At 39.4% G+C, this 60,948-nt stretch overlaps 5 protein-coding genes across 6 annotated transcripts in view; 3 read left to right on the top strand and 2 right to left on the bottom strand.

Annotated features, from left to right (window-relative positions):
• The first annotated feature begins 704 nt into the window (after positions 1-704).
• On the top strand, positions 705-2,348 carry snrnp35 (small nuclear ribonucleoprotein U11/U12 subunit 35). The gene has a single exon (XM_004076381.4). It carries the CDS (start codon positions 1,096-1,098, stop codon positions 1,756-1,758), a length of 663 nt encoding a protein of 220 aa, XP_004076429.1. The 5' UTR covers positions 705-1,095; the 3' UTR covers positions 1,759-2,348.
• A 4,359-nt stretch (positions 2,349-6,707) lies between these two features.
• On the top strand, positions 6,708-28,571 carry LOC101172099 (rho GTPase-activating protein 42). Its single transcript, XM_023962521.1, has 24 exons — positions 6,708-7,015; positions 12,897-12,992; positions 13,079-13,140; positions 19,156-19,227; positions 19,971-20,072; positions 20,164-20,274; positions 20,602-20,706; positions 21,287-21,416; positions 21,487-21,587; positions 21,938-22,047; positions 22,202-22,280; positions 22,417-22,456; positions 22,549-22,611; positions 22,686-22,760; positions 22,841-22,925; positions 23,009-23,067; positions 23,483-23,588; positions 24,031-24,190; positions 25,306-25,456; positions 25,570-26,205; positions 26,278-26,410; positions 27,058-27,129; positions 27,210-27,289; positions 28,127-28,571. Exons 1-24 carry the CDS (start codon positions 6,862-6,864, stop codon positions 28,213-28,215), a joined length of 2,871 nt encoding a protein of 956 aa, XP_023818289.1. The 5' UTR covers positions 6,708-6,861; the 3' UTR covers positions 28,216-28,571.
• A 297-nt stretch (positions 28,572-28,868) lies between these two features.
• On the bottom strand, positions 28,869-42,432 carry LOC101172353 (short transient receptor potential channel 6). Its single transcript, XM_004076383.4, has 14 exons — positions 42,122-42,432; positions 40,752-41,083; positions 40,223-40,355; positions 38,711-39,011; positions 38,200-38,385; positions 35,707-35,871; positions 35,383-35,626; positions 35,088-35,309; positions 34,009-34,273; positions 32,144-32,339; positions 31,396-31,596; positions 30,834-30,890; positions 30,620-30,695; positions 28,869-29,598 (listed from the first exon to the last, which is right to left on the bottom strand). The coding sequence occupies exons 1-14, from the start codon at positions 42,256-42,258 to the stop codon at positions 29,468-29,470; spliced, it is 2,646 nt and encodes an 881-aa protein (XP_004076431.2). The 5' UTR covers positions 42,259-42,432; the 3' UTR covers positions 28,869-29,467.
• A 2,739-nt stretch (positions 42,433-45,171) lies between these two features.
• On the bottom strand, positions 45,172-52,543 carry LOC101167816 (angiopoietin-related protein 5-like). The gene is made up of 8 exons (XM_004076446.4): positions 52,157-52,543; positions 51,198-51,369; positions 49,521-49,624; positions 49,342-49,435; positions 48,323-48,426; positions 48,126-48,246; positions 46,907-47,092; positions 45,172-46,816 (listed from the first exon to the last, which is right to left on the bottom strand). The coding sequence occupies exons 1-8, from the start codon at positions 52,205-52,207 to the stop codon at positions 46,503-46,505; spliced, it is 1,146 nt and encodes a 381-aa protein (XP_004076494.1). The 5' UTR covers positions 52,208-52,543; the 3' UTR covers positions 45,172-46,502.
• Positions 52,544-55,003: 2,460 nt separating this feature from the next.
• LOC101168066 (transcriptional coactivator YAP1) overlaps positions 55,004-60,948 on the top strand; it is a 12,706-nt gene continuing 6,761 nt past the window's right edge. Inside the window, exons 1-7 of one of the 2 annotated variants that reach the window (XM_023962584.1) lie at positions 55,004-55,238; positions 55,568-55,787; positions 56,598-56,797; positions 57,275-57,423; positions 60,013-60,114; positions 60,343-60,437; positions 60,560-60,678. In XM_023962584.1, the coding sequence (XP_023818352.1) occupies positions 55,596-55,787; positions 56,598-56,797; positions 57,275-57,423; positions 60,013-60,114; positions 60,343-60,437; positions 60,560-60,678 (857 nt within the window). In that variant the 5' untranslated portion in view covers positions 55,004-55,238; positions 55,568-55,595. The remainder of the gene's footprint in view (positions 55,239-55,567; positions 55,788-56,597; positions 56,798-57,274; positions 57,424-60,012; positions 60,115-60,342; positions 60,438-60,559; positions 60,679-60,948) is intronic. The other variant, XM_023962585.1, reaches the window with a different exon arrangement.

Genomic DNA, 60,948 nt, shown 5'->3' with positions numbered 1-60,948 from the left:
TTTGAACACTCGGGAAGAGCAATTTCTGATGATGGCCAGTGGCTCATCTGTGTTCTTTAAACAGATGATGGTTTTCTGATCTAGGGATCTTATGTCTATGGCTATAATATTCCTAGTCAAAACAAGTCATTATTAACAGAAATTGAAAAACATGTCACACTTCTTAATCATAAGTCCTGTACAAATACTGTGGTGATTATACCATGGTGCTAGATGAATGGCTTGATAGAGTACCCTCAAAGTTCAATACCCATCATATCAATCCAACTTTACAGGACTTTTGTCTTGCTATTAATGTTTCTGACCCCTGGAGGATAAAAAATCCTCCATGTTCTGTGTTTTTGTTTTCTAAAAACACAGAACTTGGAGGATTTTTTAATTGTAAATATTTTGGGTAAATTCTATATACATAAATGTTGATTCCTTAAAATCAAACCATATTTTTTACATTTCATGAAGAACTCTGCTTTTTTTCCCATCCGTAAACGTCATGGAAAACAAACTTGCTATGGAACTTCAAAGTTTCATATGTAACTTGCAGCTTTTTGATAACCCCTTAAGTTAAGAATCATTAAAATGTCTATGTAACCCCATTTTTATTTTATTTTTTATTGTTTTATTTTAACATCTTTTACGTTTTTTCTGTGTTATTGTTATATTTTTTTTATTTTATATTGCATTTGTTATTTGTACATGTTTACATTTTTCTATTTTTCTATACTTGTCATAATTGTATGCAACTGTCTAAACCTCAAGTGTTTTTTCAATAAAAAAAACCCACTAAGGAAGAGCACACCCAAATGTGGTATAGGTTCTTCTTTAGTGTGCATGTTTCAAAATGAAATTCTCAGTTTGGCTTAAATAAAAAAATAAAAAACTAGTTGTTGACTGAGGTGACGCACTTTTAATTACAAAAACTGGAGCCGGTAAAATCGAAAAGAAATGTCGGTCATCAACGAAGGCAGCCCGGAACCATTCTAGAGTAACAGAGTAGGACTTGTTCCCTAACGGATTATTTTTCCTGTTGCACGCAGAGTTTGGAGCTCGCGGCTCTGCTAGTGTTTTTCAGGACCCACCAAATTTCTTCTCGGCTTCATGGCGGAGTGGTGTCCGATAGCGAAGGAGTATGACCCGCTAAAGGCCGGTAGTATTGATGGGACGGATGTGGAGCCCCATGACCGCGCCGTGTGGAGGGCTATGTCCGCCCGCTATAAGCCCAACAAGGGGGTCGTGGGAGATCCGCTGCTCACCGTCTTTGTGGCCCGCCTGAACCCGCAGACCTCCGAGGAGAAGCTTCAACAGATCTTCTCCAAGTACGGAGACATCAAGCGACTCCGACTGGTCCGAGACATCGTGACCGGTTTCTCCAAAGGTTACGGCTTTATTGAATATAAAGAGGAGCGGTCCCTGACCCGGGCCCGCAGGGACGCCAACAAACTGGTGGTGGATCAGCACGAACTGTTCGTGGACTTTGAGCAGGAGAGGACTCTGAAAGGGTGGATTCCGCGGCGTCTGGGTGGAGGTCTGGGAGGCAAGAAGGAGTCTGGACAGCTGCGTTTCGGAGGAAGGGACCGACCGTTCAGGAAGCCCATCAACCTCGGGGCCGGGCCGGTGCAGGATTGGGGCAGAGCCGGATCCAGCGCATGGCAGGACCGGAACCGACATACTAGAGATGTGGATCGGGGGCGGGGCAGCAGGGAAAACAGAGGATATCGGGACAGGGACCGGGAGGATCGCCGGTACAGAGACAGGAGGTGATGCAGCAGGGATAATGAAAGGTCTGGTTCGGGACACCAGCGCGGATGGCGACTCGTCACTTTTCGGGTGTTATCGGAACACAGTGGCTCCACATCCGAGGGAAGAGTTTCAGCATTTTTAGTCCTTTGATTGGACTAAACCTGAATTGACCCTGCGTTAGTCTCAAAAGGGTTTAAAAGAAGAGAGAGATTCGTGCAAAACTTGTTGTTGTTTTTTAACTTTATTTCTGATTCACATTCAGATACACAGTAAGTTTAAACGATTACATACATCCAGATTCAATGATGAAATAATGCACATACACATATACAACTAAAAAAATAACAATAAACCAGGTTGGGGTTTCTGACAGAATATTGAACCTTTCGATTGATTTCGTTTCACGATCAAATGAGCTGAACTGTCTCTGTTTTTCATGAGACAGAAGATAATTGAGTTTCCTTTCAAAAACATTAACATTTTTCTGTTTGACTATGAATTATAAGTCAGAATACAAGAAAACAAATGTGTTTTTTTTTAAATATTAGAATGGTATTGATGTCTTAATTTTTTGTACACTAACCAAAGAAATAAACACATAAATCCCTTTTGTGTGCTTGTGTTTTCTTGTAATTTAAATTACATTTAGCTGCTTAACTGCTGCTCAGCAAAAAAGCAGTAAAAAGACATCAGATTTTTGTTTTGTCTTATGTCACACAAACCACTTTATTCTTTATTTCTGTCTTTGTATCGTAAATGTGCACAGTTAAAGGAGTGCATGCTTTTTAACAGATCCCGTATAGAAATGGATTAAAAGATATGACAAACATCATGAAAAAGCAAGGAGCCAGACCTGGGAGGTTCCACTTCAGTGAGGATTTGATGTTTGTGAAATGATGCCCTCTCTGCCCTGTATTTGTGATTAGTACTAGTATTAGTATGTGATTGGGGAATGAAGTTATCTGCCCTTCTAAGGTTTCAGATTACCCCTCCTCCAAATGCTCGTATGGATCCAGAGCAAATGCCATCCTGTGAATCGGAAACAAAGAGCTGAGCTGTACTTGTATCTGCAGGGCCGAAACAAGGTGAAAAGGAGATTTTTGCTTATGTTGTTGGATTTTTGGGAAGAAATTTGCCCCCTTTAACGCGAAGAAGGTACTAAAACTTAATATTTGTTGGATCGCGTTCATTATTTCCAGATGCTTGACATTGTCTTCTCATGGTTGCTTTCTTGTCCAAACCCTCTCCGCTGTCTGATCCCCCTGCTGTTTCCTTTTCCTGTTTATCCTGACAGTGGGGGAAGAGGATTGAAGGACTCTGACTTTGTTGATATATCTCCTTGAAAAACCTTTTTTAGACCCATGTTCCTCATAGGATGTCTTATTGTCTTTTCTTTGAACACACCGAGTTGATAGTCTTCAGAAACAGATATTCTCGTTGGGATTTATTTCTCTGTCCTGTCTCAAATGGACAAACTTATTCTTAAGTGGCCTCTAAAAAGGTCCAGGTTTATCCGTTTTTCTAGACTTGTATTTGAGTAACATAAAACATTTGGAGTTTTTTTATGTTACATGAGAAAAATATGGTTTAAAACCTCGTCAGTTCTGAACTGAATTTCACAGTGGAGGAGGAGTGGTGGCTTTATGAGGCCTTTCTAGGTCTCCGGTGTGAATAATAGCTAAAAAGTAGAAGATAAATGCCTTAGGTTTTACAAACTTCAGCCTGGCTTTTCTTTTCTTTTTTCATTAGTAAAGAGCCCTTTCCTGGTTTTACATGACTTAACTCCACCTAGAAGCCTTTTTGAAACCATTCTCTTCTGCTTCTCTGCTCTTCTTTTGTTACTTGATGTCGTCCTGGAGTTGTTGAGCAACGTTTGAATGAGTTGCCCGTCATTCTGGCTTTTGGGGAGCCGCTTTCATCCTTTCCCGGTCTGTAGCTTTGTCAGTGTCTGCTGCTTGACCTTGTTCTTTTGAGCTGTCGTCTTAGAAATTTAGAGACGGAGACGTCCTGACGCACACTTTCATGCTTCCTAAAAAAAACAAAAAAAAGGAGGGGTCGTACTTGTTTTGAAATCCAACAGACTGACTAAGAAAAGGTCTGTTTTACACGGCGCTTTTGGTCAAATTTGTAAAGCTTGTGAATCTTTTCCAGAGCCCATTTATGCAGCAGGACGCCGTCCAGAAAGATTAAGCACAATATGATGAGAAACCTGCACACAATATACTTATTTGTCAATTAAAAAAAATCTTTTAAAAGCAGACTTGAACTGATCCCAAAAGCTGTCAATATGAGGATGAATTTAAATGAAAGCAAATGAAAGAATTACAGGTTTTGAAACCACACTGACTTTAAAGAGCCTAATCATGAGAACATGAGGTCCTTATTAGATGTGGTGCCTTTATTATTAACACGTCTTTTTCTGGAACTGGTCACATCCCACTCATTCGGACCGACCTCACCAAACATTAAACTGTGAACGCCTGTGGTGGTTCTGACTAAAACCACCATTTGTCAGGTGTTTAACAAACTGACTGGATGCATCAAAAGGTCAGTTTGCAGCGTTTCCTTGTGCTGTCTGCTTTAATTCTCCTCTGTGCATCGGAGTCAGGTTATTGTGGTAGCCATGGCGCTCTGTTTTCCTCAGTGAGTGGCAGATACAGTAGAAATGAGCTCACACAAAGAAGCAGCAGGACCACTGGGAGGGCTGAAAAGTTGTAAGAGGAGAGTAGAAACCAGTTTGAATAAAAGCTACTTGAAACCAATAGAAAGAACAAAAAAGTCCCCAAAGCTTGCTGTTGTGAGCAGAGCCTTGTGACCATGGAAACCGAAGTGACATGCAATGCTGAGTCCTAATGTATAAGTATAACATGTTAACAAGTATAACAAATGTAATCTGAGTGCATAAAAAAACTGACCCTACAACAAAAAACGGGAATGGTTGGCCTGGATCATCTAGCCTGTGCTTAGTGACATGCCTGTATGAATGGGACCTTTCACTTTTAAAAACGCATTTCATTTAGATTTGGTTTATTTAAAGGTTCTTTAAAAGTAAATATGTAAAGTTACTGCTTCAGGCTAGTCTTCAAAAGAGGATAACCTGAACAAACAGTTCCACAAAGGGGTCCAAAGGGTTCTGTCAAGCCCACCTTTTGTTAGTCACCAATACACCAATCATGAATAATCAGAGAGTTCCTGCAGATAATAGGAACCAAAGTTGTATTGGTGGTTAAAACTGTAAAGCATGTAGAGAAATTGTGAGTGTATGATCTCTAGAAATGCTCCTCTACCTTAGAACCCCTTTCTGCCTGTCTTCCAAAACCAGGTCATGTTTCCTGCAGATTTTTATCCCCAACATGTATGTCACTTCGTGAGTGATGATGCATTTAGTACATAAATTGTTGTTTTTTTAAGGATTTTGTAGTGATTATTCCTCGGTTCTTGTGTTTTCAAGTTTTCCCTTTGTCAGTCGCACCATTGTTGTCAATCATTCACAGCTGTCTGGAATTGTGTCAATGATCAACATCAGTGTATATAAGTGTCTGGATCTTCAATGTCGAAACATCTGTTTTGTTTCTATTTGGCTTTTTTTTTGTCGCTTAGTTCATGTTTATGACCTTTTCAAGTTTATCAAAGGTTCAATTGTCTGCCACCAAGCCTGACCTCCTGTTTTTGATAAAGGCCACCAGTCATTTCCTGTATATTAAATCAATATATTACTCTGTGGTATTTTTAGATAGTAACTGAAACAATTAACCTAAACTTTTTGTTTGTATCAAATGTTATTTCAAATGAGAATAATTATTGGTAACAAATGGGAAACTATCTGAATTCTCAAAATTAGTTTTTCTCAAGTTTTATAATAAAATACCCATTGTTATATTTAAAATTTCATATTTAGATTCTTCCAATCTTTGTCAAAAGCAAACATGCACAGGCTTAACCTGTTTTTTTTTCCTGCAATCCTGTATTAAAGCAAAGAAAAGATTTTTTTAATTTACAACTCATTCCAACCGTTGATTGTTACTGTTGAGGTCTGCTGACTCATGCTTCCGTCATGAGCAACTCTGTTACCCTAAATGTGAATCAAGTGACAACACACCTCCTCAATTAAAAAACAGGAAACCCAGGCCACAACTCAACAGGAAATATCTTTTAAAATGAGCTAATAGTTGTGTTTGGATTTATCTGCCAACATGAATTGAAGAAAAATCCAAAAATAGAACATGTTTTGGAACATAATTTGTGCAAAGAACTGAGGGTGCCAAAACTACGGTAGATCTCTAAAGAATAGTTGATGTGAATTAGACAATTGACCCCTCTGTGTTTACCTGTTTTTTCTTTGCTTTTAAGAGAAAATTCTTGGGGTGTGCTTTTCTTGAAAGAGAGCACAGGCTATGGATTTATGATAGATCTGGGGGAAAAACGGTGAAAGAACAAAACAAATACATCCGCAAGTTTTGTATTGATCTGTAAAATCCTATAAAACATAAACAGTGATCATAACAAAGTGGCTGCTCTTCTATAATAATAATAATAATAATGATAATAGTAATAATAATAATAAGTGTTATTACTATTATTTAAAATAAGTGAACGTTTTTATTTATTGTTTTCATAGTAGTTATTACATGGTTGTAAATCAGTAAACGTCCTTGATTTCAGTAAAAAGAAATTCAGCAGACGCCAGCAGGAGTCTCTCGTTCCCATAGTAACAGCCCTTTAGCAGAGCCGTAGGAAGCCGGAGTTATCAACACATCTCGGTTTTTCGTCTGTTTCCACGAGTCTAAAGCCACACTAAATTGTTTTCGCTTGCTTTTGAGTCTTTTTTCCGAAACGGGTTTTTTTTTCCCTTACAGAGGTCTGGCAGTGTTCGGACCGGGTGTCGTAAAGTTCGTCAGCAGAATGTCGTAGAGAGTCTTGGCTCAACCCCGTCTCCCAAGGTCTCTGGCAGCTCCGGGTCCGGAAGCTTTGTGAGGAAAAGAAGCATGAAAACAGGAGCCTGAGGAAACTTCCCAGCGACTTTCTCCGAGTTTCCTGACTGTCCGTTGTCTCCGGCCGGGACCGAATCGCACGTCTGGCTGCAGTTGGGTCATTATTAGCCGCGTGAAGTGAGCAGGAGTTCCGATGGGTCTGCCGACGCTGGAGTTCAGTGATTCTTTCCTGGACAGTCCAGAGTTCAGAGATCGGCTGCAGTGCCATGAAGTGGAGCTGGAGCGCACCAACAGATTTATCAAAGAGCTCATCAAAGACGGGAACTCGCTCATTTCTGCGCTCAGAGGTAAGAGAACCGAATCGGACTCGATGAGGTCCGAGTTCGTCCAAAAAAGAAGGCGGAGAACATCTAAGCCGAGATTCCTGACCTGAGGCAAAGACGGCCTTCAGAACTATGAATGAGATGTGCCATTACTATGTCAGCACAAACCTCGTAGCCTCAAACCATGTGATCGTTCAGACCCAAATGGGGGAAAATAATTAAAACTCAATCATGGAAAAGTTTTTAATCCTCTTACTATTTTTCCACTTTGTTACAAAAAAACAAAAAAGAAGGTAATTACTCTGTGTGCTAAACTGTCGGTTGTGTCTGGTCTTGTTTCAGACCACAGACTACAGTCAGTCAAGCCAGTAGTGCCTTGCTCAGTAACACTTTATTCTGAAAAGTCCTGAATAAAAAAAATTAAACCGTCCTCTTCCAGAGCCCCGCCCCTGGCCACGCCCACAGCACAGTGCGCTAATAAAGCTTTCGTTATCTGGATTTTTACATCATTTTGGTAAATATAATATCCATATTTTTGATGATGGAGGACATATATAAAGAAAATTAAGCTTAAAATTTCCAATCTTAGTGGTTTTTTAAATTCAAATTGTAGTGAATCAGGACCAGAGTTTGAAAAGCAGCATATTTGTTGTATGTAGAAAATACAAACGGAAGGCCAAAAGCTTCCTGCTCCAAGCTCCTAGCAACGTCAAGGAGACGGGAAGGAGGGTTGCTTTGCGGTAACATCTCTGAGGTGAATTTCCAATGAACTCCTGCCGCTCTGCAGAAACTATGTCCTAGAAAACCACACAGGTTTTTATTTTATTTTTTATTTTGGCTAAAATCAGCACAATCATAAGTAAAAGACCACTGGGAATGCTTTTACAATAAATCAAAAGATGATCGAAGTGGGACTTCAAAGTGTTTTTTTGGGTTCCAGCATTACGACAATTAAGTTGCAATCATGGACAAAACTGCATAATGTTGTACAAAAACACATTGTCGAATCTGATTTAATAGATTTTAGCACTGGAAAAACATCATCCAAGAATGGTTAGAATGAGCCATTTTACACTGTGCTAGTATTTTAACACAATTAAGCTAATGCCACACTTTCACATTCTTCTTCTTTCTCTTTCGGCTTTTCCCATCAGGGGTCGCCACAGCGAATCATCCTTTTCCACCTCACTCTATCATGAACATCTTCTACCCTAACGTTAGCCAACTTCATGTCCTCTGTTAAGACATCCATGTATCTCCTCTTTGGCCGTCCTCTTGCCCTCCTGCCAGGCAGCTCCATCTCCAACATCCTTCTACCAATATATCCACTATCCCTCCTCTGAACATGTCCAAACCATCTCAGTCTGGCTTCTCTGACTTTGTCGCTGACACAGGCAACATGAGCCGTCCCTCTGATGTACTCGTTCCTTATCCTGTCTAACCTGGTCACTCCTAAGGAGAACCTCAACATCTTCATCTCTGCTACCTCCATCTCAGCCTCTTGTCTCTGTCTCACTGCTACCGTCTCTAACCCATAGAGCAGAGCTGGTCTCACCACTGTCTTGTACACCTTTCCTTTGAGTCTTGCTGGCACTTTTCTGTCACACAACACTCCTGACACTTTCCTCCAACCGCTCCAACCTGCCTGCACTCGCCTCTTCACCTCTTTTCCACAATCCCCATCACACTGAACTGTTGACCCCAAGTACTTAAAATCCTGCACCTTCTTCACCTCAGTCCCCTGTAACCTAACGCTTCTACCTTGATCCCTCTCGTTCAGACACATGTATTCTGTCTTACTACGACTGACCTTCATACCTCTTCTTTCCAGAGCAAACCTCCACCTCTCTAGCTGTTCCTCCACCTGCTCTCTACTCTCACTGCAAATTACAATGTCATCCGCAAACATCATTGTCCAGGGAGATTCCTGTCTTACCTCGTCTGTCAGCCTGTCCATCAGCATAGCAAACAACATTATTGTTTGTCAATTTTAAACCAGGAAAGTCAGATGAACTCTGGGTAGGACACTATCATTTTTGGCTTGGTTTATTTTCAAAAGAAATGAGTGAACACAGTATTTTAAAAAGTAAAAAAAAAAAACTGCATCTTTGGGGGTATTTTTCACTCAGAAATAAGTAACCAGGAAGAAGAAAAACAAAACATGAGCTAGTCCCACCGGTTCTCTGGCTATCACATACAAATATTTGTCTTTTTTTTTTTTGATAATTTTTTCTTTCAAAATTAGGATTGCATTCAGACTGTAAGTGAACCACATCAGGATTCACTTGCATACAAACTAGAAGCTTTCATTTTTATGTCAACTAGTGTTTGATTGTTCCATCTGCAGTGACGTTCTAGCGAGCTTTCACTACCAGCCAAATAGAACAGACCTTAGGTATCCTCTTATTGCTTTAATTGTGCTTATAAAGCCAGATCTTAAGTTTAGTACTGCTAACAATGAGGAAGGTCCTAAGCAGGTTTTCAAAAATCTGCAAAAGCAGCAGTTTCTCTTGTACATTCCTGTTTATGATTTAATAACTTTAAGAGAAAAGTGATTCGTGAAATTTCAGAGAAAGAATTGCTGTTGCATTCACATCTAGAACCAGTCACAAAAACCGTTTCAGTAAGAAATAGAATTTGTTAAAAACTGCTGTCTGTCAAATTACGTGTTCCAATAGATTTCCACTGTAGTAAGACAATGCTGTACCTAAAGAAATGCAGACAACCTAAAAGGCTAGACACCTTTGTAAATCAAAAACAAGTTATTAGATTATCCCTGAAGATTTATCAAAAATGATTTTTACATTACTGAAAACCGCATTTGGTGAAAACAATCTAGCAGTAATGTAATATCTTACAAATGCAGTCAAGCATGGTGGTGGAAGGATGAACATTTGGGCCTTTTTGCAGCCACATCATTTGGTGACTTTACAATCACCAAATCAACTGTGAACTCTGTTTGTCAGGAGGCAAGCATAAAGCCGTCCCGATGGATTGCTAAAGCTTTGCTGATGTTGAGCTATGTAACAACTGGACAGCCATATGAATCACAGCAGCAGCATGATGACTGCACAATAAACCAGCTAAAGAATGAGCCGAAACTCACCCACAAGAGCTGATAAGGAAACAGGAAACAGTTCAAGTTAATGCTGTCAAAGGTGAGATTTTGTGACATGAGGTCACTCAGTAAGGCCGGCTCATTTAAAAAAAAAAATTTTTTTGTAAGCAAGTATTTTTTGACAAATGCATTTTTTATTGCTTTTTTAATACACTGACCAAAAATATAAACGCAACACTTTTGTTATTGCTCTCATTTTTTGTGGTATGAACTCAAAGATGTGAAACATTTTCCACATACACAAAATAACCAGTTCCAGGCCAGTCTAAGGCACACCTGTGCAATAATCATGCTGTCTAATCAGCATCTTGATATGGCACACCTGTGAGGTGGGATGGATTGTCTTGGCAAAGGAGAAGTGCTCACTATCACAGATTTAAACAGATTTGTGAACAATATTTCAGAGAACTGGTTATTGTGTGTATGTGGAAAATGTTTCACATCTTTGAGTTCATACCATAAAAAAAGGGAGCAATAACAAAAGTGTTGCGTTTATATTTTTGGTCAGTGTACTTACAACCAGGATTTAATGGGGCTGCACAACTATTTTCTCTTGACTGTAAATACATTTATACTTTAGATTAATTCTTGTGAAGGACTTTTGAATGCATGGTTGCACTATTAGTTTCTGCGCAGTCCAGCCAATTTGTCATCAGCTCTTTTGTTGCACAGTAAACATTTCTAATCATAATAATAACAGTGATAACTCTATTATTCCTTTAAACCGGATAAAAGTTCAACTTTTTTCCAGCAAGAAAGTTAAAAAAAAGATCAGTGCTTTGCTGTATGTCATATACAATTTCTTTAAATTATTAGATAGATAAGAGATACTTTACTTGTCAGTTTCACATGAACAACAACATTTTAAAGTGCTCTTAGGTAAGTGCATTAAAGATTAAAAAAGCAATAACTTTGCAGCTAACTAATAAATAAGTTCATCATTTGGTCATTCATTTACACACAATCTATAAAAAGTGCATCATATAGTCATTCAAAAACTAGATCTGAAATTAGATATTTGTTACTACTTTATTGAAAAGTTGAAAATGAGTATTATTCTTCTATGTTATGAATTGGACTGTGATTACCCAGCTACCACTGCAAACATTTGCTGTCGATTTTTTTAACTTTTTTATTAGCAGCTGAAACAAAGTTAAGTCCAGGAGTTTATCAGCTGATGTGAGTGATTGAAAAAAAATCCCTTGTGTGGGGCTATTTGATACTTCTCCATACATTTTGCTGTTCTTTCGAATCAGAAACAGATCCAAACTATGTTTGAAAAGAGACCAGAAGCAGTTATCTGCATTGAACTGTAGACAAGAGGACTGTGGCCTTCTGGTTTTTCTTTTATTGCCACTTTGCTGTGTGACAGTGAACACAACTCACTGTGTTGTGCTGTCAACTCTAAAATTAGGAGCAGCATGCCCTTTCATTCAAAATTAAAAAAATTCTGGAGATGATTTAGATCCACACCTCTCTTTACAGCTGTAGAAGAGATTATCACACCAGACATTTGGTTTCTTTGAGTGCTTTGCTTCATTTGGTAAGTGTGAACTCCGGCGGGGATCAAACACACACTGGTTTTTCAAAAGGCAAACATTCCCAGTGGAATTGAACCCTGGTGTGGTTCGCTTACAGTGTAACTTCATTTAGAGCAGGGGTCTGCAACCTTTAATATCAAAAGAGCCATTTAGGCCTGTTTCTTACTGATCAAAACCTACAGGAGCCACACAGTCTTATTTCACCCTTTCAAAAATTTGTCCCGTTGTTACTTTTGAAAAAAATATAAATTATATTTCCTTTTTGGCACGAATAAAAACAGAAATGTACAGAGAAAAGGCTTTTCTTTTTTTACTTTTTATTGAGGTTTGTAGCACTTTCTACCTTCATCAATGGCCCAGAGCGCTTTACAGTCACAGTCCAATTCACCCATTTACACGCATATTCATATACTGAATGTCTGCCGGTGTCCACTGCTGAACACCGGCACAAACTTTCCACCAGACGCCAATCTTCCATAACATAAAAAGAGTACTCCAGAGAAGATCAAACTTTTTACTAAAGCTTTGGCAGCATTTGAAATCAGTGCAAAGTAGTAGAGGAATGCTAGAGCACATGACGACTTGGTGTAATGTCAGCAGTGTTGTAAAAACTGTAACAGTTTATTTCACTGTTCTAGGAGAACCTCAGCCATAAAAGTTTAAGCCAAACTAAGCCATTTTTAAAAGTTAGGGCTACTATTATTTTATTTTTCTTTAGTGAAAGAGCCACATGTGGCTTCAGAGCCTCAGGTTGCAGACTCTTGATTTGAAGAATGGAAAAGTCTGCAAAACTCATCCTTTTTTTTCCTTGATGCAATGAGGAGTCGAAGGAACTTATTAATAATCAATAGCTAAACAGTATAGCCAGACATTTGAAAATGTATTCATTTTATATTCTTCCTCTTCTTTGGTATAGAGGGTATGTCAAACTTCCAGCTCTGTAACATTTCCTGGGACTTTGGTCCTTTCTGTATGAGACTAAACCAAACAAATTAAAAAAATGTGAACATTTCCCTTTATATCAATCAAGTTTGTTGGAATTTCCCTAAAGAGAAAGTCCCCCTGATGCTACATACATCAGGTGATCCAGAAAGGGTTTCCTCACAAACACTTCCTGGCAGTAACATTGCTTCAGTCTTTGACACTTTCCGTTCTTGGCTTTTAAAGAAGCTATTACGTTTATGAAAATGGGAATGGACTTTTATCTGCTTTTTACAGCTGAAAGAAATTCTTCCTGTTTTCGCAGGCCTCTCTCTGGCAGTGCAACGCTTCTCCCAGTCTCTGCAGGAGTTTCAGTTTGAGTGCACTGGAGATGCGGAAACGGATGATGAGATTAACATAGGTGAGACGAGGCAGCAGGATAATGTCCTGGACTTTCAAGTGAAGCACAAGCTCAAATATCAAAGTGATTGTGTGATCTCCCTGCAGCTCAGTCCCTGAAGGAGTTCTCGCAGCTCCTAAACACCATGGAGGAGGAGCGAAAGCGGCTGGTAAGATAATGAGTGTTTATGTGAAGTTAAATGCAGAATTTTATCAAGGTACTGTAGGTATTACTTTTTTTGGTGTCTCATAAGGTATAGGAGGGAGGGGACTGTTGATGGCTTCTTTTCTAAAGCTGCTGATGCAGCAGTTAGCAACAAAAGAGTCTTTATGCTCCAGCCAGCCATAACATTACGATTCCTTTCCTGGTAGGTAGTAGGAGCTCAAACTGCTCGCACCACTGAAAAATTTTGATAGGTTCTAGCCTTACGCCTACAACAGCTTCTAAGGTTTCTGTGGGTCATGGAGCAGAACCTCTGAAGGATTAGGAGGCCGGGAGCTCCTTGGGTTTGGTGTGGAGTCCCTGTGCGTTGGGTGTGCTCTCCCCAAATGCCACCAGATATCTGGTAACACTGATGATGGGTGAACACTGTAAAACAAGCAAAATCCTCTAAAAAGGCTGGGATGTTGGTTTTTCAGCCTCTTCTGTTGTAATAACAGCATGTTTTCACTTACCTGGAGGAGGTTTTACTGTGGTTTTGGCCGGCAGCAGTCCTGGTCTGCTAGGACTATATTGGTTCCGTCAATTTTCGTTCTTACAGTGCGTTTGAGAGAAAAAAAAATCCCAGCTACATACTCAAAAACTCACTAAAATGTGCACATACTTTGTACCCAGTGAAACGACCCCAACGACCCCAACCCCAAATAAATAATAAAGTCTCTGTGGGCAAATTTGTCAAAAAGATGAATGGGAAAGCTATGGGCACACCAGGCAAGAACGCCCTTAATGCAGGTTTTTAAACTCAACTGATGCCCATCCAGGCACATGCCACAATTTTTCATTTCTCCTTCATGATTAATTTTCAAACCATTGGGCTTCCATAAATTAAGAGGGGCGTGTAATTATCCATACATCACTACCTAATGTGAGTCCCTGATTGGTCAAAGTTTGACATGGTTTAACTTTCAACACGCATTCAATGGTGTGTAAAGCCCAAAAATGGTTGTAGAAACTTGAAACTAGAGCTAGACTTCCTCATTAAAAACACTTGTTCCCGGGCAGAGCTACTTGTGAACGTGAGCGTACATTGTATTACTTCTGTATTAGTAGCGTTTTGAATGCGGAAGTCAAAATGCACGTTTATGGGTGTTTCGTAGATTTTATTGGAAGTTGCCGCTATAAATAAAATGAAATTATCATGGGATGGGTAAAACACCTAAGGCTTGGCAGCCGTTTTTTGGCAAAATGTGAAATTCGGCAATTTTCACAATTTTGCACAACATGGGAAACAAAAACTTTTGTTCCTGCAATCTCTTCAAAATTTAGCACATAAGCAGCATAGTTTTATTGACCTTTGACCTCAGGAAGAGGCAGCTATCTTGAAAATATCATAAAAATTACCTTTAGTACCTTATTCAAGCGATCTATTGCCTCATAACCCCTCAAGCATTATTTGGAGGCTTCTTGGTAAGAAATGTTGGTTTTAAACTTTTTCAATATTGAACAGCATTTGTGTGTTGAGCTCACTTAAGTTGCATTTCCCCGTTGCTTGCATATTTTCTTTACCAGAATATGGAGAAACTTAAATACATGAATCGTTGGCTCAAGTTGAATGAAACAATGTGACATAGATTATAAACATTTTAGGAATGTGGTCCTGATTAACAAAAAACCTCTGTTGCCAAGGGAATCCAAAAATGTACTTTTGCTGATTCTGCTAATAGTCTTATTGACATGTTCATCACCCCTTGGTGACCAAAAATAAAATTGTTTGCCATGGGGTGTCAGCTGAAAAAAGTGGATTTTTTAAAAAGAATTTGTCTTGTGGAGCTCTGACCAGGGTGGCAGAGGCAGAGGAGGGTGAGGGGCGTGTAGTAGCTTCTCTGCCGGTGGGGGCAGGTCAAAGGGCGGGTCTGCTGCAGGCGACACAGACAGCATGTCTGTGTACTGTTACATTTTTATTTTCCACCCTTTTGTTAGTGCATTCTTTTTCATGCATAAACATTTTGGAGGGAAATGCACTCTAAAACTGTAGCGGCCTCTAGACAGGAATATTATTTTTACATTTTTCTGTATAGAAAAATATGAACTTTTAAAGACTTTTAGTTGCGACTAGGCTGCCCTGTATCATTCTCAGCCCGGAATTTTTTAAAAGCCAAACTGTTCTGATGAATGTCTGTACCAGAAATGAATGTCTGTACCAGAAACTTTCTATAACCACTGAAACTTTAGAGTAAAACTTTACCAAACTCAGAGAACAATAAGTAGCTGGAACTGTGTTAACTAGAATAAAAATAGTAAAAAAAAGAATTATGAAGATGTGAAAGAGCGAGAGATCACAGAGAAGTGGAGCCCCTCCCACCATCTTTACACCTCTGATCTCAACCTGTGGTTTTTGAAGGACACTCTTCCGCTCGCTTTCCAGATATTTCTGGCCGGATTTCTGCTAAAACACTGGCTGGAAAAGGAAACAAGACTGTTGTCTCCAGAACTTGACTCCCACGTTGCAAACTATCTCAGTGGCCTAGTGGACGAGTGTCTGTCCTGACATTGGGAGCTTGGAGGTTTGATACTAAGTTCTCTAAAAAGTGGAGCCTACATTAAGATGGTCCCAAACGTTTTTAACTCACAATGATCCTTCACTATTTCATGACTTTGCCCTTGTTCATTTTGGTGCAGCATTTACCGTCCTCCTCACTTGACACAATCTTTCTTCCTCTTCTTGTTTCTTGACCTAATTTTCCTCAATGTGATTTAGAAGTTTGCAGTTCAGTGTGAGCTTTGTGCCAGCGGAGCACATTGGGGTATTTTGGGAAATGTCTCCAGCTCTGAGACCCTCCATCAAGCCAGTGGCCTTTGTGTGAGAGTGACGGCAGTTTGGCAAAGTACGTGGAGCCAAACCTTTGTGCATTTGCAGAGGGCTAACACTACCTGATGTATGGTCCCTTGTTTCAGAGTGTTTGCCTTTGTGGCTGTGTACATGGTCTGGTTGTAGGAGGAACCATGTGGAACCTATTCAGACAATCCCCCAGTGACTGGCCTCAGACTCTGCTGGCTGGGAAAGTCCATAAAAGGTTTCTGTGTGTGTTTGTCTGCTGTCCGTCTTTCTGTGCGTGTTTGGATTGTATGCTTTTCCGCTGACTGTGACACAACGGCCCTGCTGGACTCTTAATACCATCAGTAATAAATGAGGAGGGCTGCTCCAGCACACAGGTTCCGCTAAAATATCTACCTGTTCTAGCTTAAAGGGCTGTTTATCAATTGTGACCCAGTTTGTATTCTGGTCACTGGGGACAAAACTAAGAAATTAATTGATTATTTCAGTTATTTTTTCTAACCTATTAGATTAAACAACTAGAAGCTGAATGCAAATGTGGATATTGAGAATTGTGCAACCATGTAGAACTAAAATTTAGGAAAAAGATGAACAAATCAAGTTCTTTCCGCTCAAACTTGTGGGAAAAATGTCAGATTGTACATATTTATTTACCTAAACTGTAGTTCAGCTTTGTGCAACGTTTGTCTAAACTTACAAAAAAGAATAAATACTTTTTCATGTGTTTTGGTCTAATTTCATTCTGGCTCCACTGTTTCTGTTCAACTTCATAAATTGAAACGATTTCCAATAAAGACGTGTTTCAAGTTAGACTTCTGTCTGTTCTGCACCTTTGAAAAAAAGTCACTGCAGTTTTCGGGGATGTATCTTTATTCAGCTGCTTCATAGAAAAATAATCTACATTTTTGAACATTGTTCAAAGCTTAAATATATTTGATCAAACTGGACCCAAATCTGGGATTGTTTTTTCATTTTCAGTCATAACTACAAGTTACAAAATGAGTACAAGGTGGGCTTTGTTTCACTTCCATGTCTGACACCTTGATGTTTTTGTTACATGGACAAATGAAAACTGATAATCTTCATTGTTCCAGTTGAGCTTTATCATGGAGCAGTTGTTATATTATCCCTGTACGACCAAACCCAGACGCTTAACTCCATGCTACTAAGCTCAAGTCCTTATCCATGTTAAAAATCCAGAATCAAACTCACCTGTTTAAATCCCCTTTCTCACTTTGATTTTTTGTCTATTCTTTTGTTGGCTGATTTTATTTTACCTTATTCTGCTTTAATGTATATGTGTTCTTATTTTTACTGCTATGTATAGTGTCTTTAAGTGTCAAAAACGGCGCTTGAAAGAAAATGGAGTATTATCATTATTAAGATGAAAAAATAGAAATGAAATGTTTGTATAAAGGTGCATTACTGCATTTGTTGTAGAGGTATGGACAGCAATCTTGTGTTCTCCTTATTAGGCATCAGTTATGATCTTATTCTTATTTTCCATTTTTTATTGAATCATTTTTTTTTTCAGACAAAGAAGTGATTGTGGATCGTCAATTTTTGTTTCCCTTTAAAATCCCACTCTGATCATCTTTTGATCTATTTTTAAAGTGTTCCTAGTGGCCTTTTAATTATAATTTCTGCCTTTTTTTGCAACAATCAAAAAACCTGTATCATTTTCTAGAACATTGTTTCTCCAGAGTGGCTGTAGTTCATTAGAAGTTTGCCTCTGACATGTGGGTAGGAATGTTGGCGCAGAGCAAGCCGGATCCTGCTTCCAGACACCCGCTTCCGCTAGCTTACAGCCCCTCTAAGCACCAACCTAACATTCCCAGTGCAACAGAGCAATTTTGGAGCTATACGGCCGTAAAGGTTTGAGCCAAATGTCAGATCAGACGAGGAAGACGAAGGTGTGTGTGATCTATTTGTCTACAAGTGGATGCATCAGAATGGAGCGGAGCAGGGAGTTTGTGGTCTGAACAGCGGATTTTCTCTTTACATTCTCTTTTCCAAACTTAATTTTTTCGTCTGCTCCTGATTCCCAATGATTATAGTAAAGAAATACTCATAAATGCAATTTTAGCTTATTTTTATTGTCCTTTATTATTAGAACAATTCCACAAAAGCATGTTAAAAAACGCCAAGAACTCTTTTTTCATCTGAGTGGGTCTTTAAGCATTTAGAATCGGGTTCTGTTTGCTGTTTATAATGTTGAATGTGTTGATTCACTTGATCCAAAAGTTTGTTTTTAGAGACATTCTGTTTTTTTCCTTATTCTTTGATGTCTTTTTAGGTCTCCATCTGGATTTTACATGTCCGGTTTATGGATTTTAAATCCAGTCAACATCTTTTGCTTCGTTCTTTATTGAATTATTGACTGAAAAGGTTTCAAAATCCTCCCAGTTGCCTCATCCATGTTTTCTGTCATACAGCAGTCAGCAGCAGCTGCTCATTGAATGCAGCAAACTCTCTCTTTCTTTGACCGTATGCGTTTGCGACTTTTTAGCTTCATGCAGGACTTGTTAGAGAAACTTCTCGGATAATATAGTCAATTTTTTTACTTATCCCAAACTAAAATAAAAAATATGGTTTTAATGAAAAAATATTGTTTTAGAAGGTTTGGTAAAGCATACTTTCCAAGAAACATATGTCAATTAAAAATCTTATTTTTGTTTACTCTTTTATTACATTTTTATCTGTCTTTTTATGTATTTCATAGCTTTTTTCTTTTTTTATATGTAAAGCACTTTGGCATCAGGATGGCTTTGAAAAGTGCAGTATAAATAAAGTGTCATTCATTCAAGATTCAAGAGACAAAATAATTAATGTCTACTGTTTTTAAAAGCTATTTTTCACAAAGAAAAGCACTTAGATGGACATCCTTTAGGTGCACTGGGTGCATAGTTGTTCCCAGAAAAACGGGAATTTTTCTACAACTTGGCAAAGTTGTCACTGTTTTAACACCATAAAGTTTTGATCAACTGAGTGTTTGTGTGTTTTAGGAAATAATTAACCAAAAACAGCATTTATTTAACTGTTTTTTTGCGAGAATCATTTTGAACTTGTCACTGAAGCTGCAGCCCTTTTGTGTTGGCCACTGTGATGTTCTCGTATTTCGCCGCTGGTTTTTACATTTGCTGATGCACAACACAGAAGTCTTTTTTTTTCCTCCTCCTGCTGTTTCAGATCCAGAATGCTGACAATCTTTTGATCTCACCGCTGGAGAGGTTTCGTAAGGAACAAATCGGAGCTGTTAAGGTAAATCTGCAGAGTACTTCCAGATTTTGAACAGTAGAAAAGGTTGCACACACATTTAGCGCTCAGGTCTTTGCATCAGAAAACCTCATTTGTTGGGATAAATTATGAATCCCAGAGTCAGTTTCAAGGTCGTGGGAACGGACGCTGGGAGAGAGGAGCCAAGCTCAGAGAGGCTGCTCTGCAAAGAAGGAGAACGTGGCTTTCAGATGCATGTCTCCAACTCCATAGTTTACTTTATCTACTTTTATTTATCCAGAATAAGGATGCAGGTAGTAGTCATGTGGTTTACATGACTAGAAACAAGTTCATCTTACTTTTAATAAAGTCTAAGGGAAGTCTCTTTTTTTTCTTAGAGTTTCTTCAGACTGAGGAATGTAGCAGAGTTGTGTGAAAGAACATCCTGATGCTGTTTATCCAAAATCAGCTGGAGACACATGTTGCACTTGCCATGCCAGATAAATGTTCCAAACTTTTTTGGCAGAGCCTCTTCATTAGTAGTGTTAACAGCTCTTCTGGTTTTTATTGGAGCCTTTTATTTCCCGATAGGCCGGCTGGAGTAGGACAAACACAAAAATGAACGCATTTACTTGTATTTTTTTGTGATTGCTTGTTGCATTTTTAAGACAATTTGTCTCGGCTGCCTAAAAAAACAAAACAAACGTTTAATTAAGCAAAACCTTATTACTGAAGCAAAATTCTCTTTTATTTTGTTAAATTCTGAAGTGTTTATATGCCTTTCTTAGGAAGGAAAGAAGCAGTTTGACAAGGAGACGGAAAGGTATTACTCTGTCCTGGAGAAGCATCTCAACTTGTCCTCTAGAAAGAAAGAGTCTCAGCTGCAGGAGGTACAGGAACCACTCTGATGCTCCCAGAGCCACAGTGGGATCAGGGATCGCAATGACTGCTTGTGCGTGTTTGCTGTTCTTTCTCCTACAGGCTGATGCTCAAATCAAGAAGGACAGGCAGGGGTTTTATGATGCATCGCTGCAGTATGTGTTCAAGATCCAAGAGGTTCAGGAGAGAAAGAAGTTTGAGTTTGTGGAGCCGGTGAGTTGCCGCTAGTTTGTTACAGAATACTCATCAGAAAAATACAAATGTATTGTTTTAGAATCAGAAACAGGCATAAAATTAAACTGGAGCGCAGTAGCGACAAAGTTTGTGCCTGTAAACATGTTGACACTCCGCTTCAGTGATGGATATCGGTGCAGCTTGCTTCCTGCTGCTGCAGCCAGCTTCCTGTGAGGACATTCCCCTCGCTGATGAAACTCTTTGTTGTTGAGGTCGCGTCTAGAAACCAGAGAAGCTGGGAGTCCAGGGCTCTGATTGATTGAGTGAATGACTGATGGCTGTTTTTCTTTTTCTCCTGTTCCTCAGTTATTAGCCTTCCTTCAAGGCCTGTTCACCTTCTACCATGAAGGCTATGAGCTGGCTCACGAGTTTGAACCCTACAAGCAACACCTTCAGTTTAACCTGCAAAATGTAAGCTTTCAAATCTGCTCATGATTATTGCTCTCAAAGCTGCTAAGCAATCAAAAGTCAAAATGACAATCAAGCCAAGGTTTTGAACCATCAACGAACTGATTGGCAAATGGTTCTCTAACCCTCTGAACGTCACCTCCCCAGGAATTGTGCATTTTGTTAAACCGGTTTACCTGAAATTGAAAGGTGAGAAGTTGATATTTGAGAATCCAACTGTTGCTGAAATCTTAGGAATAATGAGCAGCAAGTGGACAATGGAGGATATGATATGAGAGCTGAAGGAGAACATGCTGCACCAAAATGATGAAGGATTTGAGCAAACAAGCCAAAAAAGGGCAAAACCAGGTCTAGTGAAGGTCTTTCATCAACGTAGCTTCCACTTAAGCTGATTTCTTTACCCATTTTATGCTTTTGTGTCATTCTGTGAGTTTCCTTACTGATATATTACCATGACAACCTTAATTTGTTTAAATTAGTTTCTCTGGAATCTCCAGCTCTTTTTTTGGGGCATCAATTTAAAAAAAAAAGAAACCTAATCTGTTTATTTAGTTGAGCCAATAATGACCAATGTGTTCTAAAGGCTCGGAACAACTTTGAAAGTACCCGCGTTGAGGTTGAGAGGCTGATGAAGAGGATCCGGTCGGCTGAAGAGGACTTCAAACCCCCCAGCTCCTTTACCATGGAGGGGCATCTGTACATCCAGGAGAAACGTGAGACTCTCTGATGTCTCCAACTCTCATGCGTCAAAGAAGGCTTCATTCAAGACTTGTGTTTATTTAGGAGCATTGGGCAGTGTGTGGACCAGGTACTACTGCACCTATGAGAGGAGCTCCAAGATGTTCACTATGAGCGGCACAGAGGCCAGAGCAGCCAGCAGACAGGTGGGTCTGTCACTCTGCTAGGCCTCTATACCAAAGAGTGACATTTTCCATAACATAAACGGTTTAGAAGTTGAAGATAAGAAGACAATTAAGGAAGAAACTACTTTAAATAACTTTTTTAATGAATGTTTTACTTTATAAAGCTTTAAGAATACTAACAAGAGATGCAGAATTGCTTTTTAGCCCACTAGTTTTAAGGTTTAATCATTTTAATGCTATTTTACACAAATTAAAACAAACAAACAAAAAAAAACTTTTTAATAGTACTGTTTCTTCCCTGCAGTAACTAAAATACAAAAATGTCTTTGCTTCATGATGACGATGTAACTCGAGGTGATGTTTGACCACAGAACGGTGTGGTGGGCGGAGCCCCAGAGGTGTTCCGGCTACGCTCCTGTGTCCGAAGAAAGACGGATTCCATTGATAAGCGCTTCTGCTTTGACATCGAGGTGATAGAGAGGTAAAAGGATGACCCAAAGGCCTAATCCTGATGCACCTTGACACGAAGACCGCCTTTAATTTCATCATGCTCCATGAACGATGACAATGTCTGTTCTACTCTATACTAAAGGGTGTTGTGTATGATGTGTAATGTCGTTTGTCGTCACTTGCAGACATGGCGTTATAACACTACAGGCGCACTCAGAGGCCAACCGACGGCTTTGGATGGAGGCGATGGATGGTAAAGAACCTGTAAGAAACGATACATTATTTTAAATATTAATGCATTCAAAATGACTGCTGGATTATTTCAAAATAAAAGCAGCAAAATCATCTGTGATTTTTTTTTTTTTTACCAAATAATTTTGTGTTTTTACCTTCTGTTCAGATTTACACTCTTCCCTCACTGCTCAGTAAAAAAGAGGAAAGTAAGTATTAGGTTTGGTCAAGATTCTGTTTGTTATTGTATGAATATCGTAAAACAAGATTGTGGTTATAAATCAGATCCCCTGCTTTACAGCATTTCTCAATGAGGCAGGCTTCACCTTTGCAAAGAAGTGCATTGAGCTGATAGAGGCACGAGGTACTCCTCAGCATCAGAAAGGCAAGTAAGATCTTTTCTTTTTTTGTATTTCAACAAAGTTAATGTGTCTACAGGTATTACTACCGTGGGCCTGTACAGGACAGGAGGAGTGAACTCCAAAGTGCAGCGGCTGATGACCAGCGTGTTTGGTTTGTTGCTCTTATTTTGAAGTGACTCATGTTCGTTCAGAGGTCCATCTCTGCTTTTCCAACCATGTGCTTCCCTGCAGCGTCCACAGCTACTTCTGAGATACAGCTGGATTCAGATGTCTGGGACAACAAGACCATAACCAGCGCCCTTAAGGATTATTTTAGGTAGAGTTTACACACTTAGATAGCAGCAACGACTCAAAGCTGCTCAGATTTAACACATGTTTTGCTTTCAAACTGATGTGCAGATGTCTGGCAGAACCCCTGCTGACCTACAGGCTGCATAAAGACTTTGTCAGGGCTGCAAGTATGATCTTCCTGCCTTTTTTTATTTTCCAAATAGAGACAGGTGTATGGTGGCCGTGAAGTACAAATCACTTAACATAAAACATATTCAAGTTAACAACAACAATTAAAAAAGGCAAAACAAATACTAAAATATTACATTTTAGAAATAAAAATAAACTTCCTGAAACCAAAATGTGAAAAAAAATCATTTAATTTAGTTTCTTTCTATTTTAATTGGGTTTTTGGAATTACATTTTGGTCTCTGGAATTTTTTTAAAGTAATTTTTTTTTTGTTTTTTTGGTTTTTAATTGTGATTTTTAATGTTTTTTTTGCATTGAGTGATTTTTTTTTATGTGATATGCACTTCAGGGCAACCGTACAGATTTTTGTCCAAACCGGCACACCTCATCGCTGTTTTTTTCTGTTTTGACAGAATTCGAAGACCAGAGTTACAGAGTCAGAGCCATTCATGCTCTTGTGCACAAACTGCCAGAAAAAAACAAAGCCATGTTGGACTTGTTGACCAACCACCTCCTCAAGTGTGTAGATGTTTCCTTCAGTCCTCTTCTACCGCTTTTAAAACTTACCGTCATGAGCACAAGATAGTTTCTTTTAGTTTTTTTATGTGTGAAATCATTAAAGGATTTCAATCAATATTTTTCAAAGAAAAATTCAAACAACAAATATTTATTGAAGAAAAACAAGGTGGAAAAAGCATCAAATACTGTTTTTTTCCTATTTGATGTTATCACTCCTGCACCCAGTAGATTGTGACTCATGCTCCTTCAGTCATGTATCTTAATTGAGGTTTGTAGAAAGTTATTGTTTTCTCACTCTGTATTTACAATATCGTTGGTATTAAAAATAGATAAAAAGAGCTAAAATAAGAGTTTTTGGTCGTGACGGTGGTTGTGACTGTGGTTGTGACGCTTTCCCTCCATGCACGGATGCTCATTGTGTCTCATGTGTTCCTGTGTGTAGAGTGTCCTCTCATAGTGACCAAAACCAGATGACTGTGTCCAACCTGGGAATGATCTTTGGGCCCACACTGATGAGGTCACAGGAGGAAACGGTGGCCGCCATGATGAACATCAAGTTTCAGAATATCGTGGTGGAGATAATCATTGAGAACCACAAAAAGGTGCAGTACTGAGCGCGCTCACGAGCACAAGAGTGCAAAAGTGGATGTGAATGGTTATGGAGTGTTTTTTTCCAGAGGTGGTCCTGGGCAAAACACTGGACCAGATCCCCTCCAAGCCCTGTCCCCAAGAACACAAAGCCTGTATAAAAAAAATCACAACATAATATATTAGTTATTTTCCATTATTAACTATATCAGTAAAGTTAGCAAGTTAGCTTGGATGTTTAGGGGGCAGCAGTGACTCAGGCGGTAGAGTGGGTCGTCCAATGATCAAAAGGTCGGCGGCTCAATCCCCACTCCCCCCAGCCAGCACCCGCCCCCAGCACGGGGCGTAAATGGGCATGAATGTCCCAGTGATGGTCAGAGGCGCAAACTGGCAGCCACACCTCTGTCAGCCTGCCCCAGGGCAGCTGAGGCTACATTAGTAGTTAGCATCACCAAGTATGCATGAGGAGTGAATGGATAATGGCACAGTGCAGGTAAATCTAATCCATTAATACTATTTACTGATATAATTAATAAAGGAAAATAACTTATATATTATGTTGTGATTTCTTTTGGCAACAATCCTTCATCACCACAAACAAAAAAAAAGTTATTTATTATACTTTATTATATACTTTTATTATGTAATTTTAATACATTATGAATACATTATTCTAATACATATTTTATATAACTACTTGTTGATTTTGTTTGATAAAATTGTTCAATTGAATTATTGACTAACTATAATAAAATATTTATTCATGCTATTGAATTTTAGTGATGGATGAGTCTAACCCTTCTCTTTCCCTCTACTTGCTTATCCTCTCAGAGTGAGACTACCCATTTATATCCTCTGCAGTTGCAAGTTGGTTTCCCCCGAACCCCATCACAGAGAGACCGCAAAATATTGTCATTAGAACAGCAAGTTGACATGATAATAGGGGGGCATATTTCAGCATATTTTATTTCATTTGGGTCAAGAAAGTCAACCATTTTAAAAAATCTGGTGATAGTGGGGTTTTGTTTGTTTTTTTTTTTGTTTTTTTTTGGAGAGGCGCTGCTTGTGCGTCTCCTGGATGACCACCCACATTGCCGCGTTAAAACCGCATTTTTTTTTTTCCCGTCAGATCTTCGGCGAGGCCCCGGACCTCTCGGTACCTGTGCCTTCAGCTCCTTCATCACGCTCAACTCCTCGTAGGAGCAAAGCCATTTGTCTGTCTTCTGGAAGAAGAAAGGCCCGTCTGTATTCTCCTGCTCTGTGCCTGGCAGACAACGACAGTGAGTTCTGAGTCCTGCCTCATCTCATCTGTCACAGAAGCTAATGATAAAGATTTGCTTCTGTTACACAAACACCTTTATGATTTGACTGAAGCATTTCTTTTATACCTCAGGTGACACTTTCAGTAGCAGTCCTGGTGCAACCCCCATGGGGAGCCTGGAGTCCCTGTCCTCTCACTCCTCTGAAAAGAACGGGTTGTCTCAAACATCGTCCCCGTCTTCCCCCGCGGCTGAGCCTGACCCTCCAGACCCAGTGTCTCCACCTGCAGCCCCGTCTGATCAGACACAGCGGTCGGACGGCGCCCCCTCTGCCCATCCCCAGTCTACCACTTCCTGGTCTGCAGCTCCGCTGGCTCCCGTGGAGCAAACATCTTCTGTGTCCTCTTCCACATCCTCGTTACTCTCCGCAGTGGAAAAGTCTTTCAACAGAAACTCAACCGCTTCCTTGTATTCCCTAAAGGAGTCAAAATCTCTTTCCAGAGGAGCTGGGTCCAGCCCCCCGGCCCAGCGCTCATCTTCTGCTGGGGTTGAAGGACCTGCTAAGAGAACCGCCTCTGTCTCGTCCATGAGCAATCATTCCACTAGTAAAAGAGACACTTCCAAAGAAACCAGAGGGGAGGACTCCACCTCTCCTCAGCTGCACACTTCTGAGTACAGGACTGCTTCCTCCTCTTCATCTTCATCCTCTTCATTGTTTCCCTACCCGCTGTCCGAGTCTTCTTCTCTCACATCCCTGCACATCTCCGAGGGTGTGTGCACCTTTTTCTTTGACTGAATGAAACCACGTCGGGGCTTTTTCTGATTGTTTGTGTTTGTCTCAGATTACAAAAGCTGTCATGGATCAGTACAGAGTCTCGCATCCCTGGATTCAGTCCACAAACCTTCACGCATGTGCTGCGGCTCTGATCTGAAGCGCTCCACCACCACCAACACATTCCAGAAGCCCAGGTCTCTGTGAGTATCTCGTAATGTATGAAAGGCGCTCGTCACCTCACTTGATGCTATCTCCATCAAGATCTGAGAAAAAAAAGAAGCCAGAGATTGTCCTCTTATGCATTCTTCTTATCTGCAGAATACTTTCTTATCTAGGGTAGATTCTATGTAAACTGCTTCTTTTCTGTGTTATTTCTTATCTGTCAGAGATTTTCTTTCTTCTTCTTTTTTCCTGCTGTAAAATCTAATGTTTAATGCTCAAACTTTTGCACCTGCAGCAGTTTTTTTTATCTTACCTGTAGATTTTTCTCTGACCTGCAGAAGATTTGGAAGTCGTTTTACTCTCTCACCTGCTACTGATTCTCTCGTGTGGGAATCTGAGGGCGATGGCACAAAATGTGTTTTTCTTTCAGTGAGGTGAAGAGCCATGTAGTGTATCACACATATATGCTAGGAGCACCCTGCTTTATTGTGTAAATTATGAACTCTTATGTAAAAAAGCTCTTCTTATTTATACAAATAAACAAAATAGATACTTTATTTTGCAAATTTATGGTACATTTTTATATAGATTAACTCTTCGGTTTAACATGTTTTCTTGTTTGCTATAACTTTTATTAGTTTTCTCTATTATTCCTCTGTCATAGATGAGCATTTGTTTGTTGCAGACTGTCCGTCAACCAGCCGCAGCGTGACAGCTCCGTGTTCCTGTCAGCTTTGGACATATGTCCCTCTGGAAGGTATGCTGATCTTCATCATGCATAAAGCCATTGCTTTTCTAAGCGTTTTCCATCAGTCTGCCTTCTGTGATTCCTTATAGGGATGCTAAAGCTCTTTATTCCTGCAAGGCAGAGCACAGTCATGAGCTGAGTTTTCCACAGGGGGCGCTGTTCTCAAACGGTAAGATTCATTTTCCTGCCCTCTGAGCTTCAGTCCTGTTCACACCTGCAAACCTCCAGCAAAACCCCTGTTTCCATATACAGAGATGATTTAAAGTGCTTTACAAAAAGCTTAAAACGCCACTAAAGTCAGTCAAAACTTTAAAATAGGAAAAGGTTCTCAAAGAAACCAGAAAGCATTTAATTGTAGATGAGGTTTGTGCTCCATCTGTGTGTAACACAGACACTGAAAGGAAATTCATAGTAATTGGTTCTGACCTGAGGGCCTTCCAGCTTACTACATCCTGCAGATCTCAGAGGCTTTTTGTAGCATAAGAATACCTAACATGTATTTGTATTTTTGTCAACTATTAGACTCAACAACGGCCCACAGACCATGCACAGTAATTATCATTGTTATTCATTTTTTAGGTGTATTTCTAGTGCTATCTATTATCTGAATACTGTTTTTAATAGAGAAAGTAATTTCCACTTTGAGGGTTCAATAAAGTTTTATTTTACTCTATTCTATTCACTCTGTGACTTATAAACTGGATAAAATCCACCTACCTATGTAACTAAGATCACAAATATCAGGTTTAGTTTCGTTTCTTGAGCGCATTCATTATTTTTTAAACTCCTATTTTGGTAAAAAAAAAAAGAAGAAAAAGAAAAGTTTAGTGGGCTCATTAACTGAAAAACATTGTTTGCATGAATGAAGTTGCTATAGTCTGATCTGTTCACATTGCATTTCTAAACATACAGAATCCATCTACCTGGATGTTTTTTTTAAAGACACTGAAATAATAATTTGATAAGTGTGTGTTGTTCTGCTGACGGGATCCTTTTGTGTTTGCAGTGTGTCCATCTGTGGAACCAGGTTGGCTGCAGGCCACCTATAAGGGCAGAACGGGCCTTGTGCCTGAAAACTACATCATCTACATCTGACAGGACTGATGCTGTCATCAGCACCAAAATCCAGCTTTGGACCAAGATCAGACATCAAAGACCTTTTTACCTGAACCTTAGACTACTGTGAGGAAAGAATACTAATCTGTGTACTGTTAGTAGCTGTGTCAGGTGCAGTAAATGTTAATACTGGAGTCCATAGTGCTCTTTTATGTTAAACCCTATTGCCTTCTGCAGCCTTTACAAATCAGTCGCATGCAGTAAATATGTCTCAAAGGTACAACCTTTCAGTTTTAATAATTTATATGAATTTTATTAGTGTTCACATGTCTGCACTGGGACTGAATGAACTGGAGTCTTCTGCTGTCCAATAAAAAACTAATTTAGACAAACGATGTAGCGTCAAATTGTCTTTTTCAAGGCCTTTACTGAAATACTGACCACAACATGTCAGGTGGTTGGAGCCAAACAGTTTTATGAATAAGTCTTTAGTAAAATAGGCGAAAAAGAGACATGGAGACGTTCTGACCCTGCAGCCACTTGAGACTAAGTAAAGACCCACACCGATGAAAATCCTGTTTTTGGTGTATTGTTCTTGTAGGATATATATATATATATATATATATAGTACATATATAAAAAAGTAAGTCTTTCATTATTCAAATTGTAAATCAGGAGCAAACAAAGAAATGTTGGGAAAAGAATTGTATTTGTGATGTAGAATATACACTGGGCAGGCCATAAGCTCTACAATTGGGAAGGGGGGACTAATGAACTACTGCCGCTCTACAGAAACTATGTCCTAGAAAATTACGTTTTTACTTTTTCAATAAAGACGACATAATCACAATTAAATCACCACTGGGAACACTTTTAAAATAGGTCCAAAGATAATCAGAGTGGGTCTTTAAAACAGAGATGGAAAAGAAAATAACTTAAATAAAAACAAGCAACAGGCACAGAAAAGGACACTTGTCACAAAAGTAAAAGTTGTGTTATATCTTTTCAACCTCCAGACAGAATGTCGTTGTTTTAAAGGTTTTTCTTTTGGTTTTTTACTTACATACTTTCAGAACAGCCAGGATCATGACTCACATTTATTTTCAAGTCGTCACAACAGGCTTTTAAACAATTGTGACTATGCACAGAAAGGCTGGACTCTTACAGTGCGATTGTAGAACACAAAAAATGAAGCTGCTCAATGCCTTTGCTCTTTTTTACAATCCACCGATCTGTACCGATGGGTTAAAATGCACAACATCCATCTTGAAAGCTGACTTAGCATGAGCTGCTACAAGGACGATGAACTCATGTCTCCCAGCCTCCTCAACAGTCCATCGAGCGTCTCAGAGTTCTGGGATTTCTCCTCCAGCAGCTCATATCTCAGACTGGAGATATCTTGCTTGATCTCTTTCAGTTCACCTGAAACAAAAAAAAAGCAGATGGTATGTAATCGAAGCATCCAATTGTGGTAAAAGCAAGAGTAAGAAGAGGGCCCAGTCAATGGGCTAACCCTTGTGCTATCTTAGATGACCCCATCCTTACATTGACGTGTTCTCCCTACCATGACAAAGGTGGATAAAGGTGGAAAGAGCTCATGTAATCCATGGACACCAGTGAAGATCACAAATCATTGAAGAAAAAAGCATCAGAGCACTGTCTAGTGGGTCTAGATGACCCAACTACCAATGTTAAAGTGCCTAGGATAGCATAAGGGTTAAAACAGAGTTCTGCTCTAAAAAAAAAAGCAAAGTCAGAAAAAAAGAGGACTTCAGGGGATAAATAGTCTATCTGCAGTCCAGATCAACAAACTTGAAATCTCCAAAGACCCACTCCGAATAAATTTTTGTTTTTTGTGTTTTCAACATATTCTTGTAGCATTTTTCTAATGATGCGGGGCATATATTAAGAAAATGAAGCTTAAAATTGCATTTTGAGTATTTCTTTGTTCAAAATGTTTTGAATCAGGAGCAGACAAAAAAAATGCAATCCATGCATCTGCCTGAAGACATCTAGATCCATGAACGTCTTTGATTTCTTCCTCTGAACTGGCACCCGACTAAGAACTTGTACAGCTGAAGTGCTCCAATATTGCTCGCCATTTTTACTGCACTGATAATTCTAGGTTTGGGGGTGTGAGGGGCTGTAAGCTAGTGGGAGATAGTGTAAACAGATGGATGACGGGAAGTAGGGGTAGGCTTACTCCACATCAACATTCACTCCCACAACTTAGAGGTGAATTTTTACTGAACTAGTGCAGCTCTGCAGAAACTATGACCAAGAAAACGATACAAGTTTTTGGATTTAGGCTAAAAACGACATAATCATAATTAACAGACCACTGAAAAAACTTAAAATAGATCAAAAATGACTGTAGTGGGACTTTAAAAGCTTAAAAAGCTTTAAAAGCTTTAAAAGCTAAAAAACTTCAGGTTGGCTTTACCCTCAGTGATCTCGTCACTCTCTCTGTCTGCTTGGGCTTTTATGATGTAGCGCTTGATCAGGCGCTTCATGGTCTTCTGCAAGTGAAGGAAACAACAAGAACAAAAACACAGTGATGATGGGAAAGGAAATACTGCCAGTGTATTGCACAATCAGTTGCAAAAAGGAGCAGTTCATCCCAGTTTATGATCAGACAGCTGCACTGGCACACATACTTGGTATCTTGTAGGACTGGTCGAACCTCCAAACCCAGAATGTTTTCTGTCTCCAACCTGATTGGTTCAAATAAAATATAATCAGATGACGATTTGACAGTTGGGAAGTTTTGCTGTTTTTAGGTGTGACTCTCAACTTGTGAGAAACAACTGAACCACAGAGAGGCGCTCTAAACCTCTGCATTTATAGTCCTTTCATTCTGAGTGTTAGAAAAAATCCCAACTTTAATATAAAATGATTATAGCAAAAGATATTTATAATTGAAAATGATTTAGCAAAAATTATTTAAAAGAACAAAGAAACTTTTTTTACATTTAAGATAAGCTACTCTGTAGTAAAAAAAATGGCTGAAAAATGAAGAAATCACTTGAAATGTTTAGGAAATTAAATTAGGATTGTAAATAAACTCAGGTGTTAAAAAAAATTCAAAACTTTTTTTTCTCAGAACTATCAAGAAAACAATAAAAAAAAGAGATCAAACTTAAAAGGATGGTAAAATCAGTAACTTAAACAGTAACTGAGACATTTCTGTTCCTGTGTAGATTGTGTAATTGTGTTTACCTGAGTGAGTTGTATTTCAGTTTTGCTGGCATTGCATTTTTCTTTTAACTGCAGGAGCTGGGACTTCAGCGCCATGGAAAGGCCCAGTACGGTCTTTGGACTTGGAACCAGATTAAAGGGAACCGGGAGTGTCCGTCCCTCTTCAAAATAAGAGAACCAGAGCTTTGCCCTAGCAAACTTCCACTCAACATCAGCATCATCCTACAGAAAGAAGGGATGCAGGCTTTTATTTTTAAGTGCTAACATGTTTCAGATGAAGATGGATCAATAATCCAATAATAGGAAGAAAATTCTGAGGTGTGCAGTAAATCTAATGTGGAACATCTGTTAAAATATTTGAAATTGACTCCAGACAAATGAGTATGAACAAACGGCTTTGAACTGGGAACAATATTGGATCAAAATTATTTTACACTAATTAAAATGATGATAGCCTGTTTACAAAAAATGAAAATAAAAACTATCTTTAAATTATTCCTAAAGTGGTGGCTCAACAGTTAGGACTTAACACGTTTACAGAACTCTTGCCATTTTGTTCAAAGTTTTGCTTAAAAAATAGATGTTTGTGGACTTTTTGTAGTTTTTGCATGGTTTCTTAGCATTTTTGTCCATAATAATGTTATAATAATAATAATTATAATTAATTCTGTAACAACAAGGGTAGTTTGATTTTGTTGCTTTATCCGAAATGAATTAGAGGCTAAGAAAAATTGTATCCAAGGGATGATTAAAGGTTTCTCTGACATACCTCAATTTCCTGGAAGGAGCTGTTAATCATGGCAATGAGCATGTTGAGCAACACAATCACCATGGTAACATTGTAAACCCCATACAGAACATAGCCAATGTTCTCTATGAACTTGTGCCCATTGTTGATGACAACAGACTTGACCTCAGACAATCCAAATATGGCCCAGAACAGCGTCTTAAAGCTCTCTTCCAGGCTGCAGGCACAAAGGGGAAAAAAGACATGTGGAAATTGTTTTTTAAGAAGAATAAGAAACACTGGAAACACAACTGTAATGCTGAACACAGTAAACCAAAATCTGCATATTACTGCACACCCAGGTCAGAGGCTTTAATCCTGCTTTTGGAGTAGTTCATTACAAGTATGTAATCCATGTATGTTTTTTTATTTTTCATTTCTGACCAATTTTGTTTTTCTTTGTTCACCTTAAAACCATTTTTTTCCTCCCTTTAGTTTGCTTGGTCCAGTCTGATGTGTTCACTCTGTGCAGGTACTTTTGGACTAAAAAAATCCAGAAGACTTGAATTCAATTAGATGGGGATTGCTGAAAATGTTTACACTCTTGTTTGGTCTGCTTCCACATTGCACTCTTAACCCTTTAACAACAGAGCTCCAGTGTTGGCCTTTCTGCATTTACTGTAGCTCTTCAACCATTTGCAATGAATACAATTCCAATGTATTCTGAAGCAGACAGCTGATGAGTTACAGTAGTTCAAAAAGCGTGTGTTATCCCTTGTGCTATCCTAGGCACTTTAAAATTGGGAGTTGGGTCATCTAGACCCACTAGATAGTGCGCGGAACCTTTTTTCTTCAATGATTTGTGATCTTCACTGGTGTCCATGGATTCCATGAAATCTTTCCACCTTTATCCACCTTTGTCATGGTAGGGAGAACATGTCAATGGAAGGGTGGGGTCATCTAAGATAGCACAAGGGTTATTTATGGCGGGCGGGGACAGCTCCAGCATTGAAGGGTTAACAGCCAACTATGCAACAGCTGCACATTTGGTGGCAGTATTTGCCAAAAGAGAACCACTGACAGAGAGCTTTAAGAAGAAGAAAGCCTGTGTAGTAGATAATGGTAATCGTGTACCAATAACATCTGTCTTTTAACCCTTTTACAAAGGAGATGCTGCCAGTGACACTTAAATAACACACACTCTTCGATATACCATAACGCTTCGGCCTTTTTCGTGATCAGTCTGAATCAGCTGATTCTGACATGTAGAAAAGCTGATTTTCTTATCAGCTTAGCACCGATACACAACACATTACTAGCCTTAAGTGTTGCTAACCTGCTTTTCTCAATGACAAAATCAGCTGATTTACTTTGATTGTTTAAACACTTCACTACTGTGCAGTATTTCATATCAGTGCAAGACTTCTTTTCTCTACTCCAGAATCCGCTGGAATTACGTTAATTGCATACATGGTTGAAGACTAACAGTAATTGAAAGAAAGATAACGCCGGAGCTTTAGCTAAAGCTAGAGGGTTAACTATATCTTCCCACTGGACATTTTGCAACTTTTTTTTTTAATGGCACTTCTTGAGCTTTTTCTCTTTATGTCTTTTATTTTGGTTTATTACCACTGCTTTATGTGTTGTTTAGCCTATTTGTACTTACACTGTAGTGAACCTCTCCAGAGTTCACTTGCAAGTGAATCGTCTTCCTTATAGATCAGGATTTGCTTGTTTGCTCCTCACCAGAGTTCAAATGACCTTTAATCCATGCAAAAATGTGCATCCAAGTTGAAAGGAAAGAGCTTTAGTCTGAACTAAACACCACTGGTGTGAGTGAACCCTATAAAATCTGTGCAGAAAACGCTAATGTGTGAAGAGATTAGTTGTCACCATTGTTAACTTACGTGGTGAAAGCGTCGTTCTGTTTGGCTCCAAGGTAATATGAGTACAGGTTGAACATGCCGATCATGAAGGCTAAGAAGACCAGTAGAAAGATGACCATAAACTTGAAGATGTCTTTCACCGTTCTCCCCAAAGAAATCTGGAGTGGACCAAAGCTTTCATTGGCAGGGAGGATGTAAGCGATCCGAGAGAAGCTCAGCACCACGGCCACTGCGTAAAGGCCCTCTGAAACGAGCTGAGGATCAGACGGCAGCCAGTAAATTCTTGCTGCAAAACAGAAAACATTGGTAAATTCATTTAGACGCTATTTATTGATGCAGTTTGCTATTTCACCGTGAATTGCACCTCTTTGCAAATTACAACACGCTCTCTTTATTAAATTTGTTTTTGCTCTTAATATGAGTAAAATTTGACCATTTTCCTTTAACCTGGTTTGATCCACCCTTTGAAGATATGATTCAGTTCTGTCAAAATCAATGACTGCATGTCAGAAATTTGAATTTTCACAGTCAAATTTACAGTGTTGCACTAACCTAAAGTTGCTTTTTGAGGCACAGCAGGAGAAACTAACCCTTGCTTGAAATAGGCTGAATGTTAAAAGTTCAAGTGCATTCATGTTTTGTTTTTTCATCTATCAAAGTGTAACCCTTGTGCTTTCCTAGGCACTTTACCATTGGGAGTTGGGTCATCTAGACCCACAGACTTTTTCTTCAATGATTTGTGAACCTCACTACTGTCCATGGATTACATGAAATCTTTCCACCTTTATCCACCTTTGTCGTGGTAGGAATAACACATCAATGTAAGGGTGGGGTCATCTAAGATGGCACAAAGGTTAAAGTGAAATCAAAATAAAACACCAAAAGCAAGCACTTGTGCGCTGATTAAGTCCTTTGCCAGGTTATTTCTGAACTTCCAACATAAAATCTTTATGTTCTTTATGTCTAAAAATATATGAACCATGTGTTTATTCAGGTTTCTTATAATTAGAATCTCTTTTGCGAGACTTTCTGAAGCTTTGCATTGCAGTATATGAAGAATGGAGAATGCTGTAAGTTTTGGCAGGTGGGAATTTACTCACCCTGAGTGAAGTAATGGATTTCTGGGGGCAGTTGGAGCAGAGTTTTGTTGTGTTTGTACACATAGGTCTGGGCCATGTCAGCGTGTTTCATGGCAGAGAACCGACAGCTGAAGGACGCAAGAAAAATCGCCAACATCCCAAAGTCCAGAAAGTTCCATGGTTCAACCAGGTACTCCCCTGGTCCCTGGCTCCAGATCTCTTTCACTTCAGCCCAGATCATGCCTACAGAAGGATAAAAATACCTTTTTTTTGGAGTTTTTGTGATTTTTGTTTGTTTTCTTTCTGATTATCCTGCCTGTGACCCATGAGATGATGAGGATTTCCATCCAGGTGAAAGGTGTAGTGATGGTGCGGTGGAGAAGCTGTGGGTCCAACTTCATTTGTGAAGCCCCGGGTTGTTGATGGTGAGTCATGTTGGGCAGCAAGGTGGTTCCTGCAAAACGGTCTGCAGCATTCAGAATGAGAAGTCCCAGAAAAATTGTGAAAGAGGATGCATGGGCCACAAACTTCATGAAGGGGCTGCGCATCACTTTACCAACCTATGGAAATAATGTGAGAAAAATTATCCCTCTATAGATTCAAGAGTAAAGAGTTACCATGAATGAAAAGTTTGACATACTCTGCTGCTTGGAGTGATCCAGTAAGCTACAGCCAGAACCGGCAGTCCAATAGCCACCGCCAACACAACCAGCAGTTTTACACCTGTGGTTTGTTGTCTCAGACCAGGTATGTTCTCATACCAGATGCTCAGCAGCTGCTGCTGGCAGTTAGGATGAGCCACAAACTGGAAAATACACACAGTGGGGGGGGGGGGGGGGGGGGGAGCCTTTCAGTAAATAGTCTGCTTCCAAACTGTGACAAATATGAAGAGTTGACCTAAATAGACTGGAGCTAACACAACTGAACTCCTACGACGGAGTTTTAGGGCCACGGTGAGGAAAAAAAATTCTGCCCAACATGACGAGATTAAAGTCGTCATGTCGACTTTAATCTCGTCATGACGAGAAAAAACTCGACACAAAGTTTCGAGAAAAAACTCGTCCTGTCGAGATAAAAGTCGAAATAAAGTTTCGAGATTAAAGTCGCAATGTTGCGCGCGAGAGAAAAAAACTCGTAAATTTACGAGATTATTGTGGAAGTGAGCAGCACGCAGAGCAGCAGGTGATCGCCGTGCAGCAGCAGAGCAGACCGACTAAACTTTGTTGAACAGGTGAGCTGAATGTTAATTGATAACGTTCCAAATGTCTGGAGGCTCATTTGATTGATTCACAAGTTATTAAAGTTTTATTTATTGATGGTTGGTTTGCAGGATCACTGCAGCCCGATGAAGCCATGATCGGGTGTCCCTGCAGCTGTTTGCTTGAATCCTTTCTTCCTCCACCAGAGACCAGATCTCTATGTTTGTGTGATGCTTCTGTCTGAGGAGGAGAAGCACTTTTTGCCTTTATCAACGTTGTAATGCTAATATAACAGACTATTTTCATTCATCTTTGTTTTTTAATGATCAAACGGGTCGCTTCATCTGCAGGAGGGGGCGTATGTGACACTGTTTACTTCCGCATGGGTGATCGGATGACAGGTTCATGACGTAATGTGACAGATGAACTTCAGGTTATGTGAATGAAAAGGAGAATAAAGGCTGCAGCGATCCTCTACACCCAATCGTGTCTCTGAGCTCCTTATTTTACAGATGAAACTCCGCTTTACTGACACCGAACCCCGGAAAGACGGCTACAGGGAAAATAATTTCATTTTGAGTCGCCAAAAGGCTCAAAATCTCTTTGTTTTAAACCTATAATCCTGAAATAAAGCTTCACAAAAGGCTCCACATATTTCATCTTCAAGCTAGGCTCCGATAAACAGACAACTTCGGTGTTTTCTCCTTGTTAATCAATGAACTTTTTCCCGTAAATTTACGAGTTTTTATCTCCTAATAAAATTACTTTTTTTTGGTGGCCATTAAACTCTGTCGTAAACTCTGAAGTACAAAGCCACTAGCTCTCTAACAATAGCCATAACACTGAATATTCCTGAAAGACTCAGCTTCACTGCTCTCGCGCAACATTGCGACTTTAATCTCGAAACTTTATTTCGACTTTTATCTCGACACGACGAGTTTTTTCTCGAAACTTTGTGTCGAGTTTTTTCTCGTCATGACGAGATTAAAGTCGACATGACGACTTTAATCTCGTCACGTTGGCCAGAATTTTTTTTCCTCACCGTGGCCCTAAAACTCCGTCGTAGAACTCCTGAACTGAACTGATGGAAGAATGAATCCATTCTCCCTGTTTTGCCTACTGACTCTTGAATGGTTGATAAACATGAGTAATATTCATCACTTTCATATCTGTGTTTTGTAATTTGATCCCATTTCTTTGCAAGAACATTAGTTAAACCCACCATTAAGTTAGATTAAACTGACTTGTATTGATCAAAAACTTAGAGAGGCCTAGTGAGATAATGTAAGTTTAAATTAGAGGGCTTAAAAAAGCTTTACAACACAAAAAGCAGAAAAAGAAAGACTCATGTTTGGAGTTAAAAGGCAAGATTTAAAGACAGGCAATGTGAGAGGCCACCAAAAACACTAGCATCACATTCTTAGACTGGTCTGTAGTGAATGTTGGCGGAAAAGGTGTGGACTTGATTGATCTCGGAGGCGTGAAAATATCTTTAGCTACATTCACACTGCCTACGGAGATGCGCGCTCAAGTAGCCACTTCCAATGAAAGGTCTACATGCGCGTTTCGGGCTTCTGCATTCAAAACTCAAAGGTACAGTACATTTTTAAGAGGCTCTATGTACAAAACGCACAGCCATTGAACGTGTATTGACAGTTTAACCAGGTTGAACTTTGAACAATCAGGGGCTTGGATTTGGTAGTGGCGTGTGGATGGCATCTCTTTCAATTCACGTGCGTCCCAACTGCTTGAAAATTGATCATGAAGAGGAAAATAATGATTGTGTTTTGTGCCAGGCCTGAATTACATGACAAGCCTTTTATATATCGGAATAGAGCTGTGAAAGAAAAAAGGAGGATTCGCAAAGGCTGTTTGATACTGACATACTCTGTGGCTCTTTTTGCCTCTAACTGCCTGTTTGAGAGTGCACTGACCTTCTTGAGCTCATATTTAATGGCTAATTTCAGCCTGGTGAGGGGGGGCCGGCCTACGTCGTCGTAGCTGTGCTCAGAGGATGTTTCTCCGTTCAGAATGGCCTCCACCTCCTCTGTGCTGCGACACAGATCCAGAAGGCCCACCACGTAGTCCTTACACTGGCTGGACAGCTGACTGTAGTCATTCTGGACAAAAAGAAATACACAGCAGAGACGTGTTAAAGAAAACTTGATTTGGTCCAATCGGTTTTAAAAGAAGTGACAGTGACTACACACAAACGAAATCTGTTTTTTGGGATGTGAAATTGCCTCTAAACTAAGAGGAAACCGGCATGACTAATCTAAAAGATTGGGGTATTAATGTGTCTGTGACCCCAAAAAGTCTACATTTAAATGCCCTTATACAGAAAGTCCCACTATGAGAGCAGCAATGTTGGTAACTGTGTGATTAGTTCATCTGCCTCCAGGCTGCAGTTGAATGGTAAATATTGGTGATCATTTTGTTATTGACCTTAAACTCTTTCTCGATGTCCGCGAGCATGGCCAGCTCATTGCTGAGCTCCAGAGCTGCCAGCACTGGGTCCTCGTTGGACAGGGAAAGGTATGCAGGACTAGCAAGTCCTCTGTAGGCGTTGATCCTTGAGCGCGAGTGGCTGAAGGAGTCATACTGCTGCTGATAGTTGCAGGAGTTGCAGCTGCAGAAGTAGTCATGAGGAGGATCGATGCGGGCCCCTTTGCTCAGAAGGGTGTGAACGATCTCGTATTCTTGGCAGTGCGCTGCAAGGATTACCGGAGTCACGTCATGTGAAAACCTGTATGGGAGGTAATCATGAAGTTTTGTTATTTACAAAGCATATGAATCCGAAACAGTTTTGAAGAACACAAAGAGTTCTGTTGTTTAAAGAACCAGGCTGAAACTAGGGCTGTAACGACGAATTGATAAATAGATTTCTATTCCTATGATCCAACCAGATTGATCTGTCTGAAGCAGAATCGAATTGAATCGACCTATGCCATTAAAAAATTATTTCAAATTTAAATAAAGGGATGACAGAAAAAAATGTTCAACCATCATTACAGTCCTATGTGTGGAAACACTTTATTTTTGCATAGTGTGGTAGAATGTTCTGTTTTGCTTGTGTCATTTTGATGTAGAAAACCTCAGTGGACTGACCTTTAAGAAACTAAAATGTAAACGGATTTGCCATTAATTCTTTTTTACTCATTTGTTTGTACACATATTTACACATTTGATGATCTTGCAATCTGGAAAACTTCACCTGCACTGTTCAGTACCCAGGTAGAGAACACTGCATTTAAAATGATATGCAATTAATTTTAAAATGTTGTTTAAAATTAAGATATATATGAAGTTTAAATAACTTTTTTTTTCAGAAAAGTTTATTCCTGCATAAATATATCTGAGTAAATCTATTTGGTTGTACATAGACTCAGTAAAGTTCACTAAACCCAAACTTACTTTAAATGCAATTATTTAATACATATATATTTCAAATATCCCTTTATTTATTTCTCCCCATAACTTAATTTATTTTATTTTCATCTGTCACTGTATTTTTTATCTTGTTGATCACAGGATGCTGCCTGTTTACAGTCAGCCTATACCTAAATGATTTTAATTATCTGTTTTCAGAAATGTTTTAATTCATAATGAATTTAATTCATAATTTAAATCTCAACATACTGTATATATTTATTGAGTGATAACAAATGTGAAAGAAAGGTATTTTGTTGTAACTGAGGTGTCACTGATGTATTGTCTGTTTAAAAAGAAGGCTAAACCAGACTGAATCCTTTTAAATCAGGTTCGGTACGGTAAGCCCTAAGGGTAAAAAAATATTTGCTTAAATGTTGAAGAAACTGGCCTATTACACACAATGGTTGGCCATAGTGGGCTGATATAGACACTCGGACTTGCTTGACACTCATTACACAAATTCATTTTGTTATTTTTTAAACTTATCAAACCTTTACTAATGTTTTTGTCACTGAGCTGTCTTACCTCGTCCCATCTTCATCGTAAGCATAGAAATCATCCAACATGTCCGCTTGAGCGGGGCTGGCTGTCAGACGTCGGGAATCTCTAAATGAAGGGTGACCGAGCAATGCTTCAGTGATGCGGACATAGCCTTTACCTATAACACAAAGAGTTTACTCATGTTCATTTAGTGCAGGCTATATTAGACATGTAAAACACACATGTAACAGATTTTGTTGTTTGGCCCAGAATTGCAACAACTTGAATTAAGAAATACTCAGAAATTCAAATTTAATTTTCTTTATATATGTCCTCCATCATCAGAAGAATGCTACAAGAACATGTCAAAAACACCAAAAAATACCATTTTCATCTGAGTGGATCTTAACAAGTTATTTCCAAACTCTGACATGTAAAATATGAAGTTTCATATTTTTTCAACCTCATATTCTAAAGTTTCCCCTTTAAAAATAGTTTTTGCATCAGATTTTTGCTGTATATTGCTAAGTGATGTTTATTTATATGAATGTGTGTGTGTAAATGTATGTCTTACTGATGGCTAAAAGAAGAGCATCTCCCACTCTGGACAAATCTGCCCTCCCCAACAGCAGCTCTGTCACCTCCAAATGCTCATTGGCCACAGCCAGCTGCAATGCATTTTGGCCCATGTAGTCCACCGCATTGACATTCAGGTTGGGTACGTGGTGCAGCATCCGGCGTACCTCTGGTATGTTGCCATATTCAGCTGCTTCCAGGAAGCGCTGCTCGACCTCTGTCAGACTGACAGAGGGAGCACAGAACATGTAGGCGGGACCTCTCAGAGCCTGGCGTCTTTTAACAGTGCTGAGACGAGCCGCAAGCTGCTTTTCCAAGCTGCTGTGGTTGCTGCAGGGTCGGGTACAGAAACACTTATTCTCAGTATGTAACTATTTAAACTAATTAAAACAACTGACAATAATGAGAGCACACATTAATGTGTGTGAGGAGGATATCATCATCATTCAATCAGGGATGATGATATTGCTTCCTGACAAACAGCGTTCAGTTAAACTGATGGTCAAACGTCATCAATTACCCAAAGTACCTACTTTTTCTAGTTTCTCAACGTGTTTAGTTTTTCTAACATTGTGTTTTCCAATTTCTGTAAATTACTTTTGTTTTCCGAAATGTTTTCATCTTTCATACGGAAACCGGAAAAGGTAGGTACTAGGGGACATCGCTGACTGGATGACAACATTTGTCCATCATTTCAACAGAACGTTTTTTTGAAAAGGTCTTTTGACCTTTGATCCTCAGTCTCTTCTGATTGGTTCACCAGACAGACACAGACAGACAGATATATCTTTACTTTTGTTGCACTGTCAGAAAATTGGAGAAAATTATCCAAATTTCTCCAGTTAAACAAAATAAAATATGAACATTATTAAAATACCTATTGCTCACTGTCCTGTAAATGGATTTTTCCTCAGGCTTTGTCTTTTCTTTTTACAGAAACACAGACAGTAAGAAGAGATTTAGAAAATAGACAAATCAAGGAAATAAATTTGCAGTTTCATGGAAAACTTTTCAGATTTGTGAACCCTGCATGTATATTTATATGTAATTTGTCAGCCCAATGCAAATTATCGTCAAGTCAAGGTTAAACTACTCGATGTTGTTTTATAATATTTTTAATTCAAAAGAAAAGCCAAATGCCTAACAGGCACTGTATGTCTGGTATTCTACCACTAACAGGACATCGTTTCTTTTCCTGACTGTTTCATGCAAATTTTTGTTTCATAGAAATGTACAAAATTTGGTCAAAACCTTCATTAATTGGCATTGGATTAGAAGAATAAGCAGAACTTTAATTAAAAATGTAAACCAACCTTTTGCTCTTCTGCATAGTGGATGCAATACATAGAAAAGCCTCTGAAAACTCACCCAAGATATCGTCCAGGACAACAATATTCCTCCCCAAGATCATCATACATAAACAGGTTGTCCCGGCTCCTGTTGCCGGGACTGCTGGTGTCACCGGGTCGGCTGTTGCGCTTAGCTGCCAGCAGTCTGTGGTTCATCCTAAAGGTAGTCAAATGCTGTGTTCCTGCTTCGTGAAGGAGTTGTCAAGTGGCTATGGCATGTCTTCTTCTTCCCTCTGTCGCCCTCCCCCTCTGTTTACACTGTCCTTGAGAAAGAATGTGTCTTTCTGGGTCCCACTGTGGTCTTATTTACGTTGGGCATAAGATTTTACTGATTGTAAAGGGACCCCAAAAGACCAAGTGCAGTTGAGGGGGCTGGTACTATAACTGTTTATTATTTAGCCTGTCTTTTGTTCTTACAGTTCATCCATCAAACAGCAGCAAAATATAGTTTTTTATTTATTTAGCTGAAAAACAAAAATGTAATGTTATATCAAAATGATGGTTGTTCAATAAAGCGCTCCTGCTGCTTTTGAAGCAGCACTAGCAGCATCAACAGTTTTATTGCCTGGTGTGTTTTTTTTATTCAGTATGTTTTACTATGACTGATGGCTAAGGAACTGCAGATGAGATTCCTCTGGGTTTAAATTCCCAGAAGACTTTGCTTCCTGTGTGCTTCCACTTTCCACAGATTCCCAAACAGTGTGGGAACACTGGCGGATGTGTTCAAAGGCATGTAGAATTAATTAATAGCTCCCATTGTTTATAAGGAATAAATTTAATTTTATTGTGTTTTTCCTCGTTGTCTCGAACTTTAGTAACTTATTTTTTGACACCTCATTTTAACAAATGCAAAACATGTTATAATACATCATACAAAGAAGGAAAACAAAGAAAGAAGACATTCAGTTGTAGGTTTGCAGAAGGGAACGTTGCCTTTTATGGGCTTAAATGCTGAAGATTAGCTACTTTGAACATTTTAATAGGAATACAATTCACCAGAATGGCCAGGATAAGGGAGCTAAACACTGAAAAATGTCACCAAAAGGAGTTTTTGTTAAGACTACTTCCTCAGAGCAGAGCAGACTCATAATCTTTACATAAACACTGTCAGAAGAAGCATATACACTTGAATTGGAGATTGTGAACTTGCATGCATCTGCAAAAGTCCCCCCCCCCCCCCCACATGTGCATGTGCATGTGCATGTGCCAGAGCATTTATTGACCCAGCGACTTGCACAAAGTAGACCACACAGGGACCCAGACAAACCATGCTTGATAACGATGGCTGATAACGTAGAATTATCACCTGACATCCTGACATTTATCAGTAAAACTTGTATCTGTTGGCGAACACTAATAAATAGGAAGGTGAGAGACAAATTCCACAGCCACAAAAAATATATTTGTTTTTTTTTTACTAATGTTTGACTGTTGGTTTCTTCAAGCTATGAACTCAATCTCAGGATGCACCTCATTGTTCACTCTATTCCAATTCGGGATATTAGTTACCACTAGGATGTCAAACGCTTATTGGACTAGAATCACAGAATTCATGATGCAACATTGGAATGGTGTCTCTTTCTACCTTTTGTTTCTGTCTCTGTGTACTAACATAAAAATGATTTGATTTGTAAAAACAGCCTACATAAGATTATTGTTTGTATTTTTAAATTGAGTCATTGAAACAAAGACTGTTGACAAACAATTCTAAAGTCAGATGAGAAGTGTAGGGAGCATAGACGGACCCTAAATAAAAATTTCTGGGTATTTTTTACTGGATTGCATCATTTAGGCTTTAAATGGCTCTAAAGAGGAAGAAGAAAACAACTTGTTGCAACCAATTACTGTGAAAAGTAATCAGATTAACTCTAAATAGTTAGAAACCTGATCTCCCAGGTCTATGTGAGCTGAATTAATTTTCACCATACATCAATTTTCCAAATCCACTGAATCCCTTTTGGGATCATGGGGTTGCTGGAGCCTATCCCAACCACTGGAGGATGAAGGGGAAGTGCACTCTGGACATGTGTCAGTCCATCACAGGGCACCACTGACACAGGCAAACTCACAGTCATACCTATGGACAATTTAGATTCACCATTTGATCTATGAAGCATGTTTTTGGACTGTTGGAGGAAACCAGAATGCCCAAAAAATAGAACCAAGACCTCCACGCTGTGAGGCAAGACTGCTAACCCCTACACCTCCTTGCAGCACTGAAATATTTACCCTTGACCAAAATAACTGTAACTGAAGCTTCCCCTTAGAATTAAGGGAAATGTTTCATGAGATAATAATGTAGAGGAAGGGTCAGCACCACGTTTGATGAAAATCTAACACTATTTTGGAAAGGAACACTTTGCAGTTAGAAAAAAATAGTAGGGGTGGGGGGCTAAAGTCAGAGTCCTGTCCTCCTGTTGGTCAAGGAGTTTGATGGCAACACCCCCCCCCTTCCCCTTCCTTCCCCATGAGCTCTCCATTTGCACACTCTCCCATAGCTTAGAGCCCCTGACAACCCCAACCTGACATTACCGATGCATTGAAAAATGGTGAGTAATATTGGAGCAATCCAGCAGTACGGTTTTGAGCCAGATGCCAGCTCCGAGGAGGAAAAGGAAGTGATACATGGATCTAGACAAGCGAATGCACCAGAATGGAGTGGAGCAGGAAGCATGTGGCCCACCATTTTTTCGTCTGCTTTTGATTCACCATGATTTGAATAAAATATGTTTTTAGTATAGTCCGTTTATGTCCTCTATCATCAGAAAAAGGCCACAAGTACATGTTAAAAACACCAAAAACACAGTTTTCATCAGGGTCTTTAAGATATCCCTTGTGCTATCCTAGGCACTTTAACATTGGGAGTTGGGTCATCTAGACCCACTAGACAGTGCTCTGAAGCTTTTTTCTTCAATGATTTGTGATCTTCACTGGTGTCCATGGATTACATGAACTCTTTCCACCTTTATCCACCTTTGTCATGGTAGGGAGAATATGTCAGTGTAAGGGTGGGGTCATATAAGATAGACAAGGGTTACACAAAAAAATATACAAAAGGAGGCCTTTTTCAGTCATTAAAAGTTCATTCCCATCATTGGTTTATTTGTGCTTTCTTACCACTCAAGACCAACTATTCTACACAGATATTTCACAGAGATAAACTATGATTCCACAAAGGCTTCTTATGTTGTGTTGTGTCAGTTCAGATGAATTTTGAAGAGATTTCTTAGTTTTAGTCCTGCAGTTGTCAGTATGCACGATGAGCTAACACTCAAAATCCTGTTTTATAGCACCACCTGCTGGGGCTGGTCAGCTCTGATGTTTTTACTCAAAGGTGTTTGTGATGCAGAAAATGTTATTTTATCAAATTTTCCCATTTTTGATATGTAGCCTGTAGCTTTGTGATGGGAGCAAAGATAAAATGAGATTGTTGTTACAGCAGATTTTTCTATCTGAGAAATATAAAATGTTCTCCTTTGTTTGATCTTTTACGGTTTTAAAAAAATGTTGTCCGACTTCAGGATCAGAAGATTATGTTACATAACTTGGATGTTTGCTTGTTATAAATTTTTTTTAGAAATGAGAATAAAAAATAAACATCAAAGGACTTATGGTAAAGCAAAATTCATAACTGTTTACATCTTCATCATCATTAAAAAGCCTGGAATGTGATTGTAACAATCTACCAGTCATGAATATGGCATTTATCCTGGTCCTATATAGAACTTGTAAAAAAAATCTTCTTTTATGTTAGTAGGCTTTTGTTTGCCTTGATTTGTGTAAAAAAAGAAGTACAAACAGGATCTCCCAAAAAAGGACATGTTTTTTTAATTTGCTATTATATCTGACAAATCATTTTGGTTGTTTGCATGCGGGACTTTGAAGCTCTAACCCTTCGTCACACCACTTTCAACAATGCACATTCAAGAAACCACTTCCAATGAAAAGTTTAGGCTAACACATGAATATGCATATTTTTGGGCTTCCGCGCTCAAAACTCTCACCCTCACATTTAGCGATTCAGGTTTTTAAGTCCTATTTTGGGCTCTATGGGAACAAAATGCGCGGCCATTGAACGTGGGTTAAATGTTAAACCAGTTGAACTTTGATCAATCAGGGAGTCGGATTTAGTAGTGACATATGGATGGCGTCTCTTTCCCTTTTCATTCATGGAATTGCAAACAGTTTGAAAATTGATCACAGAGGAGTGATCTTTCATATATAGGATTAGAGCTGTGAAAGAAAAAGCCTGCAGTAAGATTCACGAGATTTACACCGCTTCAACTTTCGTACGACACCTTTTCCAACTGCAGGTACATGCGCTACTATCGGGTAGCAATAGTCCAATGTAAACACCAAATGCTAAACGCACAACACAAGTAAACGAAGCATGACAGTTATCAGTTATTGGTTGCAATCCTTCTGACCTTCATTGTAACCGATCTGATAGTGTGAGGGACTCCATTGTGCCTCCAAGTGTCCCAAAAGATGTGCCACTCTAGATTTTGATCTGAATCCCAGGGGGAGCCATTGAGGTTTGCCAGGCCGCACTGATTGAACCACCAGCCCGTATAGTTCTGCTTAATGCTGCAGCTTTCCACAATTTTGTTTCCAATGGTGCAAGAGGGGTTACAACCATCATTGTCCATATCTAGAGCACTAAACGGAGCTGTGTCCTGGTTCTGGTCCTGGTCATAGCCCCGGAACGCATCCCCTGTAACAAAAAATTTGAAATTAAGTGTTCATCATCAAGGGTTTCTGCAAGAGACAGAATTTTATTAAATCTAGAATATTTAAACCATACCGGCACTGCCTCCATATCTTCCCAGGTGTATTCTGAAGAAATTTGTTTCGTTATCAAGGCGGAAGTCATCATAGGAGGCATAAGAAGTGACATCATCATGGGATACAAGGGCAATGTGAAGCTGGAATCGAGCATCTTTCTGGTTTAAGATGTGATACACCTTCCTCAGACCCAACCAATGTTCTCCTGCAAGAGAAAAGTTTCAACAGACAGACGTATCTGGTATTGAGCAATCTCTAAAGTCACATTTCCATGATATGTTTTTTTCATAAAGGCTACTAGACGCCATCACAAGCTTTGGTTTGAGTCATATTTCAATGACTTAAGAATCCAGCTTTAAAGTTAGAGGCTGGAAACCTAGAACTCAAAGGTAGTCTTGCAAAAGGAACGTGAACTCACATGGCCCTAACGGTGCTTGAGCACCTGCTCTTTTTGCCTCGTAATAAAAAGTGCACTGGAGCCCTTTTGTTTTGTATTAACATTAATAAATTTATTTTAGAGATACAAGAAAAAAGTGTAGCTACAAAATCCTCCGGTATTCTATCAAACCTATCTTCTTGTTCTGAGCTGTCGCTTATGTCTTTGCGGGTCTGCTCGGACAAACAAAGGCTTTGCCACCAAGTATTAAGTGCTTTTGTATAGAGGGATCAAATACTCATTTCCCTCAGTGAAATACAAATACATTAATATAAATTATTTAAAGATATTTTCTGGATTTTCATTTTGATATTCTGTCTCTCCATGTTAGAATACACTTACCAGTAAAAGTATAGAATGATCATGTCTTTATTAAAGGGGCAAACCAACTAAATTAGCAAGGGAACAAATACTTTTTACTCTCACTGTTAATCTGCACTCCAGCCCTCGTTGGCAAGGTTGAAACCACAGCCTTATGTGTTCTTAAATAGTGAGACAAAACACAACTCTAAATGCAAGACAATGCAGAACAAAGTAGGGCCTTTGAAAATACAACTTAACCTTTCACTGTGGGAAATGTCAAAAAAGCAGGAATAAAATCCAAGAAAAATTACATTTTTAAAGCACCATAAGTCCATACCTGCCAGTAGGACTGGATGAAGAATAGCATGACTGCAAGTGGCCAATGTGTCTGAACAAGTAATTTTCTCCTATATTGTACCCTGAAGTTCCTAACATCTCAAAAATTCTTTGTCGTAAGAGAGAAGAGTCTCATAGTTGAAGATGTGCCATGATTTTTAACCTGCAAGGTGTCCAAAGCCATCAACATAATCAGCCCAGGGTCTTCTGAAGTCAGTTAAACCATCAATCCTCTTTTGCATCACTGTCCATCCTCCTCCCATGTAGTCCATCTCACAGAACACCTGCAGCACAGTTTGTTTTAGTAGTAACCACTAGCAAGTTAGACTGCATGAATAACTAACAGAAAAAATCAAGTACCTCGAATGAAGACTCTGTGTTCTCTGGGTGGATAATGTAAATCCCACTGGGGATCTTTGGAACGGCTGACATGAGGTTGTCCTTAATCTCACTGCAGTCCCGTCCTAAAGCAAATGTATGTTGGTACCAAATATTCCCTTATTGCTCTTGTCATAACTCCCACGCTGCACCTGTTCAAGTCATCAGTTTCCAAAGCTAATATTTAAAGTCCCACTCCAGTCATCTTCCAATCTATTTTAAAAGCAGTGGTCTTTTAATTATGATGTGGCCATTTTCAGCAAAAATTAAAAAAAAACTTGTGTTGTTTTCTAGGACATCGTTTCTTCTGAGCGACTGTTGGGGCGGAGTGAGCCTGCCTTCTTTTTCCATCACTCATTTGTTTACATGCTCTCCTGCTGGCCTGCAGACCCTTACATGCCCAACATAACATTAACAATGCAACAAAAATAGCAAACAATATTGGAGCTATCAAGCCATACAGCTTTGAAACAGACGCCAGCTCGGACGAGGAAAAGAAAGACGTATATGGTCTTATGTGTGTACAAGTGGATGCATCAGAATGGAGCAGAGCAGAAAGCTTGTACCCCTTTGATTGTAACTTGTATGTCACAGCTACAAGCTTTTTTTAATGACATTTTTTTCATCAGCTCCTAAATAACAATGATTTGAATAAAGAAATACTCAAAAATGTCATTTTAATCGTAATTTTCTTTATATATGTCCTCCATAATCAGAAAAAATGCCACAAGAACATGTTCAAAACACAGATTTTCATTGGAGTGGGTCTTTAAGTTGTAACAATGGGGCTTGGTTTATGCAATATGCCAACTTATTTTAATAGTATATGTCATGATCAACCTGCATCTCAGCTTGTATTAGGTATTGTTTTAAACACAACATTTTTTGCCGTCTATTTATAATGATAAAGAACATTCATTATCTGCAAGCCAAACAGTTATGTTTGTAAAGCGTTAACGTTTGTCTTTTAGTGTGTGTGCTCGTGTGTCTGTGTGTTTTACCATGGGATTGCACAGGTTTCATTGAAAACATCTCAGTGTTGCTTCTCTGGACATCAGCGCTGAGTGCCTGCATCTTCATCATCAGTTCACTGACCTAGAAACGTAACACTACTGTTGAAGCAGACAACCAATCCACAACACCCAAACTGTGTTTCTAACAAAGGAAAAACTTTTTTCACTTGATTACTGAGGACGTCCAGGGCTCTCTGCTGCTCCTCCATCACATCCCTCATCAGCTTCCGGGTGCTACGACCAAAGGCCAACAGTGACTGCTGCAACTGGCCTTCAAACACACAAAGGTAAAAAGTAAGGGCTTCTATGAGTGAGAAGATTTTTCTGTTGATATGATTCAATGAATTTTCTAAATGAAACTATTATTTGTATTTAGCCTCAAGTCTTAATAAATTTAAGACTTGCATCGCAAAACCACACAAGCATTCACACACATTTCATCATAGAGCATACAATAAAACGCATTGAAGTTCTTATTACATGAAAATATTTTTTAAAAAATTGTATTAGACACAAGGAAAGTTCACCAATTTCACATATTTCACTTTATTTAACTTTTAAAAAAAGTAAAGAAAGTTTATAAATGTCCATATGACTAAATTTTCTCAAAAACATGTTCATCTCTCTGCGAAGCCGTCCAAACATGCTATTCTCTATTGTCTCCACTCTTGCACAGGGAACTACAAATAGCGCACGCTTGAACGAGGGTTGATGACCACATTAGAAATTTGTGTTGTACCCTTTCTAAACGATCTGTATAAGATTTGACTTGTGCTCAAACTTGGTCATCCGCCCAGATCAAAAAGATTGCATCAAGAGCATTGGCTCTAGAAGGAATGTCATTTATGTGGATCTGAAAGGTAAGTTTACTGTCTAGGTTAACACCTAAGTCTCTCACTGAGTTCTCATGTTGCGGGGGCCTCATCATGGATAAAAGGCCTTCTCTTAATGTATTTCTGCATCTTCTGCTAGGACATCCATGACTATTGTGCATTAGCCAACTCTAAAGTAATTTTAAACATCAAAACTAAACATAAATCTCAGAACCGTTTTTGTTTCCATGAGGAGCTTGTTATTGACCACATGATTAAAAGAACTCCTATCGACATGCTCTTAGTATTTGGCCTCCACAAATGATAATAACCACAAATGTACAGGATAAAAGTGTTCTTCTATTTAAGTCACTAAATGAGTATGTATTGACAGCTTAACCTGAACACAAACATGAACTGCTTATACCTAATTCTTTACCTTTTGGCTTCAAATAAATCCAGATAATGTAAACTGGAATCTGCCACCTTGAGGCCCTTTTCTATGGTTACTTCAGCAGGTTTTTCCACCAACATTGAAATCCAGTCTTTTCCAGATGTTGCAAAAACTATGAACTATAGATTGCTCTTTCTCCACAAAATATAGCTGCTTTAATTATTGCAGTTTTAAAATCTTCACTGAAAACTTACCTTTCCACTGGCTTTTAAATTTGTTTAAGTTTCAGAATTCTATTAACTTTTTACAATTGCGTTTGCTTTTATCTATAATTTCAAAATATTTGGTTTTATTGTATTTGTTATTATTATTTTATTGCTTTGTGTGCTGGAGTATTTTTTGAAAAAACTTAGGTTGCTATATATATATATATTCTTCTAATAAATTGACCTCAAGTCATTTTGTGACGTAATCTATCAACAAAAAATTACAACTGAGACTTAAAGGATAAAACTTGGGACCTGTGTGTGACCTCCTCCCATCTCTATCCACTAAATTCCAGCTGAATTTCATCTATAATTTCAAGAGGTACTTATTAGATCATCAATAATTCAGTAAAAACAAAAGAAAGACTTTACCACAGAGGGAATGTTTTTCATCTCGGAGCAGTCTGAGAGTGATATCACATGGGATGGAGCAGGTGTCCTGACCTTTGCCCTCTGCAGGTGGTTTCTGGGTTTTGACAGGGATGTCAGAGAAGTCCTCAGGTAGAATTTCTGATTGGTTCAAGTGATCATGTTTTGTCTTGTTCTGGGGACGAAAAGCAACCAATAAAGAGAGACAAATTTACAGGCAGAGCTAAATTTATAGCCAGCTGAGTTAACTATAACCATGAGGGCCTTCAATGATATCTGAAGACCAATTTATAACATTTTTTTCCTTGTTCAATAGTTTTTACTTGTTCAGAAACTGTATTTATTGACACAACAAATAACAGGATTAGTTAATGTAATTTTACTTTGGTAAAAAAGTTAAAGAAGCAAGACTCTCAGCAGAGAATGTATGTATTTGAAGTAATCTGAATGCTGTTTCAATGCTATCATTTTATAAAAACCCTCACTAAAACTAAATCTACAAACTAAAAACTAAATAGTTAAAAATAACCCAGGTTGGGTTGTTTTGACCCAACTTCAGGGTTAAAAATAACTTTTTTCTTGGTTACTTTAACTAAGGGGGGGAAAAACTCAGGAAAAAATATAAATTAAAACCACCATAACCCAAAAAACTGGTGTTGATCCAAAAAGTAACCCAAAAATATATCCCAACTTGGAAAACCCAAGAATTGGGTTGAAGAAATGACTCAAGTGTTTTTAGTGTGTGAGTGAAGATACAATTTCTTTAAAATAATCTTACTAAACATTTAATAGAATCTGTAAAACTGATAAAACTAAATCTAAATGAATACATTTTAATCATATTTATCTTGAGTCATGCAGATTAAATGCAGCTTAGTCCTCTGACAGGTAAATAAACTGTCGGGCTTTAAGCTGTGTCATGTTATAATAAAGTTGTAAAAGACGGAAATAGATCTACATACTGTGGAAGACAGAAGAGGCAGAAGCAGCAGGAGAACAGTTGTCCACATCATCTCACTTTGGCTGATTATTTTCTTCAGGAACTTGATGGTCGATCTTTGTCCATCAGCTGACTCTGCTGCATTTCTTCTGCTGACTTTTCCACCAAGCCTGCTTGTCTGGCATTTCTGTGAAGCCTGCTGTGCCCGGCCCGAAGTCGTCAGAAATCATTTTTTCCTCACTGTCTTAACAAGAAAAAGTGGGAGGGGGCAACAACAACTACCACGCCCACTTTTCCTGTAAATTCCTGTGACCTACTCACACAAAAAAACGGGGGGTATAGTTTGTCAATGAAATTTAAAAATGTTTCAAACTGAATGAGCAGATTTTGGGAGCTGTAGAGAAAGGGTTACTCACTCTGGTTTCTCTTAGTGTTTTACAGTTCATATCCTGCCTCAGCATGAAAAACAGATGTGGGAAAGAACATGTGCTTCCTGTTTTATTGAACATTTCATCTCTGCTTGTGTCTCTGCATGGGAGCTGCAGCTAAAGGTGGGATATAGCAATGGCAGGGTGCCTCTTGATGTCTTGTGCTCGGTTTTTCCCTCTTTAACTCCTGGTTCGTTTGTCTGGAAACAGGTTTCCAGATAGTCAGGCCAATTACTGCAGTTAACTGTACATTTAAGGAGCAGAGAGAACAAAAAGCAGCACAAGAAAAAAAAACAGCTCCAGCATGTGGCTTTGTTGGAGAACTTTGCAGTGAAAGCCAAGGAAAAGACTTGCTGTTGCTCTCAACCTGAGTTTATAGCCATGGTCAGCAGGAGGAATGTGAAAAGCTTAGTGCTGCAACTTAAGGGCCCCCTGCATCTGTGCAATATTACATGCTCCTGTAAAGCAGCCTATGCCTGTCAGTGACCAGGGGGAAAAAACTTGTACTGATAAAAAGTGATTAATGCATGATTTAACAACTGATACATGCAGTGAAGCTAAAGATTAAAGGAGCTGAACATTTTTTTGTTATCCTTGATTTCACAGTCACCATCCTCAAAGGCAAGTTGCAAAAACAAGGACATAAAAGCTTGGCAAGTGCAGGACACTTACAGAAACCAATACCAAGTACAAAAACTCCAAAGAGTGTTTTCACCAATCAGGAGTGAACTTGTTGGAAGTCCACACCCATACCACTGAAAGCAAGCTTTTATTGAGGCATTTGGTTGGTGACTTTTACCATGGTGGACTGAAATGACAGTGGGGGACACTGTACTACAAATGCACTTTGTTTGACAGCATCTCTTAAGATTTGACATACAAAAAATTAATGATCACAGTTAACTCACTGCATGTGAAGCACAGGTCTAAGTACATTAAAGTACTGATTTGTACTGGTGTGAGTAATAGGATAATATTGTCGAATGAAGGCTGTACTCTGTATAGAAAAGAAGAAGGGAGCCCAGTACTAGACCCTGAGGTACCCCAGGAAAAAGAAATAGGGAAATTTTGACTGCTGGAGTTTTGTCAAGGCAGCCCAAACATCTTTTTCTGTTTGTGACCATCACAGCAAATAAAAAAATACATCTCTGAATCATTATCCTGTGTCTCCAGATGTAATGCTTTACATGACAATTGAACAACTTGACTTCATGGGCAAACAGCAAAAAAATTACCTGAAGCCTTTCTGTGAAAATAGGAGAGATGTAAAAGAGAAAAGAGGAGGAATAAGTTGCAAAAATTAGTTAAACAAAATTTCAACTATAGCAGCTTAAAGCATGTCAGCAGAAAATCATGAATCTGACTCAACTGTCTTTGAGAGTGGTGTATTTAGACTAATAAAAACAAGATGCACCTAGTTTTTCACCATAAAAACATAACAACAACACTAGAAAAAGTTGGAAAGTTCATCTCTATTGGCCCTTTGGAAAAATATTTAAGATGAGTTTGAACAAATTTTAAGAGTAGAAGATCATGAAAAATTTAACATTTGGATGTGGATTACCCCACTCAAAACTCACAATAATTCACATTAATGCATTTCCAGTTTATTTTTCCATAGGAATGAATGCACATTTGTGTCGACGTGTGTCACAACGTGAGAGTGATCCTGAAATCCTCCTCTAGGGGCGATGGACTCCAAAGGAAACTGAGCCCTAAATAAACATCGGCCCAGCTAGCCTTTGTCCTCAGTGAAGTCATTCCACTTTTAGGCAGTATAAACTCCAAAAGTGCCAAAAAGTATCTTCACCTGAGATCCTAAAGGCTCAATTAATGCAGCTTTTTTTTTTAGTTTTAAAACTTTGTAGTGCGTGCAACACGTACAGATTATTACTGTTATTAATTTTGGAACGACACAATGTCAACGAGAAGACTGGAAAAACGCTTTCTGCTTTCCATGAGATGCAGCGTCTGTGCTGCATGTCTTCCACCAGAGGGCAGCAGAGGGCGCGTTTGCGTGGAACAAACAGGCTCCGGCTGGCTTGGCCTCTTCAGGGGCGGATGTTTTCTCAGCAAAACTTCCCAATTTCCCCTTTCCCAACCCCACCACCACCACCCCCACCAAAAAAAAAAAAAAGTAGACCCACAGACAAAATGTCTTCAGCAAGGAATCTCATTAACTTTTTTATTTATTCTTCACCAAACTAAATAAAAGGGGAAAAAAAGTTTAAAAAGTGAAGGAAAATAAAATATGCTGACTGCATAAAACTGTACTATTTAATAATGAAGTATCGAGCACTATCAAAAATGATGAAATTATGGAGATCCAGATTTGTTTTTGTTTTTTACTTTTATATTAATTTATTTTATTTAAATGTTTGCAATGATGGTTTACAAATCTGTCTGTTAGTGCAACTGCGGCAGCTTTAAACCCTCAACCCCGCCCCTGCGCGCTATCACATGAATCTGGACCGTGCGCTGGATGTGAGAAAAGCTTGGAGATCTCGGAGAAAGCCTTATCCCCCCCCCGAAGTCCCTTTATTTCATTTTTCTTTCGTAAGAGGCCCTTTCCTCCCCTCGGACTCTCGGGGTTTGATTTCGCTGAGGTCTGAGGAGCGCACAAGCCCGTCTGGCTCCTGCAGGACTCCGGAGAGGAAACGCTCTGGCTGCTTGAAGGTATGTGGGAGGCAAGTCAGGAACTGCTCTCCAAACTTTTGTCGGCGATCCGTGCGTCAAAACGCCTGTTTAGTTTGGGGCTTTTGTGTTCCCCCCCCCCCCCCCCCCAAACAGCTGATTTACTTTAGAGAAGTTAGAGGAAAACAAACACGCACAGACGTAAAAAATAAGGGGAAAAGGGGGGGAAAAAAGGGTGGGGGGTGGGGGAGAAAGTGTAAACAAATGTGATCATAAGTTGCGCGCTTGCTGCGCTCTGAGTCTCCAACTTTTTTCCTGTTTGCTCCACTGAAATTTTCTTTAAGGGGTTTGTTTTGTTTTGTTTTTTGGAGATTTGCTTCGACTCTGACTTCTGGCGACATGGACGCGCACCGGAGCGGACGGCAGGTCGTGCACGTCCGCGGGGACTCGCAGAAGGAGCTGGAGGCCCTGTTCAGTAGGGTGATGAACCCCAGCGAGGCGTCCAGGCAGCCGTCGTCGGTTCCGATGAGGATGAGGAAGCTGCCCGACTCCTTCTTCAAGCCCCCGGAGCCCCGCGGACACTCTAGACAAGTACTGGTTCTGGTTCTGCAGAACCATTTCCTCTCCCAAATAGTAGCTGCTCACCGGCACTGACAGGCTTTAGATGGCCTCAGTAAACCATATATATAGTCTGCTTTAAGTGAAGATCTGTAGAGAAATGGATGCTTAGATGCAAAATCTGGAGCCAGTTCAAACCAGCAGATTCGTTTTTTTACACAGAACCTTTTTGTTTCTATCTGCATGAAATGAAAGTATCCACTTACTTTAAACTTTTCTCAACGTTCATTAGGGACAGAAGTTGTTTGCTGATAAAACATATATAAATAATTCACAATAATCCATAAAAACATGATCTGAAGGTTGAATAATTAAAAAAAATGGATTTCCTTGTTGCTGTGATTTTATTGAAGTCTTAAGTTGTGTGACAGCTTTGAAACTTCGGAACGATTGCAACCATCAGGTCTTACTTGGATCTGATTTGTCGTGCCTTCATGTCATTTATGGTTACAAAAACATCCAGTTTTCCTTTTAGAAAAGCTGCAGACGCTTTTATCCAAACATCGCAGCAACATGTCCAATTAAAAACCAAAATACGTTTTATTACGATAAATATGTGTTTTTTGATTTGTTTTAATTCTAGACTTTAATGAAACCTAGATTTCTTTCTTAAAACATCTGCAAAGAAATGTTAACAGCAACGACAGCATTTGGTTGAGATGGTGGACTGGCGCCGGCGCCGGTTCAGTTTCAGCTGCTGCATCCATCCTCTCATGGTGCGGTTCTGGTGTCTGTTTGGGAAAATCTCTGCACGCTTTTTCAAATCTGCCCGTTTCTCGTCAGGCCAGTTCGGATGGAGGCGTGTGTGGTTCCCTCACTCCCCATCACAGCCGGACGGTTTCCGCCCCCGCTGCGCTCCCCGTCAACTCCCTCTCCACCCAAGCAGCAGATGTCGCGGCGACATCGATCATACCTGACGATGTGCCACTCCCCCCTGGTTGGGAAATGGCCAAAACTCCCGCTGGCCAGCGATACTTCCTGAAGTAAGGTCTTCCTCTGGGTTTATCACCGGCTTGCATCGGTTGCTCTGCAGGTTTCTTTAAAGCGGGTTCTTTGTTGTGAGGCCGTTTCTAGAAAACATGTTGGTCATGATTGGTGCAAGAGGATTCTTCAATATTAGTAAAGTTATTTAGATCTTCTAAGACAACAGTTTTATCTGTTATCCACTTAAACAGATAAGCTTTATAACCAAAGAGCAGATGAGTTTCATCCATTTCTCAAGGAGTTAAAAAAAAAATAGGGCCTCTGTCATAATCGGGTAGATTTAAACTAGTTTGACGACTAGTTTGGTGTCTTGACAGCTCACACACCTGTCAAAGGTTTACAGAAGCGCAGTTAGTGGCATTTGTCTGAGTGTAGATGCATCTGGTTCTTCAGGTAAAGCAGGTCCAAGCTGAAACCCTTTAGGTTACAGTGGTTCAACAGATGCAGACCTGTTTAGACCTGTCGTGTGTTTGCAGTCACCTGGATAAGACAACCACGTGGCTCGACCCTCGTCTCTCGCAGCTCCAGTCGGCTCAGCATCCCATCGCCAACGCCCCGGTCCATTCCCACTCCTTCAGCAACCCTGCGCCCACCACACAAGCACAAAGCGTCAACCCGGAGTCAGGTATCACTGCTCTTGGTCTCATCTCAATGCCCTGCTTCTGTCTCAAGCTTGGACCTTCCTTTTTGTAGCTGCGCTCCATCTTCAGGGTCAGATCCTTGCTGGGTGTTATTTCCCTGGGATTTCTTCCTGGTTTCCTCATCCCTGCCTCTGGGAAGTTTAGTGGGAAATGAGCGCTCACATTTAAGTCCAGTGGTATGATGGAAGTGCTAAAAGGAGATACGGGCTTGGAGGAACGCTTATTCACACCCAAATGAAGGAAGTCTAACCAATTAGACTGTTGTAATCATGGTTTGAAAGCATTTTAAGAGTCTGTTCACTCAAACTCCAACAGCTAAAAGCATCAAACTGATGAGACTTGGGTTGATGAAATGATAACCTCATGCAATTATAACCACATAGGTCAGGGGTGTCAAACTCATTTTCACTGGGGGCCACATCAGCATGGCTGTCCTCAAAGGGCCAGATATAACTTGAACATGTAACTAAATGTAATTAAAACTAAACATAACTACTCCTTAATGTTAAATAACTCATTATTTATTTATTATAAGTTTTTTTAAGTGACAATTACAGTTGCATAAAAAACTTATGTCTGCTTGTTACTTTAGCATAAATCCTTTTAAATTTGATTCTTTCAGGGTAGGTTATATGAACAGTGTTTAAGTCCTAATGTTTAGTTGCCGAATCCCATATTTCAAGTCAGATTCCCCCTAGATATGAATAAATGCACCCCAATTTTTATTTTTTATTTTAAGAAATTAAAAACTTTTATGCTCTCGCGGGCCACATAGAATGACATGGAAGGCCACATTTGGCCCCCGGGCCTTGAGTTTGACACATGTGACATAGGTGGTTCCATTTTCAAAAGTACACTAGTACGGGTACAGTACTTTTGCCTGAGTACTGGGTTCAAAATCCAGCCCTGATGCCAAGAGAAATTTGGTCAGAGTTCTTAAAAGTCCCACTCCGATCATATTTTGATCTATTGTAAAATTGTTGCAAATGGTCTTTAATTATGATCAAGACGTTTTCGTCCATCAAAAACCTGTGGTGTTTTCTAGAAAATAGTTTCTGCAAAGCGGCAGTTGTTAATTCCAAATTTGCCTCTAATTGGCAACTCCGCCCCCCCTTCCCCTCCCCATTGCTGAGAAGTGGAAGCTTGAGGCTGCCCATCGTTTTTTCTACGTCACAAATACGATCTCTTTAAAATAGTATCTTGTCTTGAGCTCCTGATTCAAAGCAATTTGAATAAAGAAATACTCAAAGTTTGATCTTAGTTTTCTTAAAATAAGTGCTCAATCATGAGAAAGAATGCCACAAGAACGTGTAAAAACAACAAAACCCCAATTTTCATTGAACTGGGTCTTTAAATCCTTGGATTTTTTTTCTATATCCCAGTCACTTTATGTTAAACTCTCTGCATGACGCATTGCAACTGCAGCAGTCTGCAGAAAAACAGCTTCATGCTTAACATGCTTTTGAACCGGCTTCAGTGTACTACTGCAAGATACTAGCAGTCTTACTGATTAAAAAAGGTGGTGATCACCTGTCATGATAGACTTTAATGCTGGAAAACATTTCAGCTCAACAAAGTTGACTTAGTGGAGTCCAGAAAAATGCTTCAGTTATCTTTTAATCCCTGTTAACTAGTAATTTGAACTTCCAGATTGAAGCTCATTGGAAAAACAAAGGTAGCTGAAGCTAGATTCTGATCAACCCCCATTGTTTGCATATGCAACTCCCCCAACACACACACACAAATAATTCAACATTTCCCTGTTGTATTATCCTTTGTTTAAAAAAAAAAAGGTTAGCATGATGCCATGAGTATGTTTTATCACTTGACAAAAATTAATGGCTCAGCAATATGTTGAAATCTATAAGTCTGAACCAACCAATTGGACATCCATCTATCTATTTTCTAAACCGCTTAATCCCATTTTGGGGTCACGGTGTTGCTGGAGCCTGTCCCAACAATTGGATGGTCCGCCTGTCCACCGCAGGTCAACACAGAGACATATAAGCCCTAATTAAACAACTTCAGGTTTTTTTTCCAGATATTAAAATGAAAAAAATATCTTCTTTTTTTTCAATCTGATACAGGAGAAAGAGCTAAAAGTGTTTTTTTTTTTCAAGCGCAGCTGGCAGAATCACTTCTTGTCTGTTTATATATCTTCAGCTGTGTTAATGTTTCACCTTTACATGTGTTTAGAGACAGTGCTGCAGCGCTTTTGGTGAATCTCAGTAGATGAAGGCCAACATTTGTGGCGCTTTTGTGCTGTGATGCTGTCGGACTGAACAGACCCTTCAAAACCTGCTTTCAAATCCTTCTATTAGTCATTTCTCTGCGTGTTGGTATCAGCGTGGGTTCACATCGACAGGACTAAACTTAACCCAGGTTGGAAATGATGAAATACACAAATATCCTACTGATATCCCCACTAACATCCACTTCTATTCATAAAACCTCTGCAAACTTCAAGCTGCACAAACATTTGAGGCCGTGGGCCAGACTTTACTCTTTCACACAGCACTTCATGTGCTCCATCTGCCATTTGCCTTCTCACTGTGTATTTCGCTGCTATTCAGGTCCACTGCCTGAAGGCTGGGAGCAGGCTGTGACTCCAGAGGGAGAGATGTACTACATCGATCACATAAATAAGACCACCACATGGGTCGACCCGCGTCTAGGTAGCACACTATCAAATTTGTGTCTCCTGAGTTGACAATTCTTGTTTGTCAATTAGAAAGCTTTTGTTCTAATGTTCACCATCACTGGTTGCTGTTTTGCAACAAAGAAGGAAACGGTCTCAGAGTTTTTTGAGTTCATGAGTTCTCTCACCCTGGAAAGACATTAGTCATACAACTATTGTTTTGTTCTGTTTTTTTCTTTTCTTCTGCATGAATATTGTGTTGCAGCTCAGAAAATGAGCCCTGGTGTCCTCAGCTTGGCAATGCAAAGGCAGGAAAAGCTCAGATGCAAGCAAGGCGCGCCCCCACAAGTCACACAACAGGTCAGAGGTCAAATAAACCAGGCTGCTGCCCCAAAACCACCGGACTCTAGGATGTTTGGGTTGTTGCTTGTATGGCTGTTGATCACATGAAGTCACATGCAGAACTCTTATTTGTGTGACAGGAGGGAGCAGGAAGGAACCAAATGTCTGCTGGTTTGGACCACGACAGGAGCGGTCAGGTACTTGTCCCATCAGTGGATGCCAGGATCCGAGCCCCAAACCATGAAACTGCAATGAACGGGTGAGTCTTAGAGCACTTTAACATCGTGTCACTGTGATTTTTTCTTTGTTCAAACTTTCAAAATAAAGTCGGGTACAGTGCACCAGAGTGTGAAAGAAGAGAATTTTCATGTCCCAAAATTAAGCGACAAACTCTGTGCAATTTGAGGGGAAATTAGAGAGCCAAAAAGTGTGTATCTAAAAGCATTTTAGGGCATCTGCAGGTGGTTTAGTCTGCTTTGAAAACCAAACCCTAAACCAAATCAAAGAGTGAACCTTTATTTTACACTAA

The sequence above is a fragment of the Oryzias latipes genome, chromosome 14 (genome assembly GCF_002234675.1).
Source record: "Oryzias latipes chromosome 14, ASM223467v1".
In the NCBI taxonomy this organism is placed as follows: Eukaryota; Metazoa; Chordata; class Actinopteri; order Beloniformes; family Adrianichthyidae; genus Oryzias; species Oryzias latipes.
The sequence above is the reverse complement of the archived record's forward strand: the minus strand, read 5'-3'. Positions and strand labels throughout refer to the sequence as shown.

Bases quoted from the DNA above. Each gene is read 5' to 3' on its own strand.
- snrnp35 (XM_004076381.4), top strand. From the start codon at position 1,096: ATGGCGGAGTGGTGTCCGATAGCGAAGGAGTATGACCCGCTAAAGGCC.
- LOC101167816 (XM_004076446.4), bottom strand. From the start codon at position 52,207: ATGATGTGGACAACTGTTCTCCTGCTGCTTCTGCCTCTTCTGTCTTCC. The intron at 49,625-51,197 runs GTAAAGTCTTTC...GTGTGTTTGAAG, and splicing joins TGAAAAACATTCCCTCTGTG to GCCAGTTGCAGCAGTCACTG. The intron at 49,436-49,520 runs GTGAAAAAAGTT...TTACGTTTCTAG, and splicing joins TGGACGTCCTCAGTAATCAA to GTCAGTGAACTGATGATGAA.
- LOC101172353 (XM_004076383.4), bottom strand. From the start codon at position 42,258: ATGAACCACAGACTGCTGGCAGCTAAGCGCAACAGCCGACCCGGTGAC. The intron at 35,872-38,199 runs GTCAGTGCACTC...TGTATTTTCCAG, and splicing joins TTAAATATGAGCTCAAGAAG to TTTGTGGCTCATCCTAACTG. The intron at 29,599-30,619 runs GTAAAGCCAACC...TTTTTGTTTCAG, and splicing joins GAGTGACGAGATCACTGAGG to GTGAACTGAAAGAGATCAAG.
- LOC101172099 (XM_023962521.1), top strand. From the start codon at position 6,862: ATGGGTCTGCCGACGCTGGAGTTCAGTGATTCTTTCCTGGACAGTCCA. The intron at 20,707-21,286 runs GTAAGCTTTCAA...TGTGTTCTAAAG, and splicing joins TTCAGTTTAACCTGCAAAAT to GCTCGGAACAACTTTGAAAG. The intron at 25,457-25,569 runs GTGAGTTCTGAG...TTTATACCTCAG, and splicing joins GTGCCTGGCAGACAACGACA to GTGACACTTTCAGTAGCAGT.